The 71,113-nt window shown below is 39.9% G+C and overlaps 5 protein-coding genes across 10 annotated transcripts in view; 3 read left to right on the forward strand and 2 right to left on the reverse strand.

Moving 5' to 3' along the window:
- The window catches only part of tab3 (TGF-beta activated kinase 1 (MAP3K7) binding protein 3), an 8,325-nt gene extending 37 nt beyond the window's left edge, over positions 1-8,288 (reverse strand). Inside the window, exons 1-7 of one of the 2 annotated variants that reach the window (XM_078258912.1) lie at positions 8,091-8,288; positions 7,207-7,378; positions 5,704-6,967; positions 4,662-4,822; positions 4,125-4,218; positions 1,236-1,355; positions 1-849 (exon numbers count right to left, since the gene is read on the reverse strand). The exon at positions 1-849 is cut by the window's left edge and continues 37 nt beyond it. In XM_078258912.1, coding sequence (XP_078115038.1) covers positions 704-849; positions 1,236-1,355; positions 4,125-4,218; positions 4,662-4,822; positions 5,704-6,967; positions 7,207-7,308 — 1,887 coding nt within the window. In that variant the 5' untranslated portion in view covers positions 7,309-7,378; positions 8,091-8,288 and the 3' untranslated portion in view covers positions 1-703. The remainder of the gene's footprint in view (positions 850-1,235; positions 1,356-4,124; positions 4,219-4,661; positions 4,823-5,703; positions 6,968-7,206; positions 7,379-8,090) is intronic. The other variant, XM_078258913.1, reaches the window with a different exon arrangement.
- Positions 8,289-15,429: 7,141 nt separating this feature from the next.
- nexn (nexilin (F actin binding protein)) lies at positions 15,430-25,639 on the forward strand. 2 transcript variants are annotated; one of them, XM_078258916.1, is made up of 13 exons: positions 15,430-15,878; positions 16,022-16,219; positions 17,733-17,817; positions 17,930-18,078; positions 20,919-21,122; positions 21,250-21,423; positions 21,604-21,792; positions 22,174-22,365; positions 22,765-22,809; positions 23,126-23,320; positions 23,557-23,778; positions 23,964-24,152; positions 24,284-25,639. In XM_078258916.1, the coding sequence occupies exons 1-13, from the start codon at positions 15,471-15,473 to the stop codon at positions 24,665-24,667; spliced, it is 2,634 nt and encodes an 877-aa protein (XP_078115042.1). In that variant the 5' UTR covers positions 15,430-15,470; the 3' UTR covers positions 24,668-25,639. The 2 variants fall into 2 exon arrangements, with proteins under 2 accessions (XP_078115042.1, XP_078115041.1); XM_078258915.1 differs by lacking the exon at positions 15,430-15,878 and having other exon boundaries at positions 16,181-16,308.
- A 5,046-nt stretch (positions 25,640-30,685) lies between these two features.
- Positions 30,686-43,330, forward strand: mindy4 (MINDY lysine 48 deubiquitinase 4). 4 transcript variants are annotated; one of them, XM_078258919.1, is made up of 18 exons: positions 31,007-31,307; positions 31,636-31,755; positions 31,873-32,096; positions 32,184-32,457; positions 32,562-32,803; positions 32,899-32,957; positions 33,145-33,254; positions 33,333-33,449; positions 33,555-33,646; positions 33,846-33,947; positions 34,177-34,240; positions 34,561-34,626; positions 34,713-34,780; positions 34,895-34,958; positions 35,231-35,392; positions 36,493-36,673; positions 39,552-39,630; positions 42,255-43,330. In XM_078258919.1, exons 1-18 carry the CDS (start codon positions 31,248-31,250, stop codon positions 42,301-42,303), a joined length of 2,133 nt encoding a protein of 710 aa, XP_078115045.1. In that variant the 5' UTR covers positions 31,007-31,247; the 3' UTR covers positions 42,304-43,330. The 4 variants fall into 4 exon arrangements, with proteins under 4 accessions (XP_078115044.1, XP_078115045.1, XP_078115043.1 ...); XM_078258918.1 differs by lacking the exon at positions 31,007-31,307 and adding an exon at positions 30,686-31,000 and having other exon boundaries at positions 33,145-33,449; XM_078258917.1 differs by having other exon boundaries at positions 33,145-33,449.
- A 15,651-nt stretch (positions 43,331-58,981) lies between these two features.
- On the reverse strand, positions 58,982-65,412 carry alkal1 (ALK and LTK ligand 1). The gene is made up of 4 exons (XM_078258233.1): positions 65,145-65,412; positions 61,509-61,562; positions 60,779-60,862; positions 58,982-59,046 (listed from the first exon to the last, which is right to left on the reverse strand). Exons 1-4 carry the CDS (start codon positions 65,410-65,412, stop codon positions 58,982-58,984), a joined length of 471 nt encoding a protein of 156 aa, XP_078114359.1.
- A 1,649-nt stretch (positions 65,413-67,061) lies between these two features.
- Positions 67,062-71,113, forward strand: part of LOC144523949 (dynein regulatory complex protein 11) — a 7,758-nt gene continuing 3,706 nt past the window's right edge. Inside the window, exons 1-9 of the mRNA XM_078259922.1 lie at positions 67,062-67,182; positions 67,751-68,078; positions 68,229-68,348; positions 68,566-68,748; positions 68,847-68,918; positions 69,286-69,491; positions 69,610-69,694; positions 69,792-69,905; positions 70,062-70,137. Coding sequence (XP_078116048.1) covers positions 67,085-67,182; positions 67,751-68,078; positions 68,229-68,348; positions 68,566-68,748; positions 68,847-68,918; positions 69,286-69,491; positions 69,610-69,694; positions 69,792-69,905; positions 70,062-70,137 — 1,282 coding nt within the window. The 5' untranslated portion in view covers positions 67,062-67,084. The remainder of the gene's footprint in view (positions 67,183-67,750; positions 68,079-68,228; positions 68,349-68,565; positions 68,749-68,846; positions 68,919-69,285; positions 69,492-69,609; positions 69,695-69,791; positions 69,906-70,061; positions 70,138-71,113) is intronic.

Consider the following 71,113-nt stretch of genomic DNA (forward strand, 5'->3'; position numbering starts at 1 on the left):
TGAGGCATTTGCACAGGAAATTAACATCTTCTGAACACATAATACACGGTGGCACAATATGCATAAAAGTACCAGGAATATACTCCTATGCAAATGTCTTTAGTGTTCATCTTTCAGTGAAATTAGCTCTAATACAGAGCCTAATACAGTGTACAGTCTACATTTCGCATTAGTCAGAATGTATATACCATTGCTTTCATTGTTCCACTGTCAAGAGAGGGAGTTACAGGTCCTAGATTAAAGTGGAAGTGCCTCCATTTTGAGTTCAGGAATGGGAGCGGTTGTGTAAACAAGGCAGTCACTGTTTCTGCGTGGAATGTTCTCTAGGTAAACCGTAGCTCCTCGTCCTCCTCAATTGCTTCAACCTTTCTGAAGCTGCGGCCCACCAACTGCCAGAGTCGCAGTGTCATGTCACTCCCTCTTTTATACTTTTGCCATGAGAAGAGACTCCAACTGTCCTGAATAAGAATCATCCTCCTCCAATTTAAAAAGAGTCAAAGTGCACAGGAGTAGTAGATGGGAGCAGGACAAGTGGGCAGAGAGGGATAGTGGCTCTTCCTCAGCAGGTAAGAGGAGCTTATATATTTATCGACAGGGGAAGACCTCTAGACAGATTCTGCAGATTTTGGAGGAGTGGGGCTTATACTATCCAAGGATTGGCATGTGATAGGGCAGGGGTGGGCAATACAGCACAGCGCTAAGCTCAGGTGTAGCGCGGCATCTCGCACTGTTCACAGCGATTGAGTGCAGGGTGGTTGAGGAAGGTGCAGCTTTCACAGTTCCACTGGGCACCTTCAAAGTCCTCGTCCCTCTGGGGCCCTGGTGCTGGCTTGGGGACCTGCTCCACTTCTAACAAAAACAGAGGAGAGAAGCAGCACATGAAAAAGGTTGTTAATTCACGCGAGTCACTCAACACACGTGCGAGACATGCATTCAAGCATCAACCATTCAGTATAAACGTTGATAGGCATAGGCATTCACTAAATAACAAGGTTTCACATCTAGTTTTCATGTGAACACATCTGTTGAGACTGACACTCACCAACATCAAGTAAGACAAAATACTGTATGCAGGATGCAAACTCATCAGGGATGAAAAAGGTGACAAGGATGCAAACCCCCCTTGAATTGAAACTCTTGGCAACAGTATGAATATGATTCTACCCTGTAGAACATCGATCATCTATTTTTCCTCTCTTCTTTACATATCCTCATAAAAATGTCTCAGGACTCACTTTTATGTTCTGAAAACTGCGCTGAAAAATTCTTGCCTTTCTTTCCGGGTTTGGGCGGCACAACTGGACCGGGCTGAATGTTGTCATAAAAGTTGTTCATTGCTTTTGGATCAAACTTCCCTGTGGAGGAAAGCAGAAACCAGATACAGACATTTGTTTAGAAGTGTCCATCCCAACTAGAGGTCCAATCAGTCCGATCAGTTTCCAGCTATTCTCTTTGAGCCGTTTGACTTGACTGCCGTGTTCAGACAGACATATGCTTTATAACATCTTCATTCATTGCAAAGCACAGGACCCAAGAATGCAGGGTCAACAGGCAAAAAAGTTGGATTTGGCTCAATTTCGGCTGCAATATAATAAAACATCATCTGGCTACACATTACTTGTGCCAATCAAATACATGCAAGTGCACGCACATTCCTGTTAGACTCATTTGTAACTTGAACAGCGTAATGCTATTGTTTACTTCAGGATCTTCAAGACGGAGATTGGTAAAATAACTGTTGCTGTATTAACTTTCTGGAGTTGTAAAATCCTGTACTATAGTATTATTAACCGCTGTGCAGTGTTTTGGCATCCAAAAAGCTTTGAATTCATGGATCCATTACTCAAAGTGACCATCTTGGATTGTATTTAATCATCTCACTGGCACCAGAAGCAACACGCTCCAACCAACCCAGCCCTTTGTGTTTTGTTAATGCAGCGCTTAAGTTGGTCTGAACTGGCTACTAGGGAAATCACCAATGCTGCAATAAGTAAGCTCATTCAAGCACTATGAACACATTTAAAAGGATTTTGCCAGGAGATGATGCCTTGATTTTGTTCTGGCATGTCTTCACTTGGACACGAGAAATTTCTAAAGTTAACTGCAACTTGAATTAAGAAAGCTCACTCTTTCTTGTGTGTTTACAAAGTCAATGGGATGCTTTTTCCAAACCAGATTTACGACACAATAATCAACATGGGATTTCATCGTCTGCTTAGATGCATAGTTGTATCAGCACCAAAAAGAAATAAAGTCCTAACACAGCTACAAGCTTACAGTCAGATGTTTAACTTGATTTTCTGATTTATTTTTGCAACTGGATGGAATTTCTCTAGCTCAATAAGCTGCTTTGTGAAGCTGGGCTCCAAGAGGCACGCACAGATCACTCACACAAATTACTGTTTTACAGTGGCTGTTTGTCACAACAATGACCATAATTAACACCATTTTTCAGAGGCCTATGTCAACATCCGGCCATTCGACTTTTCTCTAAAACAACTGTGAATTTTGGCTATTGAAAAAATTGGTCACAGCCCCAAATATCAAATAACAGTAGTCCCCAAAAATAAAATAAAAAAGTGTATTTAGATAACAGGAACAGTGATAAATAGATACGTAACATTTACATTGAAACTTTAACTTCACACTTTAACATTGAAAGAATTACAATGCACGCAAGAAGCACAAGTTTAAACCTAGGGGCTGACCAGAAAATACAATTATTTTGCAGCAGCTTTTTTTGCTGAAAGTTCCGATTTCTTCAATGACGGAGTAGGCCATCCTCAAAAGTGTGAGAGGGGCACTGGTGAGTGAAGTCAGCGTTCAATGGCAAAGAGAAAGCCAGTGTTAAAAACAACTTGCATACATGCAGGGTCCAGAATTAGCACCCGCCACTCGCCAAATGCGAGTAGAAATCTACAGTATGTTGGCGAATAAAATAAATGAGGTTAGCCGCCATTGGCGGGTTGCTGATATAGGACTTCACTACAAACGGTCATCACTACAACACATTAGTTGATTGACCACGTTTTGTTTTGCATCGACTGGTGGGGACATGCAACGTATGGCTGTCAATTATTGTATCACAATGCTTTGACCCTCGCTGTCCACCGTTGCTACGCTTACTTTATCAAGCCAGGTACCACAGAGGAGAATTTTGCGCTAACCGCAAAGAGTCTGCAAGTATGTGGCCGTACATTGCCGGAGTAGACCAACCTAAAAAGGAAAAATGAAGAGCACAGTGGAAGTACGGTTAAAATAAAATTTACAGAGAAGTGGCGCTTCACAGTTAAGGGGGTGAAGCGAGATTGGCTTTTTGTGACAGCAACGTCAATATATTGAGCTGCAGCATTCGCTGCAGGTACTCCACAAATAGAACCTGCTCTTTTGTTTGTGTTGATTTTTATCATATGCATGGCTGGTTGAAAAATATTTGGGCCGGTACATTTTGTCAGTTTACCAACCACTGGCAGATAGACCAAAAAGCCAATTTTGGAACCTGCATACATGACATATCGGCCAAAAGGCATTTGGAAGACTGAAACAAAGTGGAAGAACGCTCCACTAATTTTCTAGGAAGACCACAATCCAAATGTTCAGTGGCACTGGGCTGACTGCAAGTAAATTGGTCACACTCATGAGCCTGCTGCCAGTTAGACTGTTTCAGCTTCCAAAAACACCACTCCTGGTAAATATATAAAGCACTGCAACTAATTTCCTTACACTGTGATTCGGGGGGAAATTAAGGCAATGCTGTTATTAATTACGTAATCAACAAGGATCACGTACCAGCCAAACACTGTGTGCATGGGCCCAATGAGGGTCAAACTTGGATCGGCCCGTGTCCTGTCATGGACCAGCCAGTCATTTTAGAGTGCTGCATCTGTATGCAGTGTGATGGAGCCTCATCCATCACTTTGGACCCAACTCTTGTCTGCTTCTGGGCTTGGCTCTTTCAAGATCAATGCTTTCAAATAAATCAGAGACACACTTCAAAGGTTTACGTGTAGGAATGTGCATATGTATGTATGTATATATATATATGTGTGTGTGTGTGTGTGTGTGTGTGTGTGTGTGTGTGTGTGTGTGTGTGTGTGTGTGTGTGTGTGTGTGTGTGTCTATACCTCTAGACTGCAGTAGATCTGTCTCCTTCAGGGTACAGTCGATATCAATCTGAAGCTGTCTGTTCAGACTCCGCAATCGGGTCATCTCTTCAGGCTGCAGCCGCCGCAAACACACAACCCAGTTAGAGTAGACAAAAATAAACCCCAAACCCCAAATATTCTCCATCCCTCCGTTTAAACTATGTCTTGCCGGTCATAAATTGTTTTAAACTTCACCCTGTATGATACAATAGAGCAATTATTTCTTATTTTTGCATTTTGGCTGCACCTGGAATACTATGTGGAATAAAGTTTGATTGTTTTTAAGATCAATTTGATTATTTTTCTGCCTTTTCAACAGCACACATGACTAACTCCAAAGCCTGCTTCAAACCCAGAGTCATTCAGGAGCAATGTAGCTGCTATAGCCTACAGAGCTTTCATGACTATGGGATTAAAACATTCCGGATGCGGAACTTGTGAAATAATCATTTAACAGCATTTTGTTGTACTTTACCTTTTGTGAGCATGTGAAAAAGTATTAAAATGAGTCCTTACCCTGGGTATAAGACTGGAGGAGTTGACTCGTCGAAAGCGTCTTTGAAGGGCGTCATATTCCATATTGTTGACATCGGCCTTCAGGTTCTCTAGTTTCTGCTTCTCCAGTAGCAGCTCCTTCATTAGACGCTCCATCCTGGCCCGCTGGTGGAGCAGGAGAGCTGGAGGGAAACACACCAAAAACAAAATGCTTGAAATTCAAGAATGAAAAATTAAATTTTATAGAAAACCTTTTCTCACTTTAGTGCTCTACTCTATACCAATATACAAGCCCAACGCTGACATTGGATATTTTATATTTTATTTCGTCATGTAAATACTCAAGTGCCTTGATTGTGATTCTGATTGTTGATTGTTTACTGTATGTTTTGTTGATAGTTGATTTTTATGTCATGTTAAATTGTTGATTGTTTATTCTATGTCTTTTCTATTTATAGAAAACATTTTTTTTATTTTTATGCATTTTGCACCGTGGGTCCGAGGGGACTGAAATTTCATTTGTGCCGTACGTCATGCATGTATAGCACATCTGACAATAAAGCTGACTTGACATTAAAAGGTAATAAAACACTGACATACCAAAAACTACAAAATCTATATGTCTGGGGAGAAAGTCTCAAATATGATAGCAAACTATGCCAACAAGATCGCCACTAAACACCAACAAATTGAAGCTCATTCATCACGTAATAAACACTTCTTTATCATAGTTTAAAAAAAGATTTCAATTTTAAACGTAAAGTGTGAGGATTACTGGCTATTACGGTAGGATTGGTCCACATCTTAACCACCAATACACAAAATAGTCATCAAATTCTAAGATGATATGCATCTATAAACTTTGCTCAACAACAGTTTCATGCACACCAGCAGAAAGTCTTCTAAGATGAAGTCAGCTATTCTCAGGCTAAAGGCTTTGGTCTCGTCTTTATTTTAGACAACACAGCCCCAAACACACATCCAATGTCAACTCCAACTGGAAAACAGTATTGACAAAAAGTCAGAACTGCAGAGCAATAGAAAAAAAACAAGAATCGCCTACCTTGTGTATAGGCATAGTCATCAGACCCTGAGCTTGAACGTCGGGGCATATGCTGAAACTGACTGACAATGTTCCCTGGCAGAGCGGAGATGGGCAGGATGGGTGCAGGGGCAGCGTTGTGCTCCCCTTGGTCTACTATGTTGAGAAGAGACTCCGCTTCGGCAACAGGAGGTGAGCTGAGTGGCCTCTGGGGCTGGCCTCCTGGGGACACTTTGATTTTAAAGGTGTATGCTGACTGGCCCGGTTGAGGAGAGGAGGCAGGCCGAGGTCTTGCAGGGCCTGGATGCTGCAGATACATCCCAGGGTGGAAGGATGCCGGGCCTGAAGGTCCAGTCATAGTGATGCCCCTCGAGGGGGAGCTTGGCGAGGGGCTGGTGGCCATGTAAATTGCTCCCTGAGGATGTGGGGTGTGCACAGGTGAGTTGCTGCGAGGTCGTGGACCCTCCAGGGTAATCTCTATCTGGTTCTTGAGGGAGCTTTTTGTGTGGTAGGGCCTGTAAACAGCTGGCTGTGCCTGGGGCTGTTGCTGGTGATGGTAGGGCATGCTGGGAAGGGTTGGGGAACTAATAGGGAGAAAGACATATTGCTGGTGCTGGGGTTGTGGCTGGGGCTGTGGCTGTGGTTGGGGCTGAACCTGATGCTGCGGGGAGCTGTAAGGCGAGCCGTATGTGGGAGTACTGTAGGGGGACTGCTGATGCTGATACACAGGCGCCCCTGAAGAGGACCAGGGTGCTGGCTGTGGGCTCTGGGAGGGTGAGGGTCTAATATACAGGGTGGTGTTGGTGTTTGCGTAGTGCCCTGGGGGGATCTGCAGAGCCTGTGGGACATTAGGTATACTTTGCTGCGAAAGTGTGACTGTTATAGGGTTCATAGAGTAACGTGGGACAGGAGCGTATGTGGGAGACATGCCCTGCATTGTGGGTGGAGGAGTAGGAGTGCTAGCCGAGCGGCTCTGTTCATTCATGAAGAAAGGATTATAACCCGGGGAGGGGGCCATGGTGGCAGGGGCTGACAGTGGCTCAGGGTAGCTGGGCCGCTGGGGTTCGATGTGACTGTCACTGGTGCTGTGTACAAGGGAGCGTCCTACTCCTGCTGCTCCTCCATTTGCCTTGCTTGCCTCTGAGCCTGGGTATCCCAGGCTAATGTGTAGCATGTGGTTTCGATTTAATCGCCCCTCCTCTGGACTGTGATGGAACTCCCCATACAGGTATCTGTTACTCTCCTGAGCCAGCAGGCGGCAGCAAAGATCCAGGTTATTGTTGTTCTGAGACAGCAAAGGAGAACAGTGTCAGTCATGCAGTGTGGATCAGTTATAAGGGATAATACTACCAGTTGGTAATCGGGTAGTGCAAACATAGAGAGATATCCTAAAACAAAACAACCTTCTACCCAAGTGTACATTGCACAACATTCTCCAACAGCTTCGCTGAACATATACAGGAATACTAAATGAGCTATGTAAGCTTCCGTCAGAACAGGGTGTGTGTGTGTGTGTGTGTGTACCTGCAGAAGGCACTGTGACACTACCCCTTCTGGGATCTCTGGGAAGAGCTGTTTGAGGTCCTGCAGGATGTGGTAGTCAGGCTGAGACCCTCCCTGCGCCATCCTGAGCCAACACAGAGAGTCAACGAGCCCAAAGCTGCGAAAGCTGAAATAATCGATCCCGTCTCATCCCCTGAAGATGCACAGATGACAGACAAAACTGAAGACAAAACTCAAATGCCATGGGAATGTTCGCAATAATCCTATTAGCACTGTTGGCCTGCTAAATTTCTGCCACACACCCAATGTGTCAGCAGTAATCGAACACATCAATTAACAATCAACATTTGTGGGGAATGTCAACCTACATTTTCAAAGAGATGTGTCCAAGAAAGAGAGGAGGAACAGCCGGAACATAACACACGAGCAAAGAGAAAACAAGCCAACGTCACTGGTATTGATTCGCATTAGCACAGGAGTGCTAGCAAGGTGCCTCTCAGTCTGTTGTTGTTTGTTTAGCCATACTGTTGCACCAAGCAACGACGACATACCATTGCTAGCCAGCCGGCTAGTTCTCAGCATCTGTTAGCCTCTGTACATCACTCAAATAAACCACACCGGTGTGCTGTGTGGCTACGACAGGAAACAACATTACCATTCCTGGGAGATTGTCCGATGTTACCTGTAACGTTACCCAATTCAGCAACACAGCCCCCTAAACAAGTCACCTGTTTAAACAAGATTAACTTAAGTCGTCAACTGCCTGCCAGCTAACTTTGCTAATGCTAAGCTTAGCTTGGTCCTGTTGGCTGGTCAGCTGTCACAAGCCTGGGTGTTGATGGCTTAGCTAGCTAGCCATGCTAAAGTCAGCGAGCGTTAGCCACTAACGGCTTTATAAAACTTACCATATGTTAGGAGTCTCCCTCATGTCTCGGACCATAGCTGAGTCCCGAGGAGAGCTGATATTTCCGATATGGTACGCTGAGGTTCGTCAATGATTTGTTTTGACTAAATAACTTATTGTTTCGCATTCCAGCGTTGGGCCCCTGCCGCTGAATTGCATACGAACAAGCTGTCTATCGCGATAATGTCAGATTTTCCCGGACCAGGAAGTTGTTCAAATTGGCTGGATCGACGCTGTTAGCGCGCATGTCTGCATGCCGTTCCTCTCTGATGACCATCTGGCAGAATTTTATTCAGTTTTTACCTAATACATCCATGGTTTTTACTCATTTCTATTTAAATAAGCAACAAATGTCTCCTAGAAAAACAACTTGGTCCCTGTAAATACAGAGTGATTAAACATGATGTAACATACTATAATTTTAATATCAGGACATCAAAAATGACATTAAACATAAATGAAAAACTACTACTAGGCTACTTAAGTAAAAGTATGCTGATTCTGTGGATCCAAGACGGTTTCTAAATATTGCATTTATCTTAGGAGGATTTTCTCAACACATAAAGGAACACTTCATCCTTCAGGTTATCACAGACATTCAAAATCAACAAATGTAAATACATGGTTTTCACTAGAACAGGAAGGGGATGAAAAACAGTAATCTGAAAAGTAGGCCTAAACTGTCAGACAAACCTAGTGGAGTAAAAAGTACAACATTGCCCTCTAAATATAGTGGAGTAAAAATATAAATTTGCAAAAGCTACTCACATTTTAGCCTACTCAAGTTTGTGCTGAAGTACAGTACTTGAGTAAATGTACTTAGTTACTTTCCACCACTGCTCAGCTCAAAACACATTCAACATTAAATCTAGGGGGCTACTATAAACACTATTTAGTTGAAATGAGACAAATAACTAATTTCTTTCATTTCGATTTCCCTTTATTTAACCAGGTGAAATTATCATTGAGATTAAAATCTGTTTTTCAAGAGAGACCTGACAGCATACAAATATTGTTACAGCAATGAACACAATTCAAATAACATGAACAGGCTAAAAGACAACTATCACATGTTATAAAAATATATAAACAATATCCAGTTAAAATGCATAAACAGGTATGAGTTTCCAAAACTTTCTAAAATAATGTAAAAAACAAACAAACAATAAATTAAGAAGCAAATGTATTGACAAAGAAGGCTATTTTCTACTCCCTTTAAAATTGACTGGCATTCCATAATAGTTATCAGCTCTGAGTTTTCTGCACATTGTTCTATATTGTTATGGAGAAGGATGAGCTCTCAATGTAATAATCCTACCTGAAGGTCCATCCACCTCTTGCTGTGTGTGCCTCCAATAATATCATGAGTCATATTTAGCATGCATGTGTGTGTCTACAGCCTGCATGAGAAGAGATCAGTCTCCTGATCTAAAGTCATTTCGCATGACTTGATAACTGGTTCTGGCATGCTGATATGAACTGACAATCACACTGTATGTGTCAAAATGTACAGAAAGGCTTTGTATGATGGAAAAAGTAGCCATGATGCTCAATATCTATTTATATGCTTATGAAGTTAATTTTTCAGTTGTTCAGTCTACTTTGGTCTAGTGTGGTGGTTTGATCTGTGTGTTTTCACCAGGGGGCAGTGAGAGATCCATGAATTTGGCACAAGCACACCCACATCAGTGACAACAACAGGCAGGAACTTTGGATGGATTTCTCTAAAGGAACATGTACATTGTGGTTAATTGGTTTAACAACTGAGGGAAAACACATCTTCCCTCATGATTGCTGCAGATTAAGTCAAAAACAGTAATACGAGCATGTGACCAACTGTTGAGTGATGCACAATTATATAGTAATCTTTGATAATGCAGTGGTTGGGGTTGTTAAAGGATTGTGGTCAGTCATGGATAGCACCAGTCTCTCCATAGGCTTGTCTACAAGCCAGTAATGCAGAGTTATGTCTTGCTTATGTCAATGCCTGTTAGCTGAGAGGGCTGACATCAGGTTTGTGAATATTCAGAGGAAGGACACAAGACATTTTCAGAATACACTAGAAATTATTATTTTCATGTAGTGTATTTTAGCCAAATGTTTAAAATCATATTCATAAAGGTTTGTTATTTTCGGTATGATATTGAATTAAATTACTTTTACTGTACTGTCTGTTACTGTAATGTACTTTTGGAAGAAAAAAAAACATTTTCTCTCACTTAAAAAGGTGTGCCTTCAAAGCAGCTTGGTAAGAGTGTGGTCTACTCTGTCTACCGGTGACACCTGTATTGTGGTGGGGTTGCTTTTTCTCCTTATAACAGCTAAGCATTTAGCAGTCACAGCTGGAAAAGTATGACATGTAGTCACTGCACGTGCAGTTCAAGAGAGAAACAGCTCCAATATATTCTGATGTTGGAGATATAGAGACTGCTAAGGTAAAACAAATGTTACCTACTGTAGTTTGCTTGTCCTCTATGTATTCAAGAGAATAACAGCACAACATATGTGGTTTCTAGATTGAAAGGCCTGGCCAGTAATTTTAGCAGCACTATTGTAACCTCAGTTAACGCTGTATAACTGGGCAGCTGCAGGGCAAAAGACAGGGACATCATAGGGTTAAAGTTCATCACCTAAGGTGTCTGGTCAGTCTAGTCTGGTTAACACATGCAAACCCTCAGCAAGAACACAACAGAGAGTCCTGACACACTGAATCTCACAATAAGAGGACAAAGTAAAGACATTATCGATCTAAATTGAGTACCTGAGGAATGTGTTAATGAGAAATAGTTTTTATGGCAGTGGCATTAGGATGTTATGGTGGGCAGGAAGCTGTATTGTGATAAATTATGTTTGTGACATGGTTTATTCAATGAATGTTTGTTGAAAATGTGTGCAGTGTGATCAGTGTACAAACGTGGAGGGGGAGCCATTGTTCACAAAATAAAATGTTAAGTCTTTGCTGAGCTTTTTTTGGTAATGTGGTCTGATATTTACTATGGACTAATACTGTTTTAGTAGAGGCGTGGACAACTGGCATTGGTGTGTCCATCCACCAGCACAGTTTTGACCTGCTGAGTCCACTGGAGTATCAGCATGCATGGGTGTGTGGGCTGTACCACCACAAACATATTCATAGGGGTGTCAGGGCTGAGCTGCAACAGCTGAGGCCAAGTCTGACTCAGGTTAGCTGTCCATACAGTGTTGATAAGTTTCCACAACTGTGGTGCTATTTAAAGCAGTCCCCTTGTTGTCCCTGATGCCCTGAGAGTTCACAGAACAGACCCCCACCCAATTTATGCCTTAATCTGAGCAGGAAGTGAGTAAATGACGGGGTGAAAAGAGCCTCTCTAAAACACTGACAAGTCTGTAAGGTGCAGATAGGCAACTTAATTTCTTGTTATACATATGACTTTAAAAGGCTAGATTTATGTTTGCTCAATAAATCACTAAAACAATGCAGATCTACGTATGTCAAATACAAATACCACGACATAAAGTGGAAGTTCCATGCTAGCTTCCAGGAAGTACTCTGAGCACATTGGCGGCAGTCTTACATTACAACCAGTCTTTTCTTTTTTTCTTTTTTTTTACACGTTTGTTGAATTGTGTGCACCAGTAGGTTTTACTTTTTGCAATCAAGGACCTTCCAGTAGTCTTAATGTTTTTTCATCAAAGGAATTTCATCAGTGGCTCTAAAGTACTGGTTTTATGTTATCATTATCAAGTGAATCATGTAATACACTGTGCCAAATCAGGTTTTCAGTAAATTACAAATGATTATGTAGGCAGTACTGAAAAGTATCTGACAGTAGATCAATAAGAGGTGTGCCACCTCTCAAAAACCTCTATAACATTCCTAGAATACTTGAATGGGTACTTTACTGTTTGGTCAGTGAGTCAGCAGCTGTGCGTGGAGCCATTAGAGCAGACAACATGTATCTGCTGTAGAGTTTCTATTTACATCCACCCACAGTAACAGAACCACTTTCTCATCTTTGACTCATCCATCAAAACTCTGTCGGGTAGGCGTACACTGCATATTCCCTAAAATATGTGACATATTGGAATTGATGATCTCTAGATGTGACCATATTGAAAACATTTTTTGGGCAACTCTTGGCATGACGATATGAGTTCCAACCGTCATTGCATAGCAGAGTGACAGCAATACCTAGGTTAGGCGGGGGAAACAACCCTCTTAACTGATAAGTCGGGAATCTTGGCTCTAATAGGCCAACAAGCAGATAAGGATAATGTCTGGTTGTAGTCCTCCCAAACAGTGTCCAGTTTCTCTTGTACCAGACAATTCAGCTGTTCTTATCTTGGTAGTCCATTTTTGAAAGAATGTGTAAGATAAAAAAAAGAAACATGGATTATGCAAACACAATTAACCAGACGAAATTAGCTGTAACAATAATAAAAAAAACTGGAAATGTTGCATGATGCAAGCCTGACAAATAGGTTAGGGTATAAACAACAGTTAAACGAGTTAGACACTTGTTTCTGCATACAATTACTGCCCTAAATTAGAGCATACACATCAATTAATCCTCTAACAACTAAACAACAAACATAGCCTATTATCTTACAGAAATTACACAGTGATACTGAAGTAAGTATTATGGTCACTGTAAACTCCCTGATAGCTAGCAGCCAGAGACTATTCATAATTGCAGACACACTATCAGCCTCTGCATTATAGCTATCATGGAGATATTAAAGTCATACCAGAGAATATCACCTCATTAGTCAATAACCTGATATTAAAATAAACACAGTTAAATCATTGCAAATTAACCATGAAAACACAACAATATTGTAGGCCCTTATTATCCTTACAAAATTGTTAGTGATTTGTAAGGACAATTATTAACAGTATTTATACAGCTGCGACTGCAAATTATCTGGATGAGACTGTATATGTGTGTGTGTGTGTGTGTGTGTGTGTGTGTGTGTGTGTGTGTGTGTGTGCGTGTGTGCGCGTGTGCGCGCGCGCGAGGCAACAGCTGAACCTGCGGTAGGCGCGCGCGGAATGCAGTATCCGGTAGAAAGTAACGGTACTTTTAAGGAAACTGCTCACCGACACACAACCAGCAGCCAGTCGAGTTGATGAACCGGGTGGTCGCATCTCGGATTGACCTGCGTTTCACTTCTTCTGGTTTATATCGATCTAAAGGATTTTAGTCAAAAACAGGAGTGACAGCACGCTAAAGAGGTAAACCCCCATTTTAATAGATTACAGCATGTTGTAAGAGGAGGTTTGTAAAGCCATAAAATAGCCTGTTCATCATTATGTAGCAAGGTCAAAGCTCCATGAGTTTAACGAAAAGTTGTCTTAAACAGATCATCTCAACTTAGGCACACATCACTTACATCAGACACTTACTATCTTAAAGTGTAAATCAACCAATTAAAAAGATTGTGGTTAGTTAGGCTACAGTTACAGTTTGTAGTGACAGTTCATCCAAGTCCACAATAGCCTACGTATGTGATCAGGCATACAGGAACAGAACACACTAATTCTGATAGGCTGTAGTAGTTAGAATGATAGACTATCACATTAATATATCTGCCTGTGTCAAACGTGTGTGACTGGCATGATATATTGTGCCAGCTGAGTACAGAAATAGGACATCACCACCCAAACCTAAAGATTGTCCTGTAACTGGATTTTTGTTTAGTTCAGTGTTGATTTAAAGATATGAAGATTTATGAAAGAGATCTTTTATAACCAAGTTCCAACAGATAAATATTTTACACAAAGTAGGTAACATTTTCAACATCCACCCAAACAGAAAGTTAATATCCTTCAAGTCAGAAAGAATTACGAATTAAGAAAGATTACTTAGTTGTATATTCTGAGTCCAAAATGTGTGTTTGTTATTAATGCACAGCAGAAGAAACATTTCCACAGGCTGCAGTTTGAAAATGGCAGGTGAGTAGCCTATCTGAAACAGTTGTCAGTTTGTATTTCTGTCGGCCTTCTGACATTCACCTCCTTGTTACTGGGATTGAGATTGGAATCCAAATTATCATATTTAATATATCATAATCAACAAGCAACCTTTCGTAATGAAGCAGTAATGAAGACACAAAACATAACAAGCCATATGAAATCCTAATTGTTTTTACTGGCCTACTTATAAATTAGCATTTCTGATGTTATTCTGACACCAAATACTTAGTCCCATATGTGTGGGACGAAACAATAATACAACTGTGTTAAATCGGAAAATGCAAATAAAATGTAAACTGGTTAGAAGACTTTTGAGTCTCAATGGCCTGGGAATTTTAAGTTGACCACACACTTCCACGTCACACTTCCAGGTGGATTAAGTGTGAATGAATAGACTGATAAGAAATTAAAAAATCAATGTGATATGGGAAATATTAGATACACTGTGGTACATCTACATTTCCACTTGTATTCCATTCAACAGAAGAATGGTCAACTTCCTGATCAGCGTCATAATGTCTATGATCTTCATAGAATATAAAAGGTATTTGAGGACACTGACAAACAGCAACAGACTTTAGTGTTGGATGACTAACAGTCCAAACAGCTCTCCCATTATCCTGTTGCCTAGCTCTTTGTCTGGCCATTTTGTCAAGGGTCTGTAGGGCGACATGTGGGTGCCAACTTGAGCTCTGTCCAACTGCCTATCACTCTTCAGAAATAGCCATGATCACATGCCCTGGACCCGCAAGTGGGCTATAAATAGAGGTCAAGCTTCCAGTGCTCTCTTTCTTAACACACTGGGAAGTGGAGCAGCTTTCTTTGCCCCTAACTTTGTAGTCAATAAGTGCCTGTTGCACTTTTAAATCCAACTAGGAAAATAATGTTATTACATAATTATAAATGAATTAGGAAAAGTAGAGGATCTGGCCTTTGAAATGACTGTAAACCGGTTGCCTGATATTCAACAGTTAAAATGAAAAAAATAAGGTAATTGTCATTTTAACACAATACAAATTTACAACAACAATAAAAATATGGATCGCTGAAAGACTCCCCAAAACATTTAATGAATAAATTGGTCAACGTTTGTAAAAGAAGTGAATCTTTTCTGCATCTTGATTGTTTAAAGGGAGCACAAATGCAGGCACTGATCACTTACAAATTCAGGTGACAGCCAATGAGTGGCAATCAATAATCAATAACATTTGGCAAGGGACATAAATGCTTTATTTTAAAAGAAATACATCTGATAAATCAATGAAAATCTGTGTATGTGAAATGTTGGTTACATACTTACCTTTGTGATGTGTGGATCGCATGTGCAATATGCAATAAGAAAGTTAACATTTGAATCCCCCTCCTTTGCTTTGCAGGTAACATCTATACAGAGCCTGTTTGTCAACTTGTCATTGTGGTACAAACATGACTGAGCTGGCGCAGATTGCGGCTGTAGTCGCACACGACATGGACGATGCCACAAATGAAAGTGAACTCAACATGAGCGATGCAGAAAACAAGGAAGATCATACGACACATGAGGAAGATGACGTGGTGGTTGATGAGCAAGACGACGACGCAGCCGAGGAGAAAAGTGAGACTTCACATATAGAAAACAAAGAGCCTTACCACAAGAATGATGAAGAAAGTATTGAGACTGACAACAAGACACACATGAACGGTGTGGATCACAAAGAGAAGGACACAGCCGATGAGAAAAATGAAAACTCAGAAGATGTTAATGGTGAAGAACAACACATAGAGACGAAGGAGGATGCAGAACCTGACACAAATAAAGACCAGAGTATTTCGGATCTGACACTAAAGAAAGAGGTGAGTGAAGAATTTAAGATCACAAGTACTAAAATACATTTTTGTGGACAATGTGATTCTTGGCCATATGGATATTTCCCTTCACAGAAACCACTTACCTCTGCTGCACAAATAATTGTCCCTCTCTCACTGTTAAACCACAGAAACTCCTCCGATCCAGAAAGCCGGTGGCTAGAAGCTACGTGCCAAACCTGAACAAAGACAAGGGGGAAGTGACGGGCAAGTTTGAGGCCATGCAGAAGGCCAGGGAGGAGCGCAGCAGGCAGAGGAACATGAACGAGCAGCAGAAAAGGAAGGAGCAATACATAAAGGAGAGAGAGTGGAGTCGCAGGAAGCAGCAGGTCAAAGACAGATAACCCCACTAACCTCCGACCGTGACCTGCATGGCATGATGGGGCATGACGGGGGTTTGACAAGGCTGCCAGTTGGAGTGAGAATTCACTGTCTTTTATACACCACACAGTGTTTTATAGAATTAACCCATTTATAGTATTACCCATTCATACAATGATTAATTAACGTAATATTCAACTTTGGTTTGTGCTTGACTTCAAAAGACGGTCATTTTAACCCCAATGATGTACACAAGGAATACTAAAGGACTGAACCCCACTGGTCCTCCAACGGAGCCTCCATAATTCTAAACACATGTTGTGCAGCCAAGCATCGTTATCCAGATCCCAAATTTTACATGTACCAAAGCTATGCAATTACAGGAAAATGTACGTAAATTGGTGCTGAAACATTTAGTCGATTAATCAAAGAGTCGAATAATAGAAAATTAAAGGGAACTCAAATTTTACACTTCTGCGGAGTTCCCAAATGATTTTGTGACTAGTATAACTTGGCTGTAGAGAATCTATCGGCTGTTAGTGGTCAAGTTGCATTGTGGGTATTTGTAGGCGCCAAGTTTTGAAAGGCAGAAGAATGTGTAGAGAAAAAAAAGACAATATCTCTGGTTCTGCTGCATCAGTTTCTTTTCAATTTTCAAGGGAAAACTGCACACACACACAAAACTCCAGCTTCTCAAATAAGATGATATACTGCTTTTCTCTGTTTTATATCACTGTAAACTGAATATCTTTGGGTTTTGGACTATTGGTCAGAGTAAAGCAAGACATTTGAAGACATCACTTTGAGCTCTGTGAAATTATAATTAGCATTTTTCACAAAATTCTGGCATTACTGGACTAATCGATTAATCAACTAATTGTAAAACAATAGACAGATTAATCAATGATAAAACATAATTAATTATAATCTAGTATAAAATGATGCACGAGACATACACATTTTTTCAACTTATCTAATATTAAGCAATGACAAAATGGTATAGAGATAGAGAATGATGAATTGAACTGTAATTTATTTTTTACAAATGTAAAAAACAAACAAACAAAAACAATAATAATGGTTAATATGTATGAATTAACAATTCTCAAAACTAAACGTCAATATATATATATATACACTATACATGTATATGAAAAGCTACATGTGTGAAAATAAAAGGGGAATGTCATAGATTAAGATTTAGGACTTTGAGATTGACTGTGGTAAAATAAACGCAGTGATACGGTGTTATGTGAGTGGATAATCAGTGATACTCAGACAGAACAACCTCCCTGTGTACAGCCGTGCCATAGCTGGCCTGGCTCGAGCACCTACGCTCATCTCCTGCCTGTGCAACAACACCAGGCCCAATCAGAGGCCCATCTGCAGGTCACATGACCCGGCTATTAGCAGGGATTAGGCTCTTGTTTTTGCTGGGACCAGTATGGCTTCTGAGTGGCAAAGGAGATGATCCCAGCTAAACCGTAAACTCCCCACTGCTCTCTATCTGATCCACTACAGATAAAAGAACTGCTCGCTTCCAGTGATGAGGAAGAAGAGGTGAAGCCAGCAAAGGTAGAAAAATCCTACGTCCCCAAAATTACAGGTAAGACACACAAAGGGATGCAAAGGGTAGGGAAGATGGATATTCGGCGAGGGATCTGGAAGGAAAAGGATGCTGAAGGCTTGTGTTGTCTTGTGTCCTGTGAAATCCTCAGGTAGTGTGAAGGGGAAGTTTGAAGTAATGGAAAAACAAAGAGCAGAGGTAGAAAGGAAGAGAATGGAAGAAGAGAGGAAGAAGAGGGAAGCCCAGGACAACATGGAAAAAGCCAAAATCAAGAAAGAATTGGCTCAGAAAGCAGCTGAGGTAAGTAATCCTTGGCTGAATTTCTTGTCCAGGGTCGCACCGCTCACTAGGACAGCATGTCTACATGGTTCAGGCAGCACTGCCGTTTCTGATGAGAACGGCATACTTGTATGTGTAATGATTCAGGTAATCCTCGGCTGCCACGGCTCAGGATGAGTGGATGAGTTATTTTAAGTGGCATTTGAGATCCAAACAGTTGGCAGAGGCTGGATATAGGTCTGAAACCACTAGTTGCATTGTTGACATGACCAGCATGTGAACTTGGTAACATAGTAAATTAGTTATTATATCTTATTGTGTAAGACTTGAGGTAGTATGGAAAACGATGTAATGTAGATCAAATGAATATTTCCAATTTGTACAGAACAGAGAGAAGGCCTATTGTACCTTTAGACAGTGTAGTTCTTGGGAATGGTTACGTAAGTATTCCTGTGCCAGATGGGTAATTACAGGCAATTACCTGCTTCTTCTTTGCCCTAATTCTGCTCTATACAGCAAGAACAGTCTAATGTTAACAAGGCCGTAAATGTTCAACAGCTCTACAGAAATCTGGACACAGGACACAGGTTGTCAAAGTAGTGATTTTATTTAGTTTTTGATTGAGAATACGTCTTTACTACTATGCCTTTATCATCATCCGTAATGATCAGGGCCGTAACTACAACTGTCCACTGAGGACACTGAGGACATGTCATTTGTATTTATTGGGGGGAATTTAAGTGTTTTAGCAACTACAATTAAAAAGAATTCTATAATTAAAATCTCAGATATTATTTAGGTTGATTTCACAGTTTTTGGACCTCCTATTAGTATTTGTCCACCAGAATTGTATTCCCGTTCCCAGGTTTAAGAGGGCTTTGAAACAGCATTTTAAAATCCTAATGCTGGGAAATAAACGCTTTATTTTATGGGTCTCTCTAATAATTTCACTGGATGTTTTCCTCTGAAGAACTATATAATAATTATCGGGGAAATGGAGACATAGTTGTAAGTAGGTACTTAGTTTAGTCAGTTCGCTTAAAATTAGAAGCAATTATTGTTTTTCAGAGGCTTTTTCTGAAAAGAAACTGCTCAATTTCAATAAAACTCACAGAAAATATAATTACTGAATAGAAAAAGAAGCTAAATAACAAAAATCTAAAACTAAAAATGAATTATAATATTATAATAATAGATAAAGTGATCGTCAACACCATTCCCTACAAACCCTTCCTTATAAAAGGTGACTCATCTACAATTACATTTACTAGAGGGCTTTTAATGTGTATTTCCTACCTGTCTGTAAAGTGAATCACTCCCCCATTTTATAGCTTGCTCCATTACTATTTTCTTTGTTGCCACTTATATGAAAAAGCAGAATAATGCTTTAGATTCTTTTCAGAAATGGGGTAATGCTTCACGATTAAAAGGATCCTGTTTGAATGTAAGGAAGAACTGACTTGATGATCTAGAAACAACCTGGAACAGCACACCGACAGCGCTGCCAGGTGTTAGACAGCATGACTGGCAACTGTTTCCCACACCTCCCAGTGATTAAATTAGTTCTAGACCTCCTTACTGTGACTGAATTAGACTCTGCTATCTTCGACTGACAACCATACTCTGACCTACTGCAAATGGCAACATTAGGCCGATAGAGGTGCTCCCTATCCACCCACATGCTCTTATGGTCCGTTCGTGCCACCTGGGAATATCAGGGACCGCCCCCGTGATTCCGTTGTTTTTCCGACTGCCAGCGTTCATGTGCCTCACTGTCACATGCATGTTCTTCTTCTGTTATATTGGCGTTTGGCATAACAACTTTTTGCATGACTGCCACCAACTGTTGGCCGTAGCCTAGAGCATAAGGTGTGTGAAAACATGAAGGCCATAATAACAAAGATTTGTTTTCTTATGCGAGCATACAAACAGCACATCGACAGGTGTTTGTGTTATCTGCAGGACAACGGACGGGAAAGGACACGGATAAGGTGTTGTTTTTTATACATAGGCCTATTTATGAAAAATTTGAAACATGTTTCTGTACGTCAGTTGTCAACAACGCATCACCAACTGGGAAACTCTGTTAGCAAAATCTAGCCCGTTTCCCACCTCTGATTCCCACATGAAGTGACGTGAATGATGGCGTTTTCACTGGGAAAAATGTTTTTCCGATGCCCATGAATGCACGGTAATTCCCAGTCTGTGTGTGTGTGTGTGTGTGTGTATATGTATGTATGTATATGTGTGTGTGTGTGTGTGTGTGTGTGTGTGTGTGTGTGTCAATTCAATACAATTGCAATATTGCTATAATACATGGTCTCAAAACACTGTACAACAGGGAATTCAGTAAAAGTTAGGATTAAAAAGTGTGTGTGTGTGTGTGTGTGTGTGTGTGTGTGTGTGTGTGTGTGTGCGCGCACTGCGATTGACCTGAATTTGTTTTTCCCTCTACCACTGAACAGTTATTGTGTCATACTGTCTACAAGAGCTCAAGCCTGAGTGGTTGAAAAAGTATTCAGATTAATTATTTAAATAAAATGATCCATATAAGTTTATGTAAAATAAACTCCATTACGAAAATACATGCAGACAAAATCCCACTGAAAAAGAAATAAAGAAGTACTGTATTATCAGCAAAATGTACTTAAATTATCAAAAAGTAACATACAGTAAAATGGAAATACTCACATAAAGTAGAAAAACCTCAGAATTGTACATAAGTACAGTACTATTAAGTTACTTTCCACCACTGTCAACCTCTTGCACACGATTTACCAATATGGTTGATTTTTCGTCATTCATTTAATTTTATTTTTTGTAATACCTATGACAATCCTACATTATCAAACACCTTTTAGGATGGAGATGACACAATCCTGGTACGAGTGGTTCCAGCGAAGTCATCCCGACCTCCGGGCAGAATCAAGCTGAACTTTGAAGACATGGAAAAGAATCGAGAGGAGGAAGTGAAGAAGAAGGCCGAGGAAGAGAAGAAGAGACGGTACGATGAAAACAGACGCTCCTTCAGGGATGCCAAGCGACGCTCGGTTGTTCAACAGGAGGTAGGGACATGAGGAAAGAAACATTATCATTAACATTAAATAAGATCTTTTTTTTCTTCTTTCTACAACCACCTAATGATTGTGGATCACAGTTAAACAATGCATTCTAACGCTCATTTGGATTTAGGATGAGGAGGAGAAGCCTTCAGAGAAGGCGCAGGTGACTCCTGGAAAGCTGAAGATGACATTCGAGGAGCTGGAGAAGGAGAGGCAGGAGCACAGGAGGAAGCAGGCTGAGGAGGAAGCCAAGCGCCGCCTGATAGACGAGAAGAAAGCTTTTGAGGAGGCCAGGCTGGGAATGGTAAACAAAACTTCAAAACATAACATTCAACTTCACAACTCGATACATGTATAATATTTTAATATTCCTTTTTCCCCTTGCATCCTGCTACTGACAAGCAGTGGTATCAGAAAAATATAATTTCTGTTGTGATTGCCTCAGACACTAGACTGATACGTTGTGTTACGTGTGTGTTATCAGGGAGAAGATGTGGAGGACACTCAGCCAGCTCAGGAAGACAAGGAGGAGTTCCGACCTGGAAAACTGAGGCTGAGCTTTGAAGAGCTGGAACGGCAGAGGGTAGAAGAAGAGCGCAAGAAAGCAGAGGAAGAGTACAAGAGACGAATGGTGGAGGAGAGAAGAGCTTTCGCTGAAGCCAGGAAGAGCATGGTCAGTATGCTTCCCATAGGCTTAATAAAAATAAAAAAATACGAAAAATTAAGTGAACTCAAAAAGCTTTCCTAGATTATAAAATGTCCTCTTGCAGTGTAGACATCTCAGTTTCCAAACATGGAATATTGTGATATGTCATTGTAATTTAAATGCATCTTAGATCTGATATAGCCTTGAAGGAATAGTTACACATTACGGGAAATGCACTTATTCATTTTCAGGTGGAGAGTTAGATGAGATGATTGATACCACCGTAATATCTGTATGCTGATAAAACAGCAGCCAGTTAGCTTAGCTTAGCATAAACACTGGAAACAGAGGGAACAGCCACTTTTTATCTACAGTTTTCAAAGTTTACCGTGCTGTGGTCTTACTCAGCTTGTAGATGAGGATGACGAGGGATTGATGGCCTTACTGAACCTGGAGGGCAATAAGCCCGGGAAGATATGCGCCAGTTTTGAGGATCTGGAACGCCAGAGAAGAGAGGACGAGCAGAAGAGGGCAGAGGAGGAGGCCAAGAAGAGACTGGAAGAGGAGAAGAGGCTCTTTGCCGAGGCCCGAAAGAACATGGTAAGTTTACATCACCCAAAAGTTATACTCTGCGTGTATTTATATTAACAGAACATGTTCGTTTTTGGTGATGCAGGCTTTGACTTAATTTGCTGATGCTGAGCTGCTGAGCTTTCCCTGAAACCTGCATTATAACAAAACATTAAATTGCCCCAAAACACATACATGAAAATGAAACAACAAATGGCACATAGACCTACTTACACTTTATGTATGATATGTATGTCATTATAAACAAATATCAGTTACTGTAACTTTTCACACTAATTGACGTGATGTGATCTCTATAATTGGATTATAATTCTAATTGAGGATGAGGATTAATGTACTGGATATTAATCTGATCAACTCAAATGGTACACTGCACCTATGTTCCCTTGTCCAAATTATTTCTTTAAGAGCTCTGGCCTGGATCAGGAAAAGTCTGCATATGGAGATGAAACAGTAAGATATTTTCAATTTCAAATGTATATTTTTCACAAAGAAATAAGAGGAAACAACATACAATATTCTATCATGAATGTATTCCCTATGAGCACAAGGGCCTAAAGCTCTACGATCATAATGATGGTGATGCATGTTGTTTTTAAATGCTATGTGCAACAATAACAATGGCTCCTGCTTAGTATTTGCTGCTTTTATGACATTATTTAGTGCTGGGTAAGTAATTGGACTTTTGTTTGTTGTTTTGCTCTATTATGGACATAAAACTTTACTCCCATACAGAAACCTCTTCCTTCGTGTGTACTTCTGTTTAAAGGTACAAGATGAGGAAGAAGGGATGGTGAAGAGTGAATCTCAGGAAGCACTGCACCCTAAAAAACTGGAGATGAACTTTGAAGAGCTACTGAAAGAGAAGGAGGAAGCTGAGAGGAGACGCAAGGCAGAGGAGCGCAAAAAGAAAATGGAGCAGGAGAAGCAGGAATTTGAACAACTCAGACAAGAGATGGGCGAGGTCAGTTTGGAACAGATGAAAACACTACACTGTTTAACTCTATCAGCCAATTATGCTTGAGAATACAGTAGGGTACTCACATTTGAATTTCTATACACTCAACCATGAGATATCTTAATGCAATGACAACTGTAAAGTCATATTTCTTTCATTCCACATTGTGGTCACTTGTTTCCATCATTTACGTGTTCTCACAACTATGCAAAAAATAAATGGGCTTCTACTGTATCTCACAGGATGTAGTGAATGAAAGCTCAGATGTTGTAAGCAAAGAGTATGAAGAACTGACCAAGCTCAAGAGGACTGGCTCCATCCAGGCTAAGGACCTCAAGTCTAAATTTGAGAAGATCAAACAGCTGACTGAAGAGGACATTCAGAAAAAGATTGAGATGGAGAGAGCACGGAGGAAGGCCGTTGATGATGAAATTAAAGAGAGAGAAGCTGAGAGGTTCCAGGAGGTAAGAGAATACACACGGTATACAGGGACGTGAATTTTCCAACAAGAGATCAATAATTCAAGATGCCACAAAAAAATTGTGAGTTTGATTTGATAAAATTACAAAAAATTGTCCCTCCTTTTTTTTTTTTTATATCAATGGAGGATTATCATAATGTCACACATAATAATTGCAGTGTTTTTCAGGAGGATGAGGAAAGACAAACAACTCCAGCAAGGGCCGAAGAGTCACCGTTCAAACAGAAGGTGGATATGAAAGCCAGATTTCAACAAATGGCCAAAGCCAGAGAAGACGAGGAGAGGAGGAGGATAGAGGAGCAGAAGCTGCAGAGGATGCAGTTTGAGCAGCAGGAGATTGATGCTGCCCTCCAAAAAGTAAATCTTCCATGTCCATTACCATAAATGCAAGATCGTTCCTTATGCATGACAGCATAGCAAGAGTTTGGTTTAAGGTCGCTTTGACCCTGGCAACAGTTTGTGATTTTCTTTTTGTCATCTGTTTGCAGAAGAAGGAGGATGATGTGGAGGACGAGGGTAGCATCATCAACGGCTCTGCGGCCTATGAAGATGAGGAGGATCATGCCAGATCGGGGGCTCCGTGGTTTAAAAAGCCCCTTAAAAATCAATCAGTGGTGGACTCGGAGCCAGTTCGGTTCACTGTTAAGATCACCGGAGAGCCCAAGCCGGAGGTGACCTGGTGGTTTGAGGGAGAGATGCTCCAGGACTGTGAGGACTATCAGTATATAGAGAGAGGAGAGACGTACTGCCTCTACCTGCCGGAGACCTTCCCAGAAGACGAGGGAGAGTACATGTGCAAGGCTGTGAACAGCAGAGGCACAGCAGCAAGTACCTGCATCCTCACAATAGAAAGTAAGACCACCTTGGTGTGATTGCATGCCTGCATGATACCTCCTATCTGGATTTCAACCTCTCTCTCTCTCTCTCTCTCTATGAAGTGCATCGCATGCTCCTCTTCCTCGTTAACTCAGGCAGATGTGGATAACTGCTCTTCTGTTTCTTTCTTGCAGCTTATGACTACTGATGCCCTTCCATGTTCTGGAAACTTTCCCAGTTGTCTCTCACTCCTTTTTAAAACTTTGTCCCTCATGGTATGGTCAAACAGCAGAGGGAAGAAAATAGCAGTATGCTTGGCATTCCTAAGGGAGGGTTACACAACACAAAAAAATGCGACATGTTGTTTACGTTTGTAAAGCTGCACTCCCTGTAGAGTAGGATGATACTTGTGCCAAAAACAGACACGATTCTTGTTCCCATGCCAAGGGTTGTCTTTGCTGTGAGGCCCTTATGATATTTGTGAGACGAGCAAGTATCATAGTACTGTATTGTAAATATCACGCTTTATAGTCCAAACATGGCAAACATTATGTTTGAGACGATAAATGTAAAAAGTAAGATGTGTACTAATTTTAAAGAACAAGGTAAAGGAATATCAGTAAAACATCTTGCGTCGGTATTCTACTACTGCTCAATAACTTTACAATATGAATCCATTTTCTGTACTCTTTGCCATATTACAGTAGTAAATGGTATTGTGATACTTGTCTGGTGTTATATAGAGGGGTAACATCGCTTAATCATCACTGTTCCACTGTTCCATTGTCTGTTGACAATGATATTGCAAGAACAAATCAGTTGAACTCACCTGTACATCCTGATATTTAATTAAACTCTTTCGGTCCAGAATAAATGTAATGTAATGTTAAACTGCAGCATCTAAAAAAGATGAATATGTTGATTTTTCATGTATCAACCCCCCTTTTTTTGTTTTGAGTAAAATGTCATTATTCAGTTGTGCTGGACAGTAGGTGACCATTTTATGGTTTGATAATAAAGTAAACATAGGCCAGCCTGAATATTTGTCATATTATAAATGAAAATGTTTTAATAAAATTAACAAAAATAGTGTAATTTTTGCAGTGTGTTTTATTGTTGCATGGGGGGGGGAACTTGAATAACTGCTGCCCACTGGTGTGGTGTACTTTGTACTTGCTTTGGTTGTGGGTGAACTGTTCCTTAGAGTGAATATAACCCACGGATTCATCATCATTGTATTCACACAAACCTAAAGTGACTGTCTGTGGGAGACAAGCCCCAGGGGACAGCAGGACAGGTATGGGGAGATTTTATCGTAGTGGCCAAAGTTGGAACTGCATGTCACATGAAGCACTGGGACATACAATACAGATGTATTGCAAATGAAATTTCTGTTAAATCATAACCAAAATCTATCAAATGTAAACTACCATTTAAGATAATAATTTGTTTCACTCCTGTGTCATAGCCATACAAATGATATAGTGGTTTCCAAACTATTTGACATGAGATCCTTTTAAACAAAGCAATGTTTTCTTGCAACCCCTCCTCATCAAGACTGGATTACCAGCTGGGCGACTGCCCTGGGATCCCGAGGGCCCCCATAGCGCCAGGTTCACTGCACGTCAATTGGTCTTGGTAATTTGATTAATTTAAAACATGTTGTGAATTTGCACACATAGAGTACAATATAATTTAGGGTGGTTGCTGCATTATTAGTTTTGTCCATGTCTTGCAGAGGGGCCTTGTATCAAAAATATAGTTGTTAGAGCTTCATTATTTCAGTTTATATTGTGTTCATATGATGAATTTTCCTCAAAAAGTTGTATTTAATAATTAAGTGCTAAAGTAACAAGTAATTCTTGCAAAGGAGTACTGGTTGCTCTAAACTCAATTATTAATTAACTTGGAGGCAACCAAGTTCAGACTGTATTGAACAGAGGGTGCTGGGTGAGGGATCAATAGGGGTCCAAATGTCAATTCTGGTGGTTGCATAGTCACCAGTTCAAATAAAGAGGGATTTATCCTTCAAATAAAACATTTTATATTATTATTATTATTATTATTATTATTATTATTATTATTATTATTATTATTATTATTATATTAGTATAACACATTCTCAAAAAAGTATGATGATTCTTTCTACTCTAATTATCTTGTGACCAGTTAGATTTATTTTGCGACTTTTTTGGAGATCCAGCCCCCACTGAATATAGTCGTAAACTAAGCACTATTCCAAGTGCATCATGTTGAAACATTTATAGAGGCACTGAAGAAGTTGTTGATGTAATTTAATAGAGTGTGAGAAGAAGGAAGAATCCCAGAGTGCTGGATAATTATTCTGATAAGGAAACCTGGGAAGGATGCCAATAAGCCATCAAACTACAGGCCTACTGCCTTGACATCACACATCTGTAAATTGATGGAACGGATGGGCAATAAAAGGCTAATGTATTTGTTGGAGATAATAATTATGGTGGCTAAAAACCAAAGTGGATTTAGGAGAGAAAGTGGCACTAAAGACAACACTATGGTGTTGGGTCTGGAGGTTTAGTTACGAAAAGCTCAAGTAAAAGAACCGTAAAGCAAACATGTGGTAGAGGATGGAACACCTCAGGGGAGTGTTGTAAATCCAACTTATTTTTCTGTGATTAAATGCCAATGGATATGGGAAGATCACCGTTAGTAGATGAATGGGCTCTGTGGAAATAGGGAAAAATGTGAAACATATGGTTAGAAAAGTAACAAAAGTTAAGCTCTTCACAAGAAAGAGACTGAGGCAAGGTAATAATTTGAAAATATAGAATATAACTTGGAGAGAGCTGAACGTTTTTTTTTTTCTTTTTCGGTAGTGTCATTTAACCCAAGATTAACATGGAGAGAGCATGTTAGAAATGTGGAGGATGAGTGTAAAAAGTGATAAATGTTATGAGATGTCCTGCAGGAGTGGAATGAGTATCTGATAGTGCATCACTGAAATATGTATCTCTAATCAGATCAAGACTATATGGAAGGGTGGTACACGGATCAGCAGCCAAATGTGTGCTTGTGGGGCTTGACATAATACAGGCTCTGTATACAGGCTTTGAGAGTGTTTTTAGGGGCAGTGAAAACATCTGTTCTGCAGTTAAAGTTCCTAGCCATAGTTGAGATATGCAGATGAACCACAAATTGCCTAACTGTATACAGTATACGGTTGAGCTGTATGCCTTTTTTTTTTTATCTCTTTTTATTCATCAAGAACAACCAAGTTACATACTTACATAAAATACATTTGTTTTACTTTTTCATTTCCAAAATAGAACCCCCCTGGCCAAGAGCTGTATGCCATTTTGACGGCTTTAGAATAGGTTGAACAAAACAAACCAAACAAAGTCTGTAGTGATTCAGTCTCTGCTCTGTACAGTCTCATGCCAGGTACATCCTCGACTCAACCAGGCCGAAGGCTCCAAGGTCTTATTAATTTGGGTTCCTGCTAGAGGCATTTGGGGTAATGAAAGAGTGGACAAACTAGCCAAACAAGCTGTTAAAAAAAGAAAACATAGACACACATTAGTCTCTCAAAATCAGAAGGAAAGGGCATTGTGTGGAAGGAAAGCAATCAAAGAGTGGCAGCACTTAGGATTGGAAGATAAGAGAACGACATTTACATTCAGTTTGAAATAAAGTTGGTATTGTGAGAAATAAGGGGTGGGAATAGAAAAGAGGAGACAATCAAGACTAGGTTAAGAATATGACAAAGTAAACTAAACTGCACACTTCACAATATATGGAACAACCATTCGTTTTTTGGGATCATGTAGAGCATGTACTTGTTAGTTGTAGGAAATATGTATCAGATAGAAAAGACGTGATGGAAGAAATGATTAGGGCTAACTTGAGCAGGTGTAAAGAACATACTGGAGAGTGATGGTGATGGTGATTGGTCAGCTTCCTGCTGGTTACAGTCCAGGGAAATTGAGATACCACCTCTGACAGTGAAGAATATAAAGTTTGGTGTTTTTGTTGAAGATAAGAAAGTAGATTTTGTTCTCAACAACTTGGTGCTTTTAGGAAAACATTTATTACATAAATGTAGATATTTTAAGACCAAACCCTCTCTGAACCATTGGAAGAATGAGTTCAATCTTTTGTGCAAGTCATTGAAACGGGTTAAAGATAAAAAAGCCCTTGATTTGATTTATTTACTTGAAACTCTTAATTTTCTTTAATTTGAGATAGCCCCTACTCTTTATTTATTTTTTATATATTTTCTTTTATATCATTCTTTATGTTGTTTTGTAAGGTATAAGCTCCTAGGTTTTGTTTCATATGTTTGACCCGAGGCAATAGCTCTGTTATTGAGATGGATTTGTAATTGTGCCTTGTTTGTTTATATTTCTATGTTCTGTATAAATGAACAATAAAACAAAAAAACAAAAACAAAAAACTAGAACTGCAAGCAGTTATGACGGGGCCCAAGGCACCCACGGCAGTTGCCCCCGACGCCCCGGGGAGCGCGCGAAAGCGGAACCCGAAGCCGGGCAGCTGGGAGGCAAACGTCGGTAAATATCGAGAGACGCGAGCCGCGACGTCTGCGGTACGACGCTGTTGCAAACTTAGCAGTCAACAGTTCACCTCCACGCATATACAGACTACCTTTAACAATGATATACGGATAGGATTGGAGATGAAAAGTTCAACGGACACGTTACCGCGATCAGCTTCGTGGGAAATTAAGCATCAATGCCACCGACATAACCAATCACACTATGACAGACTCTCCACTTAGCACCAACTGTAATGTTTAACTGAAAAATGAATTTAGCCTACTGGCAGTCTGGCACACGTGGGTGCTCAGTATTTTCATCGGCGCCTATGAAAGTGAGAGAAAAGAGTTGCATTCATCCACTGTGAAGGTTGTAGAAACTTTGTCAGGTGGCTTAAGAAGTTTGTTTATTGTAAAAAACCAAAGGAGCACGCAAAAGTGAAAACCCAAACCTAAAAAGGCCAAAACTCGTCTACGTTGATTATAGCGCCCCCTAATGGCCGGTCTTCGCCAAATTTGGTACAGAGCATCGTAGTGGGATGTTGAACAATGATCTCAAGTTCCTTGCTGATAACATTTAATTTGGTCGAGGACGAGTTCGAAAAAGTTGGTTTTGCGCATTGCGCGATATTGCGGAAAGAAATTTAAGCATTTCAGCTTGATTCAAGGAACACGTGGATGTAAGGATTTTTAATGTGCGATGTGTAATGTGGGAGTTAAAGGCAAAAAAACATTATAGCGCCACCTAGTGGTCCACATGTGTAATTTTTGGTAGGTGTGGTCCATGTCCCATTGTATATCTACCCTGTAAATTTAAAGTTGTTCACCTTAGCATAAGTAGTAAATTTAGACGTGGGTCTCACAGGCCACGCCCACTTTGACCCCTCAGTACCCCACTCCAGGGTTGACCTCAGGAGTGGCCCTAGATGGTACCCAACACATTTTGTAAAAATCGGATGAGGGGTTCTTGAGATATAAACTTTTTGTACTTGTAGCGCCCCCTAGTGGCCAATTTTTGTAAAACGCGTGGGTGACCTTCAGAGGGTCATGGTAAACAAGAATCTAAAGTTTGGCGTTGATGGCATTTAGAGATATGGCAAAGTTGGTGTTTTCATAGTTAGCTACACAAATTTGTTTGTGCGTAATATTTGCAATATTTATCCTATCAAAATTCTTTTTATTAACTTTTTGTCCGGCCCATCTGGAGATGCTACCTGCCAAATTTCGTGCCGATCGGTCGCACGGTCTAGGAGGAGTTCGAAAAAGTAGGTTTTTCATAAATCGCGATTTTTCACGCATAAAAGTTTTAGCGGAAATGGGCGTGGCCTATATCACGTGATTCAGTTGGATCCAGGGAACGCGTGGATGTATGGTTTTTGAATGTACGGTGTACGGTGTGGGAGTTATAGGGCCAAACGCGTTAGAGCGCCATCTAGTGGTGGAAGTGGGTCAATTGTTGCGTCTGAGGTCCTTGCGGAGTTCTGGACCATTCCTGAAAATGCCAACCCCCCCACCATGTACGGTTTAGGCTGTAGTCGGAGTTTTAAGCGGAGAAGAATAATAAAAATCAGTAGAAAAACAATAGGGTTCTACAGCCCTGCTGTAAGAACGGCATAGCTTTGCTATTGCCCGTTCTTGCAGACTCGGGCTTGGACCCCTAAAAAACAAAAAAAAAGATTGGTCAGCTTCCTAATGAGAACAGGACTGATGAGGGAACTCTGACATACCGGACACTGTAGGAGTTAGCTAACTCCAGAAGGTGGTAGCATAGACAGTAAATAGAAAGGGTGGTAGTAGTGCACCATTAAGGATTTAAGCTGCCGGTAAAACCCAAAGAAGAAGAAGAAGGATCGCCATGGTAACGTACATTGCTGAACAACAACTCTGAAAGACGCGCGCAGTTTCACCATAGCCAGTATATTTCACCCATCTCTAGCACAAATGGACCTAGCTATACATCCATGATATGGACGGTCTCTGAAAGGTTGCGGCGACCTAGCTAGTTATGGTTCACTAGACGGTTAGCTAAAGGCTACTGTCAGAGCAGCTAACGTTACTTGTTGGTTATCTAAAAGGCTATCACATCCGGACACGTTCCCATCACTATGGCCGCTTCAGTTGAAGAGGTATCTCTATCCGTTGTACGGGAATATCTAAGTCGAAAGGTAAGTTAGCTAACGCTAGGTGGTGAACGAGCTCAGTGCTGGACAGCAAACCGCTACCAGTGCTAGCTAGCGTTAGCCCCTGTCTAGCTATTGTAACGTTAGTTTAGCTATGTGTTACACTAAAACCTGTGATTCGTCAGATTCTGTGCCACAAACGTCAGAGATTCAACTCCGAAACCAGTTTCCGCTGTCACAACCGACACAGTGCGTGACCCTGTTTAGAAGGATGATGGTATCATAGCTGCTACCATTACTATTTTTGAGACTCTCAAAACATGACTGTTAAACACTTGGATTGTAAACGATGTTAAATACTGTTGATGTGCAGGGACTCAGGAGAACGATTGCCTGTATGGATGAGGAGCATCCACGCACAGAGGCCAGTATCAACAACAGATCCCACTTGAGGCATATTCTCAACATGGAGGGTCTCTATAGAAATAATAAAGTAAGTCTTGCAGCTGGGGGTTGGCTGCTTTGCAAGTAATGTGTTACTACAATGTAATGTTTTTTACAATTACAATGTAAAAAAAAAAGTCTGTTGCTGACTTCTCTGTCATTGCAGGCTCTGAACTCCCCCCTGAAAACATTACTGGAGATTATTGTAAAGCATCACATTGAGGGCCTCAAGAATGACGAGATCACCTGCAGTAAAAGTGATCCGCTGCAGTCTGCTCGAACTATGAGCTGGATTGCTAATTCTTCTGCAGTATCACCAACCGTGATGAATGACACACAGACAGAGGATAGCACAACAGCTTCTGTTATTAGCAAACATGTCAAATTGAGGTATTTCACAAGTGTCATTTCTGATTCATTATGTTTTGACTTTTTGAAAATTGATTTGAACATGTATGGAATTTATTTCTCTCACAGGTCTGATATAGGAGAAGTCTGCCCTTCTCAGCCTCTGTATGCGTCATTATTACCTGAGACAGACAGACTGTCCAGTCAAAATCTAACAGGTTTCTGGGCTTATGACTCAGAAGACCAAAAACGCCAGCCACTGATGGCTTCCCTCCAGGACAATGATAGCTTCATCAGAAGAGAACCAGAAAAAAAGACTTCCACCACTGATAGCACCCAAAGGAGCAGAACTAATAGAATTAGACGTGGCATGATGGCTGGACCGATAGCAAGCACATCTCAGGTACTGGACTACTGATGTAGTTTTTAAAATCTCATTGATCCCATATTCATCATATTACTTATATTCATCATACTCTCTTTCATCACTGATGTTTTTCCATTAAGAAATCAAACAAAAAAAGGCAGAATCAAAGGCTAGAAGTGTCCCAGAAAAAAGAAGAAAACAGGCATGCTGGGGATGGACTTTTAGTGGCTGACGTACATCAAAAAAGCTCAGAAAGCAGCCTAACTGAAATCACCTCAGTTGACTGCGTAGGAGTGCAACGGGAGTTGTGCATTGCACAAGAGAGAGTGCAGAGGGAAAACAGCTTTGAAAAAGTGCGACAAGACACACTGAAGACTACAAAGTAAATAGATTTAAGATGCCGTTGTACTGTTGAAATTATTTTACTATTACTAAGTTTTTGTTCATATGTTTATGTACATTATGTCTGTTTCTTAGAGTTAAGTCTTTGCCCAGGCCAAATGTGGCTGATTTGGATGTGTCTGAGATGGTTTTGGGTAGGTACCGTGTACTTCAGGGTTGGGGACTACAGATGAAAATGAGCCTTTCTGGCACTTATTTCTGTCCCTGTCAAATAAAGTAATAAAGTAAACTATAAAAGAGGCGGCATCCATTGTCTTTGCCTTTTTGTAAATTTGTTGCCTTGTATTAGTCACATCTGATGGTATGTAAATCATTTTCCAGATGACATTGATGATGACGACGATCTGCGAGAACTCTCCAAAGTGTCCTTTCAAAGAACCGTCGCAGAGCACAGCTGTGCAGGCCGCCCGATGGACCAGCACACTGCCATGGTTGGTGATTTAGACCAGTGTTTCTTTAGAAATGCGTTTGCCTTTGATTTTCTGTTTTCTGTTTTTGTTTTTCAACAGGAATTGAAAGCGGTTCTTCTTGGTTCCAGCCTACATTGTTTCAGTGTTGAGTGGAGGAATCAGGGTTTCACATTCTCAGAAACACATGACCTGAGATACGGAATCGTGCAGAAAAAGGTTCTTTACTGTACCATCTTGCTAAAATTCAGTTATCCAGAAAACTGATTTACATATGATTAACTGATTTGTGGTATTATTATGCACTCTGTTTTTATTTTCTAGGGTGGACCTTGTGGAGTTCTGGCATCCATCCAAGCCTTTGTCCTAAAGAAACTGCTGTTTGAAAACTTTGAAAGTAGTGATACAGGCCTTCAGTACGTTATCCTTCAACTCAGAGCTTTGACTCATAATGTTAACCTCTGTGCCCTATTGTAATCACTTGGATGCTTTTCACAGCCAATAATTCACATCAAGGCATGCTTTGTAGCCACTGCATTGACCTCTGCATTTGGTATTAACTGTATTATTACCCCACACAACCTGGTTTTTACTCAAATGCTACTTTGTTTTTAGGAGGTTAAGACCTTCTAACACTACCAGGAGAATGTGTCTTGTTTTAGCGGCGGCTGAAATACTGTGGAGGGCTGGCGAGGGAAAACAAGCCACAATTGCAATGTAAGGTCATACTCTTATCCACTTAATACTCTACACCCAGAACGATACACAGGACCTCATTACTCATTATGTATTTAACTAGGTTGAATGCATGTGAATGCCTGGCTTAGATGTTAAGAGTCGGGGTGACCCATTGAGCTCAGAAACTGCTATAAATATTCTGTTTCAGGTGCAGCATTGATTTAGACAATCTTTGCACTTTTTGCCTTAACTCTATTTTTTAAAACAGAAATTCAGGACAAAATCAGTTCACCCCAACTGGACACTACAAATCTCGAGGAGTGCTTGAAAAGGTATGGAGATACCACACTCTTAAGTTGAACAAATGGAATTCAGTTGGATTTAGCAGCATATCAAATACATTAAATACACATTCCTCAACAGTGTTTTAATGAGCTGTTGGGTTGAATTTGTGGAATATCTAAAATGTTATTGCAGGAGATTCACAGCCATTGGATTTGCAAAAACTCATTCACACATTTGTTGTTTTTATTTGGAATTAATTGAATGATAGTGTAATAAAGAAAGTGTAGCTGTGTCATTACTATCAATTTACAAAATTAACTTTACAAAAAATCTGCACTGGAAGTTTTATAACCACCTTGTGTTTTAGATAACATGTTTTACTGTGGATAACATCAAGGACCTGCAGTTGCTTCTGGAGCGGCATATTGATCAGGCAGGAAACTCAATATTAACGTTTAATTTTGCCTGTCAAATGTACGAAAGATGCCAACCTTTTTGCTTTAATCTCATCTTCCACAGTTTGAGACTGGGGTGTTAGGATGCATACTGTTAACCATATCTGCTGTTCTCTCTCGATCCATTGACAAGTATGTTGTGCTTTTTTTAAGATCTAAGTGAACAAGATGTGAGTTATTAAAATCACTATTGGCTAGATCATGAAACATCAACCTTGTTGTTGTTTCTCGTTATTCTTTCTTCAGAGTAAGAGAAGATATGGACGTGCCCACCACGACACTCATCGGAGCCCATGGCTACTGCACTCAGGTTTGACATGCTATATTGGTTCAGAGCACTTTGTTTGTGATTCAGAATCACACATTTTAATGAATAATAAAAGGTACAGGAATCGGTCTTGATGACATTGGTTTTGGGACATACATTTCTCTAAGTGCATGCCGGACTTAGATGTTGTACAACAAAGGGATCTCAGTGTAAGACACAAAACCAGACAGTAAGCAATACTACTTACTGTTACTGCTGTATACACAAAATATATTCTGGTTACTAAGAGTGCTTTTTTGTATTGTGTTCACCAGGAGCTGGTCAACCTGTTGCTCTGCGGCAGAGCAGTTTCTAATGTCTTTGACAATGACATGGAGCTGGACTCAGGCAATAGCAACATGACTCTACTCAAGGGAGTCAAAGGCCACTGTGACGTTGGCCTGCTGTCCTTGTTTGAACACTATAACATCTGTAAGGTGAGTGAAATTAGTGGCTGAGTCTCTGACCACTCCACCCCACCCCACCCACCCCACTGACAGACCAGATACTCGTCCGATTCATGTGAAAACACAAGACCTTAGGGGGCATTCTTTACTGTAATTATGGGCACATCTGTGCTGCTGATGGCACAGATGTGCCCATAATTACAGCAAAGAATGTTCTTAAGACTATTATGGGATTTATATGCTAGTTAACAACACATACTGCCTGAAAATGTTTACTCAAAGTGCTTCAATTACACAAAAAAAGGTTAACTGAAGAACATGGAAAGTAACAGGCTCTAATTATCAAGCTGTAGCATGGTAATAAATTCAATTCGCCAGGTGAAGTGAAATGTAAAACTTGCACTAACTCATAGAAAACAGATACTGGGCGGCATCTACCAGAACCTGAAGTACAGTAGAGAGGAAGTAGAGCTATGAACCTTCATGATAGACCAAAAACAAATTCAAAGTCTTCACTACATATTGGGGCTGCACAATATGAGGAAAATATGCAATATGCGATAACGTTGTTGAATATCACGATAAAAATATTACTTAATATTACTGTGATAAATAAACAGATATTAAAGTGTGCTCAGTTCTGCATTTATGCTGCTTTCAGTATTCTGCTAAAATAAAACAAATTGCTTTTTGAATTTAAAACAAATGATGGAAATCATTTCCAACATTCTCCAACATTGAACTGCATATGAAAGGCATCACTAAAAAAAGAATGACAGTTATATTTTAAAGTGCAGTTTTCTACTGGTATTTTCATTGCGAGTGTCTTTAGCGATATGTTGCAGCCTTTCATGATGTGTTTATTGCGCCAGTTGATATCGCAAAGACGATAAAAAAAAAAAACAGTCCTACTACATATATTATGAGTCTGGACAGACATGGATGTAAATTGCAACTTGACTGTTTGACGGAAGCATACAACCGCAAGGCGGTAATGCTAGTTTAACACTTTTTGATATGTTAATAATAAAGTTGATGATGGCTAAATTCCATTTTGCTGCTTCAGGTATCGGGCCCTGGTATTTAATAGATTAATTTGCTCTGTTGTGTTCTACTTTCTTCTATCTAAGGTAGGGGCTTACTTGAAGACTCCATGTTACCCCATTTGGGTGGTCTGCAGTGAAAGCCACTTCAGCGTGTTGTTTGGCCTGCAGCAAGAGCTATTGACCAATCAGAACAAAGGCCTGGAGTTTGACCTCTACTATTACGATGGACTCGCCAATCAACAGGAAGAGATCCGCCTCACTGTCTGTATGTAACATCACTTGTTCTCAGTGCACATGTCCTTTCTTTTTTGGTTATGTTTCTTATCATCCCCTCTGTGCATTAGGGTATAATTTTGTTATTATGATGTGATCTTGTTTTCCTGGCAATCTCAATGACCAGGGTCCTTCTTGTGTTAAAGGTCCAATATGTAATATATTTACTGTAATAAATCCAAAAATGACCCCAATGCATCATCAGATATTAAGTAAATACGCTAAGTTGAAATACTATCTTTTCTGACAACAATGCTAATGCCAGTATTTTCTCTTTTTGAAATTTCCGTTCCGTGACGGAATTTCTGTTTGTGTTTTGGCCTGTGTTGTTATCAACTGCCCAGTTTGATAGCCAGGCCGGGTTGCCAGATATACCTGTAAAAACATAAACCCAGCGCGCTACAGCTGTAACGTTAGTACAGCCATGAAAGCAGCAAAGAAATGGGATCAACGGAGATAGATTCTACCAGACCTAAAAAACCCTGGCATGTTTCTAACAGTTGCGTGACCAGAGACGTTACAAACCCCAGGTAAATATTGGAGATGTATTTGAAAGATGGAGACAGCTTAGAGCCCAAAGGGACGCCGAGTTGACTAATTTCCTCCTGAACAGGTAGCTAAGCATTAGCTTCAGGCTAATTTATCACGGCTACAAGGGACGGGCATTTTATGTCATTTCAACATTCATGTACTTACATTGAATTATATAGCTAGAGTGCCTGAGTTGGTTACTCGCAAAAACAAATTGAGACACAGCCAGTAAAGTGATCCTAACTGGTCCTGGCTAACACCGCCATGCTAACCCTGCTAACGTTACCGGAGGACCAGGCAAGCGGGCACTGCTGTTTACATGTAGTAGAGCTGTAATCGGGCCTTAAAAGTTCAGCCCGACAAGGCCCGAGCCCGACAGAATTCGGCCTGAACCCGACAATTACATTTTGATTGACAGCTTTTTAAAAACCCTAACCCGTTTACAGCCCGACATTATTCAAATGTGCGCACGCACACAGCCCTTTTGCCTTTTGTCAAGAATGAGTCATTTCTCATTATGCACATGGTCAAAAGTTTTCCACACCTCAGACTTTGCTTTTTTTGCCGGTGCAACCAAAATGTAATCGCCAGAGGCTCAGGCCAGCCTCTGTTTCACCTCCTCAGCATCCATTTTCACGAAACTCATCACCTGACCGCTCATTTACCGCGCAGCCCTGTCAGGTCCCGTTGGGTTCGGGCAAAGATCTTCAGCTCTACCGTGTAGCCTGTTCAGCGGCCGTAACCGACAACGGTGAGTTATTTTAAGCCAAGAGAGGGAGGCTGTAAATTGGAAGAGAGGACCTTGAGTTTGCAGTGTGTTTAGCGATTGTTGCCGTAATTCTAAGCCAATAAAGTGTGTTCAGTCGGGTGGAGAGGACGGCAAGGTAATGTTATTTTTAGCAGTTCCTACTGTAATTCTAAGCCTAGGAAGTGTGTCTGTCCGTCGAGTGGAGAGGACGGTGAGGTTGTTGTGTTTTTAGCGGTTCCTACTGTAATTTTAAGCCGAAAAAGTGTGTCTGTCAGTTGGGTAAAGAGCTCCGCGTAAGCACGAGCATCTATAAGATTGGATAGGTTAGGTTAGGTTAGGTTAGGTTACTTTATTGGTACCCGTAGATAAACTAGTTTTACAGTCTAAGAGGCAGGACATCCTTCAAACTTTGTAGACCACAACATAACATGCAACACACAAAACATTAAAACATATAAAAACAGGTAGTAAAACATAGATAAAAAGGAATAGAAAATAGTACATGACCAAAGTGCTTGTGCGTTTTGTGCAAAACGTTTTGTGTTTGTTTAACAGAGTGATTGCCGCTGGTACAAAACTGTTTTTAAATCTTGTAGTTCTGTAACCAGGAACTTTTAGCCTCCGTCCAGAGGGGAGATATTGGAATTCCCTATTCAGAGGATGTAGGCTATCTTCTTTGATAGCCATAGCTATCCGCTGTAGTTGTTTAGCATACAGGGATGTGGGGTGCAGCTGGGACTCCCCAGTCAGCTTACTTGACCATTTTACAATTTGGTTTAAGCGATTCTTGTGCTTGACTGAAACGCACCCAAACATGCCACTAGGGAGAAAGATATGATGGTTTCGATAAAAGCATGATAGAATAATGTCATCATGGTCTTATCTATATTAAAATGGTACAATTTTCTCAAACAGTATAGACGCTGTTGTCCTTTTTTACAGACAGCCTCACAATTCTCCTGGAAATTTAATTTAGAGTCAATAATTGTCCCTAGGTATCTATAGGATTGTACTTGATCCACTAGTTGACCATTTATAGTTATAGCCTCATATCCTGGAGTTTTTCCAAAATCAATGTACATATCCTTTGTTTTGGATATGTTCAATTGAAGGTGCGACTCCTCACACCATTGGACAAAGTCTTCAATTATTGGACCATGGCCTCTGTCATTTTTATGGAGCAAACTCACTATAACGGAGTCGTCCGCATATTTAATAATGTTCCTATTTACATATTTGCTCTGACACATGTTTGTATATAGAATGAACAGAAGGGGTGAAAGTATGCACCCCTGTGCTGTGAAGTAATGTCTGGCTATGTGAGACAAGCGTCTAGCAACATTGTTGTGGATGCTCCTTCAGCGCGCTTTGGAAGAGGGTCTGGCAAAACGAGACTATGGACACCTCCGTGAACTTTGAGTCTGGGGAGGAGGGGGCGGGGGAGACGACTCTCTCCAGTATTTTGAATTTGTACTGCAGTAACTATTTCAAACACTAGCTGTCAGTATTACATATTGCACCTTTAATGCTTGAGTAGTGTTGAGTTATTTTGCTGTTGCACTAATTGCTAATTAAGCATTCATATTTTTAGCTGTCGGCAAATCGGCCCTGAGCTGTCAACATGTCGACACTGATCTCATTCCACCACTGGAGCACTGTATCCGAACAAGGTAAGGCTATTTTGGCATTTCAAACACAGACATATGCCCAACCTGCACAGTAATGTCTGCAGATCCTGAAAACAACCATAAAAAGAGCTGGGGTCTCATTTATAAAACTATGCATAGGATCCTTACTATAAGTGTATGTATGCCCAAAAGCCCAAAAAAAAGTCTGATTTATAAAACCGTGTGTACGCACACCTGTAAGCAATGTTCCCTTTATAAATCACAGATTACCTACAAGCGTGCGTACGTGGATCAGCCTTTTATCCCGCCCTGTACACGCCCATTTTTAACCATAAATAGTCAATGCAAAGTAGGGCTTTGACTTTTGCCCAAAAATCATATTGGAAGTTCGTTTGTTTATTAATATTAATATTCGAATATATTCAAATATTTATTAATATTTTGACCATTAAATGCCTTCAGTAAGACTTATATTGGTATCAGACTTCGTATATGTTCTGTCCACCAGAGGGCAGTGTATCAGTCAATAGGCGTGCAATGATGTTTTCAGAAGAAAAACACACTACAGGGGACACAACAATTCTTTTATTAAAAGTCAGACCCTGGATTAAACACAAACAGTATGCTTTCAACAGGAAGTTTGGATATTTCACATTAGCCTCATGTAGTGGTCTGGCGTTTTATGCTTTTCTAACGCTGGTGTGTGTGTGGGGGTGTGTATTAGAGAGTGAGAGTGGCCACGGTGATTACCGGTAGCTAGGTGATGCGACTCTAGAGTCATAGTGAGAAAAACAAAGTGTCTCTCCTGTGCTTTCTGACCACGGTGGGAAATCTGTAGCAGGAAAAGTTATCTCTCTCCTTGATTTCATGTTGTTTATGGAGAAGGAGAACCAGGGAGATGAGCCAGAGCCTTCTGCCTTCTGGCCCGGGCAAGGTTACATTTTGAAATCGTGAAAAAGCCTCGGAATCTGAATTGAAAACGTTTACAAGCAAACACATTTACAAAAAAACAATGCCCATAACAGGTTCGAATAATAAGGGCTGCCTAATATTGGTGAATATAATATTTTTAAATATTGGAATTGTATTAGATAGTGATTAGAGTCAAAGCCCTAATGCAAAGCACCTCGTGAATGCTGATCAGTATATGAATGACACTGGCAGTTGTTACGTCGAATCATGATGACTGGCGGAGGAAAAGCAAAAAACTTCTCAGACGTTCAGGAATTGCTGCAAATTGAATTATAATTTCTGTAATTTCCTGTTCTTGTACAGTGTAGGGAAACCTGATCTATAACTAAACGTATTAATAATACGTCCAAAATGGCAGTCATTACGACACTCAGGGACAGTTTCGATATACCAGACGTATATAATAAGATTTAACAGAACTATATATTATATCCAAATAAGCCTTAGTGATAAAGTTGAAGATTATATAAAATATGTATAAAAAAAAAACACTTAGCTGTCTGACGTTTCCCTCTGGAAACAGCCGGTTGCCCCCAGAGTGGCGAGGACCTGTATTTGGACCAGGATGGACCGGGATGGCACGGTTCCCGCGCGTTGCCCTCTCTACTGGACCCAATTCAGTACATAGATCCAACAGTACAGCTTTAGGGAATCTATATCGGCATATTAGCCAGTCATCGTCATGGTCCCTGAAGTCTCTTTTTCTTCTGATTCTTCCATTAGCGTAGTCCTCCAGCAGTGCCATCATGCAGCATTACGCACGGGGGGAGGGGTCACTGCAGTATTTATATGTTTACAACAATTTATGATTGTTGCCAACACAGCATCAACTAGTGGTATCCCCCACCCCGAGATACAATTTGAAGACGAAAGAAAGTCTAATAGGCAAACACACTTTTCTTCATGCAGGTTTTGTCACAAACCGTATTAAAGTTCGGACCGATAACGAGGACATTAAGGGTAACGATTGCGTGAGAGCTTAACGGATGTATTTTCGGACTTTGACATTTGATGATATATGCACAGTATCAAAGACAGATAATTAGTTATTTACACTGTGCTCTGCTGTTATCTAATGCTAGGGTATTTGATGCTATCCTGTATTCCATGGAGTCGGGCCATCTCCTCCTGCATGCGCTCCGTAGCGGACAATGTGACGGCGAGGCAGCCCCGACTAAACATTAAGAACACATTTTTATTTAAGATTTGAGTTGAAGGTGTTTATGGAACAAGTATCACTCAGTACAAGCGCAAATAACACTGCTGGATTTCATCTTCATGGTAACATGGATGATATGGAGTGAAAAAATGTGTGTTGAGGCATCAATACTTGAAAATATTACGAGTCATCGTTATTCCCATTTACTTTCTGCAGTCTGACTTCAGTTCACCCCCTCACTGTCTTCGTCGCCAATTCCTATTTTGTCTCCAAAATGTGTGTACGCATGGGTCAGAGTTTGCGTGGAGGACCGCACATTCTCCCGTCAAGTTTGTTTTTTATAAATCACAACCTTTGCGTGGGAAGTGGCGTACGCACATTTTCAGCCCCGTTTTGTGCGTACGACACGTTTATAAATGAGACCCCAGGTGTTTAAATACCTTGCATACTCTAAATAGAGCTTGAAGTTGTAAAGGATCATGCCATATGTACCTGTGTCAGCTCTAAATGCCTTAAACTGTTTGTTTTGTTTCAGGTGGAAAGATGCGTTTGTCAATTGGAATGGTACAGAGCCTATTCTCTGACTGATCACAAGGTTTGATGTTATTTTAATTATGGATTAACATCCATTTTGCATCACCAATACAAATACTTTTACATACGTTCTTTGAAGATTTCATATTTACCCATATATTTTAGCATTAGCATTGTTTTCTCTTTTTTTTTTTTTAGATGTATTTATTAGTAGGATAACCCCTTGAGATGAATCATCTCATTTTCGAGTGGGTCCTTAAAACAATTAAACAGTAAATACAAAACACAAAATACATTCACAAATACATACATAGTCTTCATAGTGAGACACAGTGTTCTTCCATTTGTTTACATGACCTGAAGGCCTGGATCTTTTATATCACATAATGTATGTGCAGCTGGAAGGGTTTGGGCCCAAACTGGGATCATATCAGCCATAAATTGTCATGCTGATGCCTACAAAATGATATTTGAGAGAATGCAATTACTTTTTTTTTTAAGTTTAGCAATAAGCATAAGGTACATTTTTCTTAAAGTTCTAAAGTTTGGAGGGAAACTTGTACTTTTGTTGATGGTGAAATGTAAGCTGCTGCAAGATGCCGTATTGACCTCAGTAGCCTTTACTCTTTTTACATAAAGACATAATAGATTGATGTCCATATTTTACACTAAATTAATATGGTTTCCCTGTCATAAATGAATATGTGATATTTTAATCAAGAATTTTTTTGAAAAATTACTTAATTTCACATCATGTCTTTACTGATTTTTGTTAGTTACTTACTGTATAATCTTGTATTAGTTTGGTTTTCAAATGGCCTGAAATCAAATTGCCTTTTATTATGCACACGCTTTAAATGAGATCATCTGTTAGGTTATACTGTTTTTGTTTTCACTGCCTCAGTTGTAGTCCTGATGTGTTGTCAGTAGATTACATTGAATAAATAGACTGGTGTGTATTTGTCAAAGAGAAAGAATATTATACTAAATTGCTTATAATTGCCTTGATGAATTTTCACTTTTAACAGACTTCTCACGTGGAACAGAAAATAAAACTATTCAATACCTCAACTCACAGGGATAATTGTTTTGTGTTCATTTTTATGTGCCTTTTGTCATATAGCTGCTTTTAACTGCCAACAGAATAGAAAAAAATACTGCAAAACTGCCATTGTGTGTAACTTCAGCATAGTTTAATATACAGTATATGTGTTAGTCCACCCCTCATTTGGTAATGCAGAGGTCTTAATACAGAGTTAAAATGGATTCAGAAAGGATGGAAACAAATTTGGTGGTGGGGTGGCCTATATCCAGAGTCATAGTCCTTAGGGTTTGGCTGGCCTGTTGTGGCCTTAAGCAGGCAAAAGCGAGGAAGAGGAGAAGGGTAAAAGAGCTAAAAGAATTTTTAAAAGTAAACGAACAAAAAGAATAAATAAATACATAAAATTCAGCCCTGACCTAGCTGTCCTGACATGATCTGCCTCTGTGCCTCTTTGTCCTCTGGCCCAACCGGGGAAGCCCTCCCAAAGCATTGTAGTTCCACCTGTTGCTCTATCTCCCCTCTTTATCTTTTATACAGAAAGCCCATTTACCCACACACGCATACACACACACACACACACACACACACACACTCCTAAACACACGTGCGCCACAATAGGGAAAGCTAAGCCAAACATGGCTTTATTGTTATTCTTTTGGGTTATCTGAGTCCAGTTCCCCTGCTTGTCTTGTGCGGTGTCATGTTTTATAAATTGCTTATTTTAATGTTGGTCACTTATATTGCACCATAAACAAAACAAAAAAAACACAACTATAGGTTCTGGTCATAGACTGTAAAACTGGTTCATTTACCACACACTTAACCTATAATTGGATAGTTAGAAATACCTACTTACTGGGAGACATGAACATTGATTGGCTTTCCACCAGGTGTCTCATTAAATGCAGGCTATAATGGCTCAAGTTTGCAATTTGATACAAACTGTGTCAGTCTGGCGTACATTTTCACAAACATAACCTCTTCTAAACTTAGCACAAAAAGTAAGGAAATTTGTGTTTGGTAGATTATTTCTCTGTGGTAACAATGCTTTTTGGCAATAAATCTTATACCGTTGGAAAGCCTGTTTAGTTCCCTTTCAAATGGTGCCCCATTTGTAAGGAACATGCATTTGTGGGATGAGCAGCAGCGCTGAGTATGTGGGTTGCGCCCATGAAAAAGTTGTCAAATCTTTTCTGCCAATGCCAAACAGTTTATTCTGCCATTGACGGTGGATTGGATGATTCTGCCTACGACAGTTGGATCGTAGGGTCAAAGTGTGGAGAAGACGTAGAGAACACTATGCTGATTGCTGCACCGATAGAGTAACACCTTTTGGTGGAGGCAGTGTGATGGTGTGGGACGGCATCTCCCTCACTGGAAAAACGAGGCTTGTCATCATTGGAGGCAATCTCAATGCAGAGAGCTTTAGAGATGGGACCGAACTCTATCCTCCAAGATGACAACGCTCGCCCCCACAGGGCGGGGTTTATCAGAGACTACCTCCAGAATGTGGGAGTGGAGAGGATGGAATGGCCTGCCAGCAGTCCTGACCTCAACACTTGTGGGATCAGCTTGGGCGTGCTGTTCGTGCCAGACTGACCAACACAACCACGTTGGCTGACTTGCGACAAATGCTGTTTGAAGAATGGGATGCCATCCCACAGCAGTGTGTGACCAGGCTAGTGACCAGCATGAGGAGCAGGTGCCAGGCTGTTGTGGCTGTGTATGGTTCTTCCACACCCTACTGAGGCTCCTGTTTGTGAAATGAACAAATTGTTAAATTGCCAATATGTATTGTTTCTTCAAACTCCAATCATCCAATCACCAAACAAGTCAATGGCAGAATAAACTGTTTGACATTGGCAGAGAAGATTTGGCAAATTTTTCATGGGTGCAACCCACATACTCAGCGCTGCTGCTCATCCCACAAATGCATGTTCCTTACAAATGGGGCACCATTTGAAAGGGAACTAAACAGGCTTCCCAACGGTATAAGATTTATTGCCAAAAAGCATTGTTACCACAGAGAAATAATCTACCAAACACAAATTTCCTTACTTTTTGTGCTAAGTTGACATGTTTCATGTTTTGTCTTCAACTCTCCAGCGGTCTCATATGTAAAACTGTGCGCGAATTTGCGTCAAAAGTGGCGTACGGACGAAACATACGATGTGAGTACGCACAGAAATATTCAGATTTATAAAACCGTGCACACGCACGTCCTACGCCGGATTCCCTTTATAAATCACAATCGACTCTAAATGTGACGCCGCTTTGGCGGCTTCATGTCACGCCCATAATTGCCCTTAAATAGTCAGTGAAACGCCCAAAATTAATATTCATCCATACCGACATCATGCGAATAGAGGAAAATAAAGCAAAGGACTTTCACTCAATGTGAAGTTGTAGTTCTTGTTAGAGAGGTGAAAATATGTTTGGCGGGCACAGTGTGGGCATTAGGCTACTAATGCCAAAAAAGCTGTAGAGTAGGTCCAAATTAAAAAGAAATGGTCCGATAATAAAGTTGATGCAAAAAACGCCTACATATAGCGCTACTCCGAAAATGTGTTTCTGCCACGGGACGCCGGAGCTGACCCCTCTTGAAGTCGGACAGGTCCTCGGCACGGCGTGGTTTCTCTTAGTGCTCTTCTCTGTAACGCTAGGCCCAAAACAACACAAAGATCCAAAAGGACAGCTCGAGGCAGTCGGAACCGGCTCTGAGGCCACTCGTTCTCTTTTGTCAGCAAGTCTTCTTGCTGTCGGTCTCCATTTGCCACATCTCCCAACAGTGCAAAGCCAGCCATTGTGCGTCATTACGCATGGCATGACTTTTCTACCCATCAATTTGATTGTATCTAAAAAGCTATATTATAAATGACAAATAGTTCTGCGCAAAGAGCATGTCATTAGTAAAACGTTCTATTGTAAGTTTCACAATGGTTAAAACATGCTTTAGACCTACAATAAAAACCAACATTTACAACAAAAATAAAACGACTTAAATTAAGCCATAAAAATAAACACTGTATAAACACTATGATACGATACTGTATGATGAACATATCTTGTTTTATTTTGTCTGTTTTTCACCGCAGATCGATCAAACAGGTGTTTGTGTAGGATATTAATTGTAAGAATGGCTTTGTGAATTATTCATATCATCAATGAGAGGCCATATTTCGATTTGTTTAACACAATGGTCTCAGTTTCACGTGTTTCATCCATCTTCTGTCGGTGTCGCCGTTTCTCATTTCACCCGTTACTGTGCGTACGCCCATATATATAGTTTTATATCTGTGCGTACGCCTGGGTCAGAGTGTCCGTGGAGGACCGCACATTTTCCCGTCAAGTTTGCTTTTTAGAAATCCCAATTATTGCGTAGAGAGCGGCGTACGTACGCCACGTTTATAAATGAGACCCCAGAACACTGTTCTATAGCTGTTTAGTAGGATTCAGCATCATAATCATAATTTGGTTGCCCTGTCGAGGAAGACTAAAATCCCTAAATGACGTAGCCTAACAAGGTCATCTATAAGACATCTTACAAACACTTCAATAAGAAAAGCGTTTGTGAATGAGGTAGAATAAGTAGATTGGTGTGTAATATGCAATGAGAACAACCCTGAAATAGAACTCAAGGTATTTATGAACTTGAAATAGCAAATAGGCATGCACCCCTTAAAAGATTTAGTTTAGTTAGATCGAAAAGTGCTGCATGGCTGGATAAAGAACTCATGGACCTAATGATTTTAAGGGGAAATGCAAGAAAACAGCAAATAACTATAGGTTTGAAGTCAGAAAGAAAAGTCTATTGTCAATTATGGAATTTAGTGACTAAGCCAAATAAAAAGAGAGTATTATAACGGGATTAGTAAAATTAAAAAAAATGATGGGGAAAACACTGTTCAACACTGAATGAAATATTGTGTAGGAAATTATATCTATCACATGCATACAATCTGAAGGGGCATTCATTACAAAACTTCATGACACTACTTTAGCGACTTGTTGACCTCTCTCTGCCCTTTCATGTCTAAGCTGTCCTGTCACAAATAAAGGCCTAAAATGCCAAATAATCTTAAAAAAAGAAAGAAATGGTAAGCAATGCAATGATGGCACACTATCAGAGACATTAACATAGAATGACATTATGAAGGACAAGTGCCTTTTTAAATTCAGTCAGATTGACAGAGAAGCTCGATGGTGTTTTTTGCCTCCAACAGCGCCTTCCAGGCAGCTAACCCTAACCTTAACCCTAAACATAACCATTGCTGCCTGGGAGGAGACGTTGGGGGCAAAAAACACCAAAGACCGACAGAGAAACTGTTATGAAATTACTCATGTCACTAGCAGACTCCACTTCCCCTGGCATAGACAACCTAGATAGCAAAATGCTTAAACTTGTAGCCAACTCTATTACATGTCCAATATGCCATTATTTTAACCAATGCCTAAACAATGGGGTTCACCTGACTGCATGTAGGGAAGGCCAAAATCATTCCACTTCCGAAAGACAAAAACAATATTTTTAACTGTCCCAACTGTCGCTCTATGAGTATTTTACCATAATTTAAATAATGCTTCAACAACGATCTGCTTTCCATCGCTCAGCATGCATACAGAGTAGGCCATTCAACAAGCCCTGCACTTCCACATATGGCCGATGACTTACCATGGCTAACAGGCATGGATAAGAAGACATTAGTGGGAGCAGTAATACTGGACTTCAGCATGACATTCAAAGTAATTGCTCATGGCATGCTTATTGGCAAGCTACAGTGTTATAGTTTCACTTCCAATGCATGGTTCAATGTCACAAACTGTGGGGTTTATTTTTTACAGTCTATGGGAGTCCCACAAGAAAGCTGTCTAGGGCATTTGTTATACTCTATCTTCACCAATGATCAGCCATTGTGTGTAAAACATGTCAACACAGGCACCACTGTACAAATTACATCATAAACAACCGAGTCTCTTGCCGTTCCTTGAATTTGTCTGATGATTTTGGTCATCCTGACCAACAGAATTTCACGAACCTGCATGCATTCATCTCAAGCAGGTTAGACTTCTGTAACCAGAGATAGGAGTAAGTCACACATGGGCAAGTCACAAGTAAGTCTCAAGTCTTAACCTTCAAGTCTCAAGCAAGTCCAAGTCATTTTTGTGACAATCAAGCAAGTCAAGTCAAGTCATAGCTTTGGTCAAGCAAGTCAAGTCAAGTCATACAAAAGTTTCCATTTTTAAATAAGCTAAAGACAGTGGTTATGAACTGCTGGAGTTTTATTTGCTTTTTTTCCTACTCAATATTCAAAAGGCATTGCGTCCAAGCCACATACATCTGAACAGTTTAAATTTATACAGATAAAAGCACAGCCTAAAACTGATATTAGGCCAACAATAAATCAACATACATATTTGTTCAATATGCCTCAAACATGACATCAAATCATGAAATGCATTCAAACAATTCAAGTATAATGGTTTCTAGTCAAATAATATTCTTCAAACATGCCTCACTTTTATGGGACAGAAACACATCCTTTAACCTTTCCTTCTCTTAAAGAGTAAGAGTAGCTGAATCCCACCACCTTTGCGTAATTTGGAGAGATTGACTGAGTGTATGTATTACATGGAATAGATAGCGTATGTTAATATTTGTCAGTGTATTTGAGTGAATGTGTTGCTGTGTGAGAGAGAGAGAGTGAGTGAAAAGTTATTAATATTGGTGAGTGAATGTGTGTGCAGAGTGTGTTGGGTGTGTATGTGTGCCTAGCTTTATTCACATACTTACATCTGTGTGTGTATGTGTGTGTGTGTGTGTGTGTGTGTGTGTGTTTGTGTGTGTTTGTGTGAGAGAGTGAGAGAGAGAGAGAGAGAGAGAGAGAGAGAGAGAGTGCAGTTTGTGTTGTGTGTAATATGTATGTGTGTGCCTAGTTTTATTCGCTCTGACCGCCACCTTGAACAAAGAGGGGAGGGTGTGCTCAGGGGCGCCGCCAGGAATTTTGGGCCCCATGACAAAAAATCAAATTGGGCCCCCTCTGCGCAGATGTTGTCACCACATCTCTAGGACCTAACTGTCCCATCAAAAGCTTTACATAACTCTAATTAAAGGCTTTGCTTCTTGTAGTTCAATACTAGTACTAGGCTCAGGTAAGCTACTCACTGTTTCCAACTGTCCAGCATCCAGTACAGACAGTAGGTTGTTGTTTTTTTATTTTATTTCATAATGATCATTATGTGAGAAAAATAATTGTTATTAATTGTTTGAATTTCTGGCATTAATACATATTTCATTATCTTTTTTGTAATAGTAAAAAGAGCAAGAGAGACAGAGAAATACCCACAGACTCCCTGCAATGATGCTAACTGGCATGTCATCGAACACAATGTTGCTCACCTTCTTCACTGGGACAGGGAGGGGCACAGTTAGGGTGAGACTGGGGTGCTGCTGACTCATCTGTTAAGTCTGCTAAAAGGGGCAGGGACGATGATTTAATATGAATATCTTGCTAAACGTTTCCCTGCACTGAATAAATGGTGATTAAATGTAGGCTTACACTAGTCTGTAGCTAGCTAGCTTATTTCACTATGGACATTAAGCCAACAGGTTAATACCACTCACAGACTATAGGCTACCCATCTTTCTTGGTGAAAAACTAGGTTACAGTTTGACACCCTTTCCTTTGTCTTTCCTCTCTCTCTTCTCTCTTTCCTTTTTTGAAAATCAGATTTTGATTTAACGTTACTTGGCAACATTGTGGTCACTGTAGTTCTGGAGCATCTACTGACTGCAACTAAACACGATCACTGCGTGTGCTAAGGCAGGACCAAACCATTTCATGCAAATACAGGGGGGTGGTCGGTCAATATGGATGTTTACTTTTTGGTCAATTTAACTTTTTATGCCAAAAACAAGTAAAAACAAAGAGATAATTACGTTTATTATTATATTTGAAATATATATACTGAATGATGATGGTTTAATCATTTTATATTAGTTTTTACCTATTTTGTGGGGCCCCTGTCAGTCATGGGCCCTTGGAATTGTCCTAACTTTTCTCCCCTATATGGCACCTCTGGGTGTGCTTATTAATGGCCCAAAACTGAAGGGAGTTCTGTCCATCACAAACGTCCAAATAGTGGTTCAGCTGAATATGGGGACTGAAACCCGAATCTCTTTGAAGTGTCTCATGAAATTCGACGTGGTGGTGGTTGACGTCGGAAATTGTTGTACTGCAGACAGTTCGTTTCTTCTTGCCGCCACGTGCCACGTCATCATATCAACGGGTTCCCGCGCATGCAATAGCACTAAAATCATAAAGTTAACTCCTCCTCAATATCAGAGGGGAAAATATATATATTTATTAAACAGAAAATCAAGTCATTTCAAGTCATTTGACTCAAGTCTAAGTCAACGACGCCTCCAACTTATTTAAAGGCATACTATGTAACTTTTCCCTCTTCGGTCCCCCTACAGGTTGTCTCATTGGAACTACAGCTTGCGCGTCCCGTCGCTTTGTTCCCCCTACAGGTTGTCTCATTGGAACTACAGCCGCACGAGCTGTAGTTCCAATGAGACAACCTGTAGGGGGACAGAAGAGGGAAAAGTTACATAGTATGCCTTTAAAATGCAGCAGCTGGTGTGGCTGGGTTAGCTCAGTTGGTAGAGCAGGCGCACATATATATAAGTTTACTCCTCAACGCAGAAGCCGCGGCCCTTTGCTGCATGTCATTCCCTCTCTCTCTCCTCTTTCATGTCTTCATCTGTCCTGTGAAAATAAAGGCCTAAAAATGTCCCAAGAAATAATCTTAAAAAAAAAAACAATGCTGCAGCCGGAGTGCTTACACATACACGTAAATTTGAACACATTACTCTGGTACTTAAATCACTTCATTGGCTTCTGGTACAATACAAAATCACTTTCAATTTTTCAGCTACTGTGGTCCTGCTCTCTGGAACAAGCTGCTTGATGAAAGCGAACTCAAAACCTTATTTTCTCAGGCATTTGATTAACTCTGGCTTTGAAAGAGAGTAGCTCATGTTCACAAATATTGATTGAACTTTCTTTGGCCATGGAAGTAACATTGGAAATCTCAATTTAGGTGGTGTTCCCCTTTAAGTTGTCTGTACTTTTATTGTCTGTATTATATTTGTATGTTCAGGACTCCAGGAAGACTAGAGTCATGCCCATGTGCTTCTAATAGGGATCCAGTCTCACGGCAGTTCGTGAAATGGTCACGTTATTTAATCTAATAATTTGTGTACACGGGCACGTTTTTCTCATTTTTGTTCGTGGTGGCCAGCACGAAAATGTAAACTAATGTATTTCAATGGGAAGCATATGTCGTGATCACAGCACGACTACGATAGCAAGTAGTATGAAATGCCGAAAATCTGCACAGGACTTTCACCCCGGAGACCGGGGATCGTGGCCCGCATGTGGGGTTTTGTTTCCCCGTTGTTGTTTTCCTAATCACAACCGTCCCGTTATTGTCGCGCGTCCCCCGAGGCCGTTTCCCGGGCGTGTGACGCGTCCTTTCCCCTTTCTCCTTTTCCTAAACCCAACCTCCGCCGTCCCATTGTTGTTGTCGCGTGTCCCCCAGAGACCGCGGATCGTGTCCCGAGGTGTGACGTTTGCTTTCCCCGTTCATCTTTTCCTAAACCCAACCTCCATATAGATAGTTCCCATTTCGTGCTGGCCACCATGAAAAAAACGAGATAAACGTGTTCTTGTACACGAATCAATAGATTAAAAATAACATGACAATTTCACGAACTGCCGTGAGACTGTGTTGCAGATAGACAATAAACAGAGCATACTCTGGCTTTTTACTTAAAAATGTGAGTCCTTCATCATTTTCAGTTTGCCCAAACTAAAATGGTATCTATTTGGAAATAAAATAAATTCTAATAAATAAATAAATAAATAAAAAATAAATAAATGCTACTTGCAGAAAACAATGTATTCTTACTATACTGACATTACAGATTACTTGATGCATGAGGATGGTGTTAACATCGGCAGCTTGTGTAATGTCTTTTTAGCAAATCTGTTTTTAAAAGATGTTGAACTATCTGTCAAATGTAAATGTGGCATCAGTTATCAGTTATTATCTGTTAATATTATTTAAAGCATGAATTATTGAATGATGAGTACAATAGACCAATATAAAAATGACTAGAACCATCACTGTGCTTGGTGGTACAGATGTACAATTCACTTTTATAAAAAAATACCACTGTGCATTTGAGTCATTTATTTTAACTCATTTGATGAATAAACATTTATGTAATTCTTACACATTTTTCCAAATGAAGAAAACAAACTCTAAGCTAATTGTGAATTAACTCCTAACTATGCCACATGTTGAAAGATGCCTTGCCGTTAATCGGTGCATTTAGTCTTTTAGCCATGGCAGGCGTCAGAGCACACACAGTGTGGGGCATGCAGAGGGGGTGGCAGGGAGACCTGTGCCAACACCTCCAGCACATGGGATCAAAGACACTGCAGCTGGCACACAGACAGAGCTGCAACTCACTTCCCATTAAACTGTCTTGTACAATGTGCATCAGAGTCCCCACAGTATCTTTGAAGTGCAATATGGGGGTCAACCCATATCCAAAACATGTTGGCAACAACACACAATACAACAATAAAAGCTGCTTTCTATATTAAAACTGTCCAAGTAAGTCTATCTGTAACATTTCTGTTTTTGTGCATTGTAAATGCTGAAGAAGAGCTCAATGTGACGGTAACAAGTCATTCAACTGTCAAATTCCTAATTTTATTACCTGAACGTATACAGTATTATTGGTGACTCATGTAGGGATTTATGCATTCGACAAAACACAAAGGAAGAGTCATGAATTAATCATGAGATATGAAGCCCTCTACAACAATTTTGCAGCCATCAAGGCTACTGCAATCACTATAAATAAGGTGGCTTGCTTAAATGAAGCTTTAGGGTCTAAGAAATTGGATTAAAGTGTTTACTTTTACCACAAAATTCTTCTGCGGATGGGGGGAGTTTGATATACGTCATAAGGAGCCATGTTTAGGTTTTAGGTTATATGCTAGTCAATCTTCCATGAATAGTTGGTGCGTGAAATATTTTAGTAAGTGCCAAAGGGCTAAATCAAATTACAAATCTATATATGATTTCAAAGTCAATTAAAGCAAGGACTCAGGACAATGGTGTCAATTTCGAACTGGGATTTGCTTAAAAAGGTCCAAAGTGCTGCAAGACTGGTGTTACAGACAGTCCAAATCACAGCTACCTCATAAGGGATAAAAAGCTCATCTGTAACTCTGTTTCGTACCCTATCTGTTTCAAAGAACAGTGCAGTTGGACTTGACTAGCTGGTATGGTTAAAACCTTGAAGTGTGTCTTCTCTCTGCTGCTGAGCTTTGGTGTATCTGGGTGCAGCATGACAGGAAACAAATGGCCCGGCTTTGGTCTCTATTTACCATTTATCGCACCAGCATTTCTCAGAGGTATCAGAGGAGGGATTTGATGCTTGTGTGTAATTGTGTTAGAGCCTGCCCACATGCTGTCCCCAGTGCATCTTCTGTCTCCTCTCCTAATCTATGCTGTTTGTCTTCAGATAAGTGATATCCTCCTCAGATTAAGATCCAATGTCCCTGCCCTGCCCAGCTGGAGGGAAAGGGATCCCCAGTGCTTCCATGTGAGGTGCAAGCTGTATTTTTAGCTTCCTAATCCTTTTATAGCTCAAGCAGAAAACATCACCCATTTCCATTAATTGTCTGAGATAATAATGATAGAATATGCCAGAGAGGAAGTACTACAGGTTTGACAATATTCAGGTATTTGATGGAGCATACATTTCTAAGACGAACTCTTCTATTCCCGAGAAAGCTGGGCTTTGTGGAAGAGAGGCAACCGTCCATTTTATGGCCCTTCAGAACAAGGGCATCTCATATCTCATATCAAGTTGGAAAAACTGCATGGATTGAGATATCTAGATACACTGTGATAATTATGTATGTAATAATGTGTGCTGCATTGTCTCTGACAAATAAACTAATAAATCAAATAAAAAAAAAACTTTGAGTTCACAAACTTTGTACTGAACTGACTGCTTCCAAAGCCAAGTTGAATAATGCAAGATCCAACCCATAGGCGGTGCTATGCTATTTTTAGGGGTGCTGAAGCACCCCTAAAAATCATCTCAGCACCCCTGAAAAATAAAGTCCTTATCATTGTGATTTTGTGAAATCGTTTATTGCTCAAACGTTATTACTTTTGCAAACCTGATTTTAGCGATGGAATAGGATAAATGACGACAGGCTCAGCTCAGTTGTAGCCTAAAGTCAACAGCCTGTCTGCGATTCCCTGAACGAGGGCGCCTCAGCCTACTGTTCAGTCTGCGCAGATAACTAATAATTTCATTTTCTTTTTTGTAATAGTAAAAAGAGCAAGAGAGACAGAGAAATCCCCACAGACTCCCTGCAATGATGCTAACTGGCATGTCATCGAACACAATGTTGCTCATCTTCTTCACTGGGACAGGGAGGGGCACAGTTAGGGGGAGACTGGGGTGCTTCTGACTCATCTGTTGTTAGTCTGCTAAAAGGGGCAGGGACAATGATTTAATATGAATATCTTGCTAAACGTTTCCCTGCACTGATTAAATGGTGATTAAATGTAGGCTAACACTAGTCTGTAGCTAGCTAGCTTATTTTACTATGGACATTAAGCCAACAGGTTAATACCACTCACAGACTATAGGCTACCCACCTTTCTTGGTGAAAAACTGGGTTACAGTTTGACACCCTTTCCTTTGTCTTTCCTCTCTCTCTTCTCTCTTTCCTTTTTTGAAAACCAGATTTTGATTTAACGTTACGTGGCAATATTGTGGTCACTGTAGTTCTGGCGCATCTACTGACTGCAACTAAACACATCACTGAGTGCGCTAAGGCAGGACCAAACCATTTCATGCAGATACAGGGGGGTGGTTGGTCAATATGGATGTTTACTTTTTGGTCAATTTAACTTTTACTGCCAACAACAAGTAAAAACAAAGAGCTCATTAATTGTATTATTATATTTGAAATATATATATACTGAATGATGATGGTTTAATAATTTTATATTAGTTTTTACCTATTTTTTGGGGCCCCTGTCAGTCATGGCCCCTTGGAATTGTCCTAACTTTTCCCCCCTATACGGTGCCTCTGGCAAGGGCGTAGCTCAAAATTCTGGGCCCTGTAGAAAGGTATTTTCTATGGGCCCCTCCCTGCATCCACAGCTATTCATTCTAGCATATTTTTGGGCCCTCCTCACATGAGGAACTCAGTCCCCTTTTCCCCCCCAGTCCGATGCCCCTGGGTATGTGTGCTGCAATAATCATGCTTTGTAGTTGCCATCTTTTTTCACAGCAGATGCCTTGAATCTGTTGATAGTTTGTCATAATTGCACATCTCAATCTGTCTATTTCTTTCCCCAAAACTCACCAGAAGTCATGATTTAAGGGTTTAAAAAAAAAAAATCTTACGGGGGCATGCACCTGGACCTCCCCCCAGCTTAACTGCTATCAACTTTTAATTAGGGGCTGAGCACCCCCAAAGGTCAGATCCTAGAATCGCCCCTGATCCAATCTAACAAACTGTTCTTGCTGAGTCTATAGAGACCTGCTGGCGTGAGAACTGAGCTGTTGTAATCTTTGGCTTAGTGGATGTTTCCTTCAGAACCTATCAGCACCTCTATGTGTGTGGCTCAATATTTATTTCACTTCCATAAAAACCATCACTGTATCTATTCCCCAGGCAAATATCTCAGCACAAGATGATACAACATGACAAGAAGAGGAATGTTGGATTCTGTTTATTTTATCAGGAATTTATAGCACTGTTACTGTAAGGTTAGGTCATTTAAACTCCCTACAGAAATACACAATGATCAAGAAACGTTGCATTGAATGGCAGCTCTGATGCCTTTATCTACCATAGCTGATGTGAGGAAATTGCAGCTTTGTTTGTTTTAATCTCTTAAGATTCCCATACATGTTGTTTGCTGACACTTTTCTTGTCTGGCACAAAGTCAAGTTAGACATGTTCGCTGCATATCAGATTTCAGCCAATTTACTCAAACACGCAACAAGGGGTCTGAGGCTCGAGGTCTGCAGGCACATTGGATTATGTTGATGTGGAACAGGTTTGCTTGAAATAGTTTTACCTCCTAAACTGCTTTTTCAACTATACAAGAAACTCTTGCCAAAGCAATGTGCCAAGCCTTCGCAGAGGCAAAAGGACACTCCCAAGTAAGAAAAAAAGATAAAATTGTGATCGTCCACTTACAATGATATATAGCTACACAATGTAATATCCGTAGAAAACTACAAAGTTTCAAATGCCTTGCACATGTGATCACTTAAGGAGTTTGCTAAGCTTTTGCTAATCTTATCCAATACTCTGAATTGCTCAACATCCTGTTGAGTCCCAGAATCCAAGATATCTGACAGCTATGACTGACTGCCAGAACTTTTGCAACAAATTTGTGTTAGAGTGTACAGCAAAGGAAACACCTGCTGAGAGGAGCAGGGAAGGACAGGGGAGGCTGTATCATTAAGGAGCTGAAAAATAAAAGAGTAATGTTAGAGCCAGAAAGAGAAGAAAATATCATTCTCACTGCAACATCAGTGCTTTTTACAAATTGAAATGACACTGAGCAGAGAACAAGACTGTAGTCTGGGATAAATGTCGGGCCGTCATTAAATGACCACACACACTTACCCTCATCCCCTCATCTCCAATAATAGCAAAATATGCTGTGCTTCAATATTTCTTTATTGTTTAATACTGCAGTGCATATCACCACTGTCATTCCATATGTTCTCATTGTCAGCAATCACTCAAGTGCCAAATAAAATGTAATGAAGACAACGGAGGAGCATGACAGATCTTTCAGAATATAATATCAGCATATAGTGGAAAAGGAATTCATATATACAGTATATACTGTATATATATATTATATTACATAAACGCTTCCTCTCCATCAGATACGACTTTTATAACCAAAGTTTGTGAAATTATTATATACATACCCTTTCAATAAATAGGTGCATTTAATATTAAATGAATGTTTCCTCACAAATATATGGTACATACAGGTACATTAAAATAAAAAGCACATCCATTCAAAAACCAACAATGTCCATCAGCATTTATAATAATGACAACAAAAACAACAAAAATAGAAACACTATAAACACAACAATGTTAATATGACTGCTGTGGATTTGAAGGCACTTCCTTGGCAACACATTGATCCCTCTTCCATTATTACCTGAAATGAAATAAGAAATAATACTGGATTAGAGTAAAACATCTTGAGTTTCTGCATGCTTTAAAGCTATATTTGAACAATTCTTCTGTCCAGTATTGGCAAAAACGCATCTTGACTTTCTGAGGAAGTCGTGTTGTCAGCTTCTAAAGAGGTCCATTACTGGCCTGCCATTCCTCAGTGTTATGTCTAAGCTCATTCAGAAATTATCAGGATGACTAAACGATAAAATAATGAATCACTTAATACGCCTCAAAAGCCTTGATTGTGATATACATTTGTCAGATTTCTCAGAACAGTGCAGGCAGGATGTTATCTGATTCACTTGAGAAACTGAATACCTGAGAATGTGTCATCCTGCTCAATTTTTATAATCACCAGAAGTCCTACGTGCAACGAAAACCAAATGGCCACTGGTGTAGATAAACTCTTTCGCAGTAATCACTCATCAGATAGACCTAATTGCGTTCACCGAGAGCACATGCTATTACCCATGTCACATTTAGGACTAGACGGCAGTGAACGCATCAGACCTGCTGTCATCGAAGATCACCCTAACAAAGGGATGACTATGACTACGTCCAAAATGATTCTACTGATAATAGTCTGAGTTCTACCTTTGTCTTCAGAATGGCCATGCTGAGGTTTAGTGTGTTTAATGTTGTTATGTTTAATGTCTGGCAATAACAATAGATTTCATAAAAAAAAAACACCATGCTCTGTTCTACTTTTCTTAGACTGTGCATTACTTAATATAAAATGTTTTGTTTTATATCCACCTACAGACAGATACAGAGAGTTTGTGGAAATTGTGTTGCTCAACACAGACAATAAAATTAACTGTTAATGTCAGTTAACAAAAAGATGGCATGGCATTAGGATTGACTTCTCTATAAATGACATTCCTGGTACTGGAAAACTCATTTTCAGTTGACACATAATCACACTTACAAATTTTCTCTTATTCAAAAAACTGGTACGGTGGTGCCAGGACAACAAATGATGACAGAAGATTAATAATCATAAAAACAATCAACAAAAATTGATTATCATCCATAATCAAAATAATATTATTCGAGAAGGATATATAAGTAGTACCCTAAATGTTATTGGCAAATTCTTCCCAGCAGGATGCAGGAGACAGTGCATCTAGAATTTTCTCAGGCACTCATTTTCCCAACAAGATGATTTACACATTGTCATGGTTTTGATATCATGATTTCAGAGAAATGAATGTGTGAAATCAGTTGTTTTCTTTCAGTTGCACATTGTACACATTAAAATAAATCTAAAGAAGCTGACAAGAAATCGGAGTACGTATCGACAACAGACTGAACCTCACCCAAGAAGAGAAAAACGCTTTTACTCACATGCAAAATCTACGATTGCATGCAGAGGGGACTCATTGCTAATCGTGTTAGCAGTCTTGCACATCTTTTGTAATCTGAAAAAAGACAGTAAGAAAAATTGTCAAAGTGAGAGAGAAATAAATACTAATGAAAAAGACATAAGAGGCAGTCCTGACGTCAGAGGTGTTGCAATATGCAATTAAAGTTGCAATTATTAAAGTTCCTTTAACAGAGCAGCATGTAAAGTTCACAATCACTCATGTTTTCTAATTTCATCATCAGTAACATTAGAAATGAGAAATGAGAGAAATAAACCATACATTCAACAACACTCTGCGTCATCTCAATCCAACAGACAGACAAATGAATCCTGATCGTGTCCACCATGTCTCCCTGTCTAGCATAAACTACACTACCTACTGTATATTTTATTCATTGCTTAAAGTCTGACTTGATGCTTACTTGACGGCATCATGAATAGAAAAGGCAACACAAAGAGAGGGAGTTCTTTCTCTTATTTAATCTGTTCACTGCAAAGACAAAGACCAGCTAAACAGATATCCATCTGTGACAAGGGAGCAATCATCTGTAATCATTCTCTGATGTCTGTTTGACGTAATCTCCTTAATTTCTAAATGTAAACAGCCCAGAAAGAAGGACTGCTCCATTAGTTTGTAGACTGTAAATAGCTCTGGGTGCTTCTACAACAGTGGTTTCCAACCAGGGGTTTGGGACCCTCCACAGGGTCACAGGGTAAATCTAAGGGGTCGCAAGCTGATTAAGAGGTATTGAAAATAGAAAATAAACATATTCTGCTAAATTTTTTTAATCTTTGTTTTTTTTATTATAAAATACGGCATAGTTTTACATCTGTATGATTCTGAAAAATATCTGTGACACTTTTTGGTTGAGCTGCTAGCAAATCACAGAAATATGCAACCTGTTACAAGGCCAAGGGGTCAAGTAATAGCTTTCCTTTAAAGGGTCATATGCTAAAATGGTTGGGAACTACTGCTCTATATACTGTATGTTTATAAATTTTTTTTGTTGAATACGGACAGGCTAAAGTTGAGGCTAGTTGTGCTACAGCTACAAATGAATCCTAACACTCTGGTCCAACACTGCGCCTTGCAGACCACTGGGTCTGCAGTGACCATTTTGAATGAGATGACTACTGCTAGCTAAAGAGGAGCACATTTTCCTAAAGAAAAATGCTGTTCCAAGAGAGCAGCAGACAGAGCGGAGATAATGCTATTAGCTAAAGTTACTGTGTTGACCTGGCATCTGTAAGTTACACACAAAACCATGGCAGGATAACGGCAACTTCTTCATCTTTCCATAATGTTGTCAGACACTTATAATAACAATCTGAGTCTGTGGCAAAAACAGCCCTTTTTGTGGACGTACATTAATGGTGACAATTTCCCCGAGCGATTACATTGCAGCCCTGTAAGCGGCTACCAGCTGCAGCGCTCTCACTCCATAGACTAAATATGCAACATTCAAAGTTAAGGTTTTTTTTTTTAAATGATTAGACTCCTGCTAAATCCTGATTGGTGCGTGAAACTATGTAAGATCACATTTTTTTTCAACTAAGCCCCAGCCACTGAAAACCAGTAAGAAGAGCACAAAAAAGTTCCAAAAAACTGTTTCAACTTTGGCAATAAAATGTTGTTCATGTGGGAAGAAATCACCCACAGTAAAAAAGCTGATTGACACAAAACATAAACAAAACGTTCTGGGCCTTTAAAGCATAATACTTGTTTTGATAAAGGATGACACAACACACATTGAGCACATTATAAAAAAGGAAAAAGGCATACATACATGCTGGTCTTGAGCAATCCCTTGTGTTGTGATAAAGTCTATGAAAGTGTGTTCTGCACTCCGACGAGAACTTGACTGGTCCTGCTTAATAGACAAGGTCTTATCAGGCAAAATGAAAGCGCTTAATTATTTCACCTTTATGTATGTTGCAAGTACTGTATACCATGCCTAAGCCTGCAGTAAACGTGTAACTAATCAACAGGGGAAGAAGCCAAATAACAAAGTGCACTATAACAGACATGGTTAAGGAGTCAGGGTTCAACTGGACTTCGTGAACAGAGGTCTTGAGTTTTCAATTATAATCTCTTTTCTGCACCAACATTTAAACTTTTCACACTAATAAGAAAGTCTATTCACAGGTCCTGAGACAAATAATCAGCTTAACTTTGCACTGCCTTCAACTTAATTCTGCCGGCTTTAGACCATGTGCTGTTTCTCTTCACTATACTACCCTACAGCTAAGCCAGGCAACCCTCCTCTGACCCACAGGATTGCCAGTGTTCATAAAGCTTCCCAGACCTGAGCATACTGTACAGTATGTTGGCTTACAGGAATGACTTTCTCAAAGGGACAAAACTAAGAGTTTCTAGCCAAAGATTCCATGGGGAAAGGGACAACTACGCTCTAAAATGTGTTTTGCCAGTTAAAGTAGTTTTGCAATGTCTGGAAAGGGCATCAACGAAATGCAATCAAGGCTAAAACTTTGCACTCGTTATGGTGATTTTCTTACCTGTGAAATGCTGAATGAATTTGCCTTTCATGTTTACATCTCTAGGAACAATTTCTGGAAAAGAAAATCACTGTCAATCAACAGTCCTTTTACAACAACTGAGAACATACCAAAATGTACGCAGTAATCATGATGAATGTGATTGTTGTTGTCTATGGAGCTAAATCAGGGCCAAATGTTTTGTTAATTTTAAAAAAATATATATAGTTGAAAAACTAAAGCTTGAAATTGAAAATTTAAGTTTTGGTCTAAAACCTGAAAAATAAAACCATGTATTCAAACTAAAAATAAGTCTACAAATTTTTCTTTTAGTTTGAATAAAATTTAGATTAAATTCTGGAATTATTTTGAATAAATTATTCATTTTCATTTTTCACTTTTATATTTGTTTTCAGTTCCACATTTCATGTTTTCAGATTCAAAACTTTTTTTTTTATGGCTTCAAATCTTTTTTTTCAGTTTTAGATTTGTTTTTTTCAGTTTCAGACTTTTGGCCCTGATTTTGCGTAGGGGGCGTGGCTTCAACTCAGAGGGGCGTGGAATTATGAGTGACAGCCTAACAAAGAAGGCAGAAGACTCTCCTCAGTCATGTTGCCTTCAGGAAATTGTGTTACTGCGAGAACTATGGCTGAATGCTTTCTATCCACCATATACATGTGATTTTTACTAAACAAACTGATGCCAGTGACAAAGTTCCATTTAAAAAACAGTTTTGGACAACACGTGGTACCAATTACACTATAAGAGCAATAAACTGTGCCAGATTGTGCAGTTCAGCAGGAACAATGACTTCTCCCACTTCCACGTACGACTTTGAATGTATGCACCACAGTATTCACTCGGCAGTCAGCATGGCGTCTGCTCCGCCAAGGCAACCCTGGCGCCAGCGCACACACAGGTAAAACATTTGAAAGATATTAGCATTTTTGAATAGATACTTTGGGACATTATCCCCGCAGTGGCATTTTTTTTGTCATTAACACATAAAGGGAAAATAGGTGGAAAGCTGGACAAAGTTGGAAATGAAGCATCGCAGCCACTGTCGAGTTATGGTCATTCTGACAAAGCGAGGTAAAAAAACTTGAGCTGGACACTGAAATTAGTGTAAAAACACCAGCTAGTGTGAAGCTAACATTAGTTAATGCTAACTTTAGTGCTAGCGATGCTTCATTTCCAGCTTTGTCCAGCTGTCCACCTATTTTCCCAATATCACCACTAGTTCAAAATATCAACATTTGGCTGCACCATTATTTGGGCATCAGAATGATTTTACAGCACTCATTGCATCTCATATAAACATAATTTCTAACAATGGCGTTCTAAATGAACATTATTCAACCCTGTTCATCAGTAGAGCAGCAAATCTAGTATTTCTGTGATGAATCTATACTTTTGCATTATTCTCTAGGGAGATATGATGTCAGTGGAGGTCTAGATGGGGGTAAGGGCATTAAGTACCCCCCTTCTACTCAATGTCCATGCAGGCAACACATGGAGGTGTTGTTGTTACCCACGCTAACAGGCTAAAGAGATTATTGTATGGGGGTTTAATGCTCATCAGAATAAGTCCATGCAAGTAGTTACTGGGCTAACATTAAATTAGCCCCCAGACCCATGAACATGTAATGCTGTAACTGTAGGAAGAGGATGAAGGATAACTATTTGAAAGCCAGCATAGGAAGTCTTTTTGAATATATTTAAAGTCCAGATATGCAGTTAAGCCAAAACCAACCACCCTATCCAGACTAATCAAAAGGATGAACGCAACTATGTATTTTACTATTCTGAAAAGAGTTATGGCCATTAAAGAGCCAACTGTGCCATCAACCTAAAACCCAGATGTGAAGAGTGAAAATGGCAGTCTGGATTACACAAAGCCATCTAATGTGGTTTGTACTGTACCGGTGTACTGTATTTCCCAGGCATTAATAAACGCATGTCAACAAAAATAAAATACAAAAAGCTAAAGCATCCATTTTAAAGCGTATTTCTTGTGCCCTACATATGAAAAGAGAAACTGTAAGAGATAAAACTAGTTGTTAAATAAAGGTGTTTCCTTATATATCATGTCCGTCTTATAACTTTCATTCTGATGACACAGCCACAGCTTCCGAGTAACACGCAAAGACAACTACAGGGTGAACGCATCAGAGGGGTTACAGATGTTTCTCCTTCCTTCTCGTTCAAAACATCTATCCTTGCGTGACCATGGATCTTTTTGGTAATGTCACACGCACCAGTTGCTAATATGCTGCTTTTAATATCCTCAAAAGATAAATTCCATCCAGTCAGTGGTCTGAGAAAGGTACTTTTCCAACTGCATAAGCTGGGGCCAAGACTTTGAGCTTTACGATGCCTGTGTAACATCTCAAACATGATGATAATTTATAGTGATGGAAGAGAGAATCTTATACTGCAAATAAGCAATACATTATGTTCACTCGGCTCCTAATAAACTCCCATTGCACATACCAGTGAGGCAATCCTAGACTACAGCACAAAGTTAACTTTGCCTGTTGCAAGAATACAAACAGTTACTGTACATCAAAGGATTTTCTGGTATACTTTTTCTTTATTACGATCTGATTTGGGGAAACTTTCTGTCTTGGATCTCAGATAATTGAAGAGGAATGTATCAAAGATTTACTTAAATGGCTTAATTCCAGTCTGGACATAATGCTTTATATAAGCCAATAAAGGCAGAGCTGCACCAAGCTTATTCTTACTTGTCAGAGAACTCAGATATGGCAACAACCATTTATGTCAGTAGGAATGGACAAGGATCAATTTTAGTGATAATAATATTAAAGGCCAATTTGTTTGGGTAAGCTCAAATCAGTAACCTGGCCTGGACTGTTCAATATAGATAAATGAAGTGCAGTCTGCATAAAGTCTCCTTGTATGGTCTCATTCCATAATTACAGTCAGAAAGACTTTGATACAGCGCTCTAAATTGCATGAATGTGACTCAACGACAGCCCGTCTTTTCTCTCTGCTCTGCCTGATATGTCTTGCGGAGATGCTTGCGATTGGAGACGCTTTCGATTGGAGATGCTTTATGGGATGTCGCAGTGTTTGTGTGCATGCAGGGTGGTCATCAATCATGTTTAAGATTCCATAATGAATCACACTGAATGAATCATTCACAAGTTTGATCCAACGATGCTCCTCCTACATGAGTTCCTACCTATCCACGTGTCCGTCCATCCATCAGTCAATCACAGTTTGAATGATACATCCAAAATATGTGATGAAACGGTATCTCTTAGAAATAAGAACACCAAGTATGTTAAATGTGACATAACCCTTTTTTCCTACGCAGATGAAGCATACCTTCATTACATGCATTATTTAACCACTTCAAATTGAGTTGGACATTTGAGGACAGCGGGATCTAACGGTGTACCCTGTCTTTTAAGCATATTCTTGCCAATAATCATTTATGAAAAGGCAAACCTTATTTTCATTTCCATACATCTTGAATTAACATGCATACACCAGGTTCCCTCCAGAAAAACTAAATAAGGCTGCTCAATAAGATGTACAGCACAGACCAGACCAATGACAGCTGTCTCACAGTAAAATGGAGATTATGCTTTCATCATCAGGACCTAAAAATAAATCTTATCAGCTTACCTATGAGTCTACTGTTATCCAGCCTAGGAACATAGAAAGGCTTTTCCCGGGAGGAGAACTTCATGTCTTGGGCTGAAGTGAGTCCACTGCTACAGCGCCTGAAGACGGGTTTGTCCCTTTGCTGGCTGTCTCTAATAACCTGCAAGATTAGATCCAACAGGGTCCTTCTTTCTTTCTGGTTGAAGTCCTTGCTGTCCATACACTGGCCCGAGGTAATGAGCAGAAAGAAGATAGTAAACAAAATGTGCCATTTCCTCTCCACCTGCATGACTTCAGTGTCTGAAAACATAAGCAAATAAGTTTTGTTACACATGGTTTCTACTGAGTCTACGTAATTCTAAAAAAGAAAAAGATAGCTGTACACTTTGCATCATGAACTCCAACAGCGGTATCAGCATTGCTTGCCATTTGAGATCCTTCACATTTCCAAAGTAACTCTATCAGAGGTATCATACATAGCCTCTAAAATTGGAATTAATCACCAGAATGAACTTTACGCAGCAGTCACATTTCCTCTAGTTTAATACAAGGGTAAAACAAATATAGTCATTCTAACTTTAGACTTACTAGTTTAGGAGTTAAAGATGCTTATGTCCTGGAGAGTGGACACAGTTGTCTTCAGCAAATTCTTCCAGGCGTTGTCTGTGGTCCGGATAGGAGAGAGAAAGAGTACAGCCAGCAGATTGTGCTCACCACCGTCTTTCTTGAAATAATGTGTCCCTATTTATACGAGGAGCCACCTTGTTGAAGGTAATACAATCGATTTCGTGTGGGTGGTAATGCAATGTTGACATCTTTGGTGCAATTTCTTCCAGTGGCATTCGCTCACTTTGGCATGTGCCCCTCCTTTACGCACCAAAACATCACTAGTTGTAGGTTAACAGGACTATTCAGCTCCAAATAAAAATTACCCTTTCCAGACAGAGTAATGGTTTAACAATTAAAAAAGAGCCCCACTGAAATTTCCATTGAAGAAAATAAACGACAAAGACCCGGACCGTGGCGCAGCACCGCGCAGGACGTTTTCCAAATGGACCAACTTGTTGGATGTTGGATACAGAGAAGAGAAGAATATGTGGGCCTGTAAGCTTCTAGATGACCTGTCAGCATGTCGATGTTTTTGCTCACCGATGTCCAAGTCTTGTGACCGCCTAAGCGCTGCAGAGAATGCGCCTTTAGGAGCAGCCATCCGGCAGTTTTCCACCCTTCTATGAATCTATAACTATGATAGAGCTTTTTAAAATTATGAAATTTGGGTACATTAAAAATGCATTTGAAAGGGAGTTCAAAAGTTAGTGGACTGCTGGCTCGATCAGCTGTCTGAATAAGCTCCCCTTTAAAGACTATAAACCAAAATTAATTAATGCAATAATTAATTAATGCATGAAGTCTGCAAATTGGTTCATATTTTCATCTGTCATTTATAGCTGGGGTTTATTTGGCTACAGCTTCCTTTTTTATCATATACACTGGCAGCGCATTCACACTTTGCATGGCACCGGGTATATTAGACTACAAACTCATGTTTACTGACTTTTACTTTAAGAGTCTGTGAATCCAAAGAAAGGACGTCACCTAGTGGTGTCTGACTTGTTGCGCAAAGATGTGGTTCGAAGAAGCTGTGGGCCTATTATTACCAAAATTGCAAAATTTCTCGCGCAATAGTGAAAAAAAAACAATGTTTGAATTATGATTATAATTATTATTATTGGTATTATTATTATTTATTTATTTTTTCTTTTCTATTATTATTATTTTTTTCATTTATTGTGATCACAAAACAAGTGAAGACAAGTAGGGGCACATAAACAGCCATATATATATATATATAGACAGTTATATCTGTGGAATTACTTCCGGAATGACTGTTACCATGGAGACGAGCCAAGCACTTTGTCAACTTTGGAAAAGCTGACCTCATGTTTGACGCACTGTAGCTAATGTTAGTTAGTTGTACCCTCTGTAAGTTGTTTGGTTATTTGATAAGAAACAGTGAAACCCGTTTTTCTTTCCCTGGAGGCAGAGCCATGTCGCAAAGGTAACGTTAAACGTCCCAGCAGACACCGCCGTTACAGCTTTAACGTTTACGCCTACTGTAGTTCGACTTTAACGTTAGCATATCAAAGTTAACTTTAGCTAACGTTAGCTAGCTGGTTTCATGCCAACAACCCAAGCAATGTTTAGCTAGTTAAGCCAAGTTGTAACAACCCAAGCAATGTTTAGCTAGTTAAGCCAAGTTGTAACTGTAATGCTGTGCACATAACACGTTGTGGCTCAAAGTACATTTGAAAACAATACATTGTCACTTCACCTGCAATTTTGAAATGTTAAATTAGCTTAATCTAAGTTAAGCATCAAACAACACGACAGCAAGCAACACACATTAAAAATAAGGTACCGCCGGTAACGTTATTTAAAAGTGTGTTTTTTCAAACCTCATTCATGGCAGCAATAATCACACGTGCGGCTTTCCAGTAATTTTTAGCACATGAGACTCCTGCTGGTTAAATAACAGAGCATCTTGTCTTCTTGACTATCTCTCACCTACAAGTAATTAAGGTACCATTTTCCAGCCTCGGCTCATCATATTGTTCACATTATTCCAGGACATACAACCAGCTGTGGGCAGATGCTCAGTTAGAGTTGGGCCGTCTGCTAACGGAGGAACTGCCTACTGAGCCCCCTCGCCCAGAAAAGGACAGGGTAGTGTTCTTCCAGCGTCTGGCCATGCTTTATGTGCGCTACATCCAAATCTTCAGACAGCTGGAGAAGGTCTATGACCAGGTGGTCCACCCTCAGAAAAGAAGAGTTATTCGGGCGATTCTTGATGGCGTGATGGGGAGGGTGTTAGAGCTAAAGAATGAAATGGTGGAGAAAGAGTTTTCAGAGTACCACTACATGGATGATGTCCTTCATGATTTGAAGCTTACACCTGTGAGTTTCATTTTTAAGAACAAGTTTGCTGAAATTACCTGAACATTATATTGACTTATTCACAGCAGGCATTGGGTATATACAGTATATACTGTATGTGATGACTCTTCAATAATGATGTAGCAGCTATTTTCTTTATTGTCACTCTAGGTAGACCTTGAGATCCCTATCCCTCGCTATTTCATCAGTGATTGCAGCAAAGAATTTCAAGAACGAAAGACGATGCTGACAGATATTCTTAAATTGGTGGAGGTTACTGAAAGCCCAGAAGTGAGTTGAAAAGTAAAGTAGCCACATCTTAGTTAAAGCCTGTATGTGTAGGACTGGATATTCTTTGACTTCATTTGTTCTTTTGAATTTGTTACATACAGAAAATTATCAGGAAAATAATAATAATATGGGAAACAAAAACTATTGTTTTAATTTATAATAATATTTAATTAATCAATGCCAAGAAGAGCAATGTTTCAATATTTTGTCCTTACAGCCTCTAATGACCAAGGGCATGAGTCAAGAGGAGGCCATTAAGATCCTTCAAGTGGTGGAGAGGGCTCGCCAAGGACGCCTGAGGGCCAAGCTGAATGAAGAGAGCAGAAATATGAACAGGATGTACAAGACCAAGGACCCTGGAACAGCTGCCATTGAGTTGGCTACAGTCTGCATTCAGAAGGTCCTCTGCTATCAAAATAATCCTACATGCCTCTTTCTCTGCCGCTGTCTTTGGCTTGTAGCCTCTCTCATGCTGAAAGGGTTGAATGTGATTTGCAGGTGTGGAGGGGCTACATACAGAGGAAGAGGGCAAAGATTGCTCGGGACGAAGAAATGATTTTTCTGGGAATGGTGAGTAAAATGTGCCATACATTTTTCTAATTGCGTTTAAATGTAAAAATAGATCCCCAACTTTTTACAAAGCCACCGGTACTTCTAATGAATCCAATCCAATCAAATCCAATCCTTAGGACCTTATGTTCCTCCTTTGTCTTGTTTGAGATTAAGATAACATTTTTTTCGGAGCAACTACGGTATATCATGAAAGCTGTATTGCAATATTTCCTGGTTCCACTTCAGTATGAATTAATATACCACCACAGTTTTTCCCTTAAACCTTTGTCTGTTCGTTGATTATAATTTCCTTTTGAGAGCTTGCAACAAATGAAGAAGGGCAGGTTTTTAATATATAAGGTATGTTTGGTTACTTTCATGTTAGGCTATGGATCCAAAATACCAGTTGCCATGCCCTGCAGAAATCACTGCCCAGACTAGTGAAGCTTGTACGTGGAGTAAGCAGGTGGAGCACAACGAAGACTATCAGAAGTCTGTAGTGGCTGTCACAAACCAACTACGTGATGTAGAGGGTCATGACATGAGCAAAACCATGAAAGACCAAATCCGACAATGGTTTATTGAATGCCGGTAAGGTGGCAGGGAGAGGCTTGTTTTGATTTTTTTTTTTAAATTTGATTTCCACATTAAATAAATCAAATAGCTGTGTTCTCTCTTTTTTCCTCTTCTTTTTGTCTTTTTGAAATAGTGATGCTACAGGGTCGTTTCCAGACTACCCAGACGAAGAGGACGGAGGCTCAGCCCTCATTTTTGCTGAAAAGAACCCTCAGCAGGTAAAATACTCCCCGAGTCAAAAGTAAGATTTATTACATATTTTTACAGAAGTTTGCAGAAGGAGAATTATGTTTGGTGTGCACATATTTCTTTCAGTTAATGGAAGAAATTGCTGCAAAGGAAGAGGAGGATTCCAACAACAAACCAAAAGGGAAGGAGGAGGAGAAGAAGGAAAAGGGAAAAAAGGACAAGGGGAAGGATGATGAGGAAGTAAGGACTCACAAGCTGTATTGAATACATTTTTAGTGATTTATATAATATTCAGTAAATTCTGGTACTACATGGGATTTCACTTATTCATACCAATCCTTTTCAGCTGTTTCACTTACATTCAGTAAACCAATGTCATTTTACTCTGAACCACAGGAAGAGGAGGCAGGGTTGAAGATGCTACCTTCGGCTTTTCTGTCAGACTTGGAAGTAGGAAACAAAACCTTTGTAGGTATGTTAAAATGTGTGTATGTTTAAAAAAGAAAAGAAAAAAAGGTCAATATAATATAAGAATAGATATATTAAAGTGTACAGTAGCCACTCAAATGAATAAAAGTCAACACTTGGCATAAAAAAATGATTCCACATTCAGTTCAAAATCATCTCCAGACTATATTGTTGTTTACATGGAAACCTACTAAATGGGAATGGGTATGCAACATAGCATCAAGGTTGTTGTTTTTTTGGCAAATCACCACGACTCATTGTATAGGAATTGGGTTAAGTGTGCCGGAATGATCTGGATCGGTTCCGGCACCTTCGATTAATCAATGAAAAAAATGAATCTAATTGGCAGTTTCATACATCAGTGTTCCCCGTTCATTTAAAATAGAGACAAATATCCATTCCAGTGTTTCCCATGTTTGCCCTCAGCTGCTCACCGTCATGAATCCATGAACGAGGCAAGTGGCTGTGTTTAGTTCAAAATAGCAGGACAATCACGTACTATCTGGTAAAGTCAGTTGAACAGGTGAAGATCACATTGTTGGGAGCCTACTGGTTTTAGCTGAGCTACACAGACAATATTCAGTCAAAACAGATCGGTGACGGTGTTCTGGTCTCATTGTTCTCTGGAAGTCAGCTAGAAGTGAATGTAGCCCAAAAATTGTGTTGTATGTGGAGTGAGGGCATTAGACTCCGTTTAAAAAACAGCCTTTTAAATGCAGCAACCCCTCATATGGTAACTTAGGAGGCAATATGGCCTTGTGTGCTCTGATTAACTTTGCATGCATATTTTTGTTTTAATGAAAACTCCTGGCTTTTTTGAAAGAAGGAAATAACGAGAGTAACAGGTGAACTAGCTTTAAATGTGAGTTTTCTTTACGTGCTGTGATAGAGACTTTAAAGTAGTAAGAAGATTGAAAATATGCCCCCTGGATCTTAGGGTTCCCCCACCTGCCAGATCCCACTTTAACCCCTGATAGTAA

The sequence above is a fragment of the Sander vitreus genome, chromosome 9 (assembly GCF_031162955.1).
Source record: "Sander vitreus isolate 19-12246 chromosome 9, sanVit1, whole genome shotgun sequence".
Classification (NCBI taxonomy): domain Eukaryota; kingdom Metazoa; phylum Chordata; class Actinopteri; order Perciformes; family Percidae; genus Sander; species Sander vitreus.

Excerpts from the sequence above, each read along its gene's own strand:
- alkal1 (XM_078258233.1), bottom strand. The coding sequence starts at position 65,412 with ATGCAGGTGGAGAGGAAATGGCACATTTTGTTTACTATCTTCTTTCTG. Across the intron at positions 61,563-65,144 it reads GGATAACAGTAGACTCATAG|AAATTGTTCCTAGAGATGTA; the intron begins GTAAGCTGATAA and ends TTTCTTTTCCAG. Across the intron at positions 59,047-60,778 it reads GGATTGCTCAAGACCAGCAT|ATTACAAAAGATGTGCAAGA; the intron begins GTATGTATGCCT and ends GTCTTTTTTCAG.
- nexn (XM_078258916.1), top strand. The coding sequence starts at position 15,471 with ATGACTGAGCTGGCGCAGATTGCGGCTGTAGTCGCACACGACATGGAC. Across the intron at positions 21,123-21,249 it reads GCTCGGTTGTTCAACAGGAG|GATGAGGAGGAGAAGCCTTC; the intron begins GTAGGGACATGA and ends ATTTGGATTTAG. Across the intron at positions 21,424-21,603 it reads AGGAGGCCAGGCTGGGAATG|GGAGAAGATGTGGAGGACAC; the intron begins GTAAACAAAACT and ends GTGTGTTATCAG.
- mindy4 (XM_078258917.1), top strand. The coding sequence starts at position 31,248 with ATGGCCGCTTCAGTTGAAGAGGTATCTCTATCCGTTGTACGGGAATAT. Across the intron at positions 33,647-33,845 it reads AGTAGTGATACAGGCCTTCA|GAGGTTAAGACCTTCTAACA; the intron begins GTACGTTATCCT and ends CTTTGTTTTTAG. Across the intron at positions 34,781-34,894 it reads CTCTCTCGATCCATTGACAA|AGTAAGAGAAGATATGGACG; the intron begins GTATGTTGTGCT and ends TTCTTTCTTCAG.